Genomic DNA, 72,089 nt, shown 5'->3' on the forward strand with positions numbered 1-72,089 from the left:
GATGGGGATAGGTTCATTGGTGAAAATGCTCTAAATTGCCCGTAGGTGTGAATGTGAGCGTGAATGGTTGTCTGTCTCTACGTGTCAGCCCTGTGATAGACTGGCGTCCTGTCCAGGGTGTACCCTGCCTTCGCCCAATGACAGCTGGGATTGGCTCCAGCCCCCCCGTGACCCTAAATACAGGATAAGCGGTAGAAAATGGATGGATGGAAGTGGTTGAGGAGCTTTTCGGTCATGGACGACCGGAGATATGTTTTTATGCGGCAGAGGCAGGAAAAACTTCTCTCCGCGGTGGCGTTACCGAGGGGTATGGTCAGGTAGATTCAAAGTAGCTGGCGGGCCTCTGACATGGCAGCGTGCTTTGCGGGGTGCTAGCTCAGGAGGTGGACAGCAGTAGATATCTGTGTCACCCACTCGATTTTTATTGCCTCATAGCTGTTGTGCACTGCCAGTGTGACCTTGGTTATATTACTCTGCTGCTATTTGTATAGACTTCAAGGAGACAGGTTGGATGGAGCACTGGACTGGTTTATTTCTGCAAAATGGGACAAATACACAACCAGTGTGTCAATAGATCTGTGGAGTCTGTTCCCGCTCGAACTATAAAAGAGGAATTCTGTATGAGTACACACAGGTCACGTACACCTCGTGGTGTTAGTAGCTAGCTTAAAGCTCTGGTCTACGATTTGAAAGATTTGTCAATTGAGCCAAAATGTATTCAAGATCTGTAGTCCTCCACACACAAGTTTTAAGAACAAACAAATGAAGGTAGTGTAAAGCAGTAATGCACAGCTATGTGTAAGTGTGGTGGTGATGCAGATAACTGAACTGAGCTTCAGTGGCATAGCCATGTTGGTCGTAGGATAACCCTTTTCCTGGACCTGGTTTGCGGGCTAAGTATCCGATTGACTGAGCATGACATCATGACCAAGAGGCCAGACTAGGGCAGACGTAATTAAAGCTACATCGCTGTAAATAGATCTAGTTCGAACCCCAGAAAGCTCGGTTACACTGTAGACGGCATAGAGCGTTTTTAACCTGCATTTTTATTGCAGATTAAGATTGCAGATTTTAGTTACTGTCTATAGGCTATATTATTCACTTTGTTTGTTTAAAATATTATGAGTGTCATAAGTTATTTCCAATTAAACATCTTAAGATATGGGTATGAAATTTTAGTCTGGTAACATTTTACTCACATGTAGCTCAACCATGTCATGTGATCTGCAATTAAGCACATTGCCCACACACGATCCAGCCATATACGAGGTTTCACCTGTTCTTGATTGAAATATAAAGAAAATGAGTGGAGAGTTTAATGGTTATTATTTGGCTACACGTAGAAGCTGACTTCAGTCCATGAAATTATGCAACATATTGTGTGTGAGTAGAAGTGTGAGCCAGCTTTTTACCTTCCACAGGGAACAAAGTAGGTCAATCTCCATGTATTCATTTGTGAGCCACTTGGTGGCAGCAGTGTTTCGAGGTGGGAGAGCTGGTCCCTTCCTAAGTCTTGTCTCCACTGAATCATCTTCAACTTTCACACGATCTCTACACTTTCTTTTTCCACCCATCCAAGTTTCAATGCATACACAATAGGTTTCAATTCCCACAGTGAAACACTATGCAAGGGTCAAAGGTGAGAGCATGACAAGAAAACAGAGGCTGCCGACGAATAGTATTTTTTGTTTAGGAAGGTTCCTAATGGAATAAATGACTCGGAAGTGGCAGCCATGATAAGAGCCGTTTGAATACTCTAAATGTTAAGCAAAGGTGTTTCAATGCTTTCTTTCAGATCTCCTTTAGCAGAGGAAACACTGGAGATTACATCGGCCTTTAACTCCTTGCAAGACATACATTTAAAGTGACGCACTGTTAGACATATATTAATTGGAATTGTGTTAATAAATTTAATTTGTATATTGTTATGGCTGGCTCGTGAACCATAATAAAGGTAGATGCACACACTTAGGTTCAAAAGACGAAAGCATATTATTTACAATAATAAACTGAAATTATAACAAATGTAGGAAAATGTAGATGATATATATAACAATCCATATAAGAAAGAGAGAGTTGGTTCAATAAGCATCAGTTAAATAAACAATATAGGTGAATATAGGTAAACAATTAACAGGTAAACATAGTAAAAAATGTATATGAGTTCACTGAACTCATATAAATCACTGGTTGTGCTCATTAGAACAGTGTGACAGTTAACCTGATGTTTGCTAGAATAGATACACGCCTCTAGGACAACACCCATACATGTTTCATATTACATTTCTATAAGTTCACGTCAGAGATAACTGACCAGTAAGACTTGGTTGGTTGAAAGTCCAACCTCTGTTGGTTCTCCGGCTACCTCCCACAGTCCAAAGACATGCAGGATGGGGATAGGTTAATTGATGACTCTAAATTGCCCGTAGGTGTGAATGTGAGTGTGAATGGTTGTCTGTCTCTATATGTCGGCCCTGTGATAGACTGGCGACCTGTCCAGGGTGTACCCTGCCTTCGCCCAATGATAGCTGGGATCGGCTCCAGCCCCCCCGCAACCCTGAATACAGGATAAGTGGTAGACAATGGATGGATGGATGAGTCATCCCCTGTTGGCCAGCAGAGAGAAAGCAAGTTTGCAGTTGCAGTTGTCTTCACATTTCAGAACCAGAGGTTGACGCCTGGGTCAGACTCAGCATCATGTCACATGTGTTGCTCTGCTTTGTGTCCAGTCTGGTCTCCTAAAAATGAAGTTCATTTTAAATGAGAAACGTATTTTGTCATGGATTAGGTTTGCTCTAGCGTATCACAAATTAGTTTCATATGAGTCAGCTGGAGTGTGTGGAGAGAGGAGGTCTGGGTGGTGGACAGGTCAAAAGAGACAGGATTTTCACCAGGAAACCAATGTTATTGCCTCTTTAGAACCTTTGTATGAAACGTAATTGAGGGTTGTTGTGTGTTAAACAATTTATGTGAAAGAGTAAATTTATCTTGTTCTCTTGTAGATGTTTCAGGATGTGATCCCATCTATTTGCATTAGTACCAATTAAATCAGTGGACATGATGATGATGCAATATTAACAAATTTATAATCTCACTAGTCCTTCCCACAGTGATGAAAATACTGAAATATATTGTTCAAGGACTTTTTTCTGTGGTAAGAGCAACAACTTCCTCATTCTACAACCAGCTGTGCTGCTTAATTTTGGCCACCTCAGCTATAAATCCCATATACTTCCTTCCTCTACTTCAGTCCATGTGAGTTTTTTCTGTTGCAATCTGGGGTGAAGTGGTCTTCACGACATCATGCACTATAATATAAGAGTTCCTGAAGTAGGAAGTGAAGGTTATACTGGATTCTAGACAGCATGGAGACATCAGTGGACCAGACAAGGGATCGAGTCTCATACACCCAGAGCAACCCGCTGTTTGAAATGTCACTCAGCAGAAGTGATCTCTACAGTTTCCAGCCTGAGGGTGAGTGTGACAGTACAACACCTTTAAAACCAAATAGTCTGAGTTTCTATTGGGACTTATGAGAGGAAAGGTAACCAGATTGAGCTATAGCTCCTCAACAGCATTACAATTAATAACAGAATCATGGTGATACAACACTTTGGATTCATTTCTCAACACTTTCTAATGTTAAAATGGGTTTAATCCTAGAAATTAACCTTTTTTTTGTCTCATGCTAGTGAATTGACGGTTTATGCATCTTCACCACTCAGCCACCAGAACACCACAAATTTAGAAACATACAGTCCCGGCAGTAGTTTACTTGTTATATTGAATCTGATGGGATTTTCACGTTTGAAAACGACAGCTTAACAAATAATTTAAAGTACATGAATAGAAAACAAAATTGGGCAGAGGACAGATCCTTGAGTTTTTTTCTGTTAGCATTAATAGTTTTTAATGCTTTTTTTTAGTATTTTAACAATCAATATTGCCTAAAATATAATTAAAACCCAATTTACTGAACAGCAACGGGGGTCTGCTTGGCCAGCTGCTTTATGTTGGCAGGGCAGACATAGGTTAGACATTACGATGACATATCAGCTCACTGGGGCGTTTCCAGGACTTGTGGACCTTCGGGGCTTAAGCCCAGACCACTGTAGGGGGGGTCTGGGTCATTACAGTCTTATCCCCCCGGGAAAAGAATGTAATGAAAAAGCTATTATTTATGCTTTTTCACAGTACATGTGTTAATAATTCAAAAACTGAAGTGTGAACAACAGAAACGGTTGTTTACTTTCCTGATTAATTATTAATTGTGATGTTAAAGGCGCTATATGTAAGAATGTGGCCAAAAACGATACTACACTCAAATTCAAAACACTGCGGCGAGACGTATCCGCCTCCCCCTGCACCCCCTCCCCTCCAGACTCGAGGTTGCCTTCTGTGTTTTTTAAAAGTATGTGGGTACATGTGAATGAAACAAGAACTAGGCAGTTAAGGCAAGGCAAGGCAAGGCAACTTTATTTGTATAGCACATTTCATACACAAGGCAGACTCAAAGTGCTTCACATCATAAAACAAAGTGAGAAGAAAAAAAAATAGAAGAATTAAAAGAAAATAATAAAAAAAAATTTAAAATGCATTACAGAAAGAAAGGAGAATAAAAACATATTTGCAATAATTAAAACACTGCAGACATTAAAAGATTTAGCAGAAAGCTATGGTGAACATAAACGTTTTCAGTCTAGTTTTAAAAGTGGTCAGAGTTGGGGCAAGTCTTACATCTTCAGGAAGTTTATTCCAGCCATTTGTTGCATAGTGACTAAATGATGCTCTCCCGTGATTGTTGTTTACTCTGGGAATCACTAACAGATTGGTCTCAGAAGATCTTAGTGGTCTAGAAGTCTTATGTAGTGGGAGCATATCAGTGATATACTTCGGTCCTAGACCATGTAGTGATTTATATGTGAGCAGGAGGATTTTGAAATCAATCCTCTGACATACAGGGAGCCAATGTAAGGATTTGAGAATTGGTGTAATGTGCTCACATTTTTTGGTCTTTGTAAGAACTCTAGCAGCAGCGTTCTGAACAAGCTGTAGCTGCCTGACAGTTTTTTTCGGAAGACCTGCAAGGAGACCATTACAGTAGTCTAGCCTACTAGTAATAAAGGCATGTACAAGTTTTTCTAAGTCTTGAGCTGACATGAGCCCTCTAAGTCTTGCTACATTTTTAGGTGATAGTAGGCTGATTTTGTTACTGATTTAACGTGACTGTCGAAATGTAAGTCAGAATCCATAATAACCCCAAGATTTCTGGCTTTGTTTGAGGTTTTCAGGAACAGAGAGTGAAGGTGTTGAATTACTTTAAACCTTTCTTTTTTAGCACCAAAAACAATTATCTCAGTTTTATCCTCATTTAGTTGTAGGAAGTTTTGGCACATCCAGTCTTTGACTTGCTCAATGCACTGGCACAGAAGATCTATGGGGCGATAGTCGTTTGGTGATAGTGCTACATAGATTTGGGTGTCATCGGCATAGCAATAGTGGTCGATGTTATTATTTTGCATGATTTGTCCTAGTGGGAGCATGTAGATGTTGAATAAATTTGGCCCCAAGATTGAACCTTGGGGGACTCCACATGTTACATTGGTAGGTTCTGATACAAAGTCGCCAATGGAAACAAAATAGTTCCTATCTTGTAGATATGACTTGAACCAGTTTAAGACTCTGCCTGAGAGCCCCACCCAGTTTATCAACCTGTCCAAGAGTATTGAGTGGTCGACAGTGTCAAATGCAGCACTGAGGTCTAATAGCATTAATATTGAAGTTTTGCCAGAGTCTGTGTTAAGACGGATGTCATTTACAACTTTAATAAGGGCCGTCTCGGTGCTATGAAAAGGTCGAAATCCTGACTGGAAGTTGTTGTGGCAGCCAGTTGAAGCCAGGAAGTGATTTAGTTGTTGGAGGACAACTTTCTCAATTATTTTACTTATGAAGGGTAGATTTGAAATTGGTCTGTAGTTGTTGATAATAGAGGCATCTAGGCTCCGCTTTTTTAGAAGAGGTTTAATGACTGCAGTTTTGAAGGCCTTTGGGAAATTGCCTGATTGAATGGAGTTATTAACTATTTGCAATATGTCTATTTTTTTTTTTTTTAAAGATTATTTTTTATGGCTGGAGTGCCATGCAAGCCTTTTTTATTTTTATGCAATGCAGAGAGAGACAGTGTGGAAAGGGGAGATAGAGGGGGAAGACATGCGCGAAAGAGATGCCGGGCCGGGAGTCGAACCACTGATCTCCACGTCGAGGCTGAGCCTCCTGTACATGGGGCGGCTGCCTTATCCACTGCGCCACCGACCGCCCCGCAGTACATCTATTGATAGGCAGTCAAAAACATTCTTAAAAAAGTTGGTAGGTAAAGCATCAAGGCAGCAGGTGGATGATTTTAGATTTGTCACCGTTTCCACTAGAGTTTTAGAGTCTATGGCATTAAAGCTTGCCATGATTGCTGTGTTACTTTTGCCTGAACAGGGTGGTGATCCAACTTTTTTGTTTGAGATATTGATGGCGCGTCTGATGCCTTCAATTTTATTAGTATAAAAGAATGCAAACTCATTGCATTTCTGCGTGGAGTGGAGTTTAGCTGGTATTTGTGTTGGGGGGTTGGTCAGTCTGTCAACAGTTGCAAATAGGGTTTTCGCCTTATTAGTGTTGTTGTTTATGATATTGGAGAAGTATGTTTCTCTCGCACTTTTTAAGACTAAATTGTAGGCCCGGAGGCTCTCTTTATAGATGTCATGGTGAATATGAAGTTTAGTACTCCGCCAGATTCGTTCAGCCTTCCTGCACTCTCTTCTCTGGGCTGTCACAACAGCAGCTTTTCTCCAGGGTGCCTTTTGCTTACCAGAAATTGTTTTAACCGTAGCAGGTGCAATGACATCTATGACATTCAGAATTTTGGAATTAAAGATGTTTACAAGATCATCAGCATGACATGGGTTTAGAGGTGGTAACGAGGAAATGGCATTTTTAAAGAGTACATTGGCATGTTCATTGATGTTAAGCCTGACCTGGATACATACCAGTGGGGATACATACCAGTGGGGATATGTGCTGATGAATAATGATGAATCTTGTTTGTTTTAGATAAGAATTCATTTTATTTTTTTCAAATCTAAAAAAAAATATGAATCCATAGTGCTCCCCTTTGGAAGTATGATTTGGATCTGATGTAAATCCCCAAACAAATAATAATATAGTAATTATGCTTTTTTCAATTTTTTTGTTGTTTTATCATTTGTCATTTCTAAAGTCAAGTGTGGTATTCCTGCCTTCTGACAAAAAAAAAAAAAGGTTTTCATTGTCATTGATGATCAGCTGATTTTTTTCACTGGTTGTTGCTCAGAAAAATGATAAAATAATTTGTATCCACTGGATGAACCAGGCTACTTTCGGTCTCCTGAATGACTTTGCCATGATTCCATGATGCCATGAAGTTTGCTGCAGGACTTTTATCATGTCGTGGTTTGTGTGAATGCAAAATGTTTCCTGCATGTGTTTCAGGTCTGAAGCCAGCGAAGCCCAGAAGACAGTGGTGTCTTCATGTGATTGTTGTTTACCTCATCTTGCAGACTGCCATTAATGCCTTTCTCGTTTATAAAGGTAAGACTGTATAAAAAGTATTGTTTGTTATCATATATTTATATTAAAAAAAACATTATTCAAATTCTTGTTCTAATATTTCTTCTTCCAACACAGTTTTCACGCTGCAGGCTTTACTGTCTAACCCCAGGTTGGAGAAGCTAACATCCAATCACATCCCTCTGGGCAGTGAACAGGGTGATGACAACATCCAAACTCTCCTCTACAACAACAGTCAAGAAACCAAGACCCTTGAAGGCCACTTGTGGGCCCTGAAGAGCCAGGTCCTTCATATGTTACATTTTTCTAAACAAAGTTTCTATTTTTAGCTTCAGCTCAGGTTTGTTTTCACTCCGTTCAGGTTCAGTTTTTTAGTTTAGTTTAGTTTTTAGATGACTAGATGTTTATCCAGTTGATCAATGACAACAAGTAAGGCCAGGGCTAGAGTTTCACAAAAAGTTCAATGAGTTTATGAGTTTTGGGGATGGAGCGACCCAACATTTTTTAAAAGATCAAATAAATAAATAGGTGAATTTGTATAATTTCAATGAAGACCCTTGGACAGCAACAGCCCAGTCTCACTTTGATGGGCTCTGATAGATAAGTGTGTGATTCTAGAAAACATGTATCATCAACCTCTGACACGGCAATGGAGATCATTACAGAGCCGAGATGAAACGGGTGAGTTGGCCTCTTTGTGAAAGGAGTGAGCCGGCGAGCCGGAACAGAAGGTGACATTTTTAAGTTGTGCTACGTGGACGACCCCTCACCGGAGGATTTAACAAGCTCAGAATGTTGACCTGAAGAAGATAGAAATCCGGTAGTGGCTCACATGAAGCCACCATTGTATCCAGCAACATGTGACCAAAAATTGAGAATGACACAAATATACATTTTCACAAAGTCTGCTGCCTCAGTTTTTATGATGGCAATTTGCATATCCCATACCTCCAGAATGTTATGAAGAGTGATCAGATGAATTGCAAATAATTGCAAAGTCCCTCTTTGCTATAAAAATTTTCTTAATCCCAAAAAACATTTCCACTGCAGCCCTGCCACAAAAGGACCAGCTGACATCATGCCAGTGATTCTCTCATTATCACAGGTGATAGTGTTCATGAGGACAAGGCTGGAGTGCATGATTGAGTTAGAATAACAGACTGGAACCTTTAAAAGGAGGGTCATGCTTGAAATGAATGGAAACATGTGCAGTCATCATTGCTTTGCACAAATATGGCTTCACAGGCAAGGATATTGCTGCTAGTAAGATTGCACCTAAATCAACCATTTATTGGATCATCAAGAACTTCAATGAGAGAGGTTCAATTGTTGTAAGCAAGTGCCAGGACTGTCTCCTAAAGTTGATTCAGCTGCGGGATCGGAGCACCACCAGTGCAGAGCTTGCTCTGGAATGGCAGCAGCAGGTGTGAGTGCATCTGCATGCACAGTGAGGTGAAGACATTTGGAGGATGGCCTAATATTCTGCAAAAGTTACAGGGTTTGGACTGCTGAGGACTGGGGTAAAGTCATTTTCTCAAATGAATCCCTTTTCCAGTCGGCCCGGGGTTCCTTCTGTGTGGAGTTTGCATGTTCTCCCCCTGTAAGTGTGGGTTCTCTCCGGGTTCTCCGGCTTCCTCCCACAGTCCAAAGACATGCAGGATGGGGATAGGTTAATTGATTACTCTAAATTGCCCGTAAGTGTGAATGTGAGCGTGAATGGTTGTTTGTCTCTACATGTTGGCCCTGTAATAGACTGGCGACCTGCCCAGGGTGTACCCTGCCTTCGCCCATTGACAGCTGGGATCGGCTCCAGCCCCCCCGCGACCCTGAATATAGGATAAGCAGTAGACAATGGATGGATGGATGGATGGATGGAATCCCTTTTCCGATTGTTTGGGGCATCTGGAAAAAAGCTTGTCCAGAGAAGAAAAGGTGAGCGCTACCATCAGTCCTGTGTCATGCCAACAGTAAAGCATCCTGAGACCATCCATGTATGGGGTTGCTTCTCAGCCAAGGAAGTGGACTCGCTCACAAGTTTACCTAAGAACACAGCCATGAACAAAGAATGTTACCCAAAACTTCCTCCGAGAGCAACTTTTTCCAACCATCCAAGAACTGTATTGGTAAGCATTGATGCCTTTTCCAGCATGATGGCGCACCTTGCCATAAGGGAAAATGTTTTGGGTCCATGGCCAGGAAACTCCCCAGACCTTAATCCCATTGAGAACTAGTCAATCCCCAAGAGGCGGGTGGACAAACAAAACCCACAAGGTCTAACAAACTCCAAGCATTGATTATGCTAGAATGGGCTGCCATTAGTCAGGATGTGGCCCAGAAGTTGATTGACAGCATGCCAGGGCGAATTGCAGAGGTCTTAAAAAAGAAGGGTCAACACTACAAATATTGACTCTGCATAAAGTTATTGTAATTGTCAATAAAATCCTTTGAAACTTTTATGTGTAATTATACTCCAGTATACCATAGTTTATGCTTGACAAAAATATCTAAAAATATGGAAGCAGCACATTTTGTGAAAACCAATACTTACCAACACCAACACTGTCATTCTCAAAAATGTTGGCCATTGCTGTATATGATGCATAGCAACTTCGTTTGTAGTTGAAGAGTCAAGCAAAAGTTCACCTTCCATTGTTGTTTTGGTGCGCTGCAGCTATTCAATGCTTATTTAATATGTCACACTACCGTCAGCAACATTGTGTTACACGTCGCAGCCTCTCTGGTTCCGCAAAGCCAGGACGCTTTTGTAAAAGGCAACACCGTTGCAGCGTTATGCTGCAAACCAAAGTTCCTTATAAACGGTACATTCGCGGAGTATCGAGGGCTCTCTTTTCCGTGATTACGGAGGAATCTCTATAAAAACTCCAACACTGCAAACCAGCCAATGGCCAAATCCTCACTCAGGCTTTGGGGATACCAGGTGGTGGTGGTGTCTAGGGGCGGGAGGGGTCGGTTCTAACATAAAAATAAATTTTTCAAATTCAACATCCAAATTTCTTTTGAGAATTGATCAAGACTTCATGAATTCAAACGGTTATTTTGAATTCAACACTTCCATATTTAGGGCCCAAGCACTGACAGAGTCGGGCTGCGAAGCCCTATTGTGTTTTTCGATTGTTTTTTGAATGTTTATTATTCTTTTATGAGGTTGACGTGCCTTTTGGGGGCCTCAGCATTAAAAAAAACTAACCAAATTTGGTGTGTCCATGCGGCGTGGTGAAAAATTTAAGAATTTCGCGGTTTCGCATTTGGCCACGAAAAAGTTGCTCGCTAGCGTGTCTATTCGCCAGCCCCGCCACACCGTAACTCTAATTGACATGAAATTTTGCAAACATGTGCAGACAAGAGTCGTCTACAAAAAATCCTCTTGGAGTACCAAAGTCCGCCTTCTGAAATTTTGCGCCATCTTGGATTTTATGAAAAACCAGACGTTGTGCATTTCTCCTACACCGTTCATCAGATTTACACAAATATTGGTGTGCCTACTCATTGGGCTCATGGCCCAAAAAGGTTTTGAAAATATGGTTTTATTTATTCATCGGCCAATGAACATAAGAGGGTTGTGCCACCAAAACGCAATTAGCATAACTCCATAACCTTTGGGCCAATCATCACAAAACTTGAAACCTATGTTGACATAGCATGAAAGAACATACATGTTAATTTTCATCAAAATCAAGTAATGTGGGGCCGTTTTTGGCCATTCACAGGGGTTGTATTAAATCTAACTTGGACTATACCGTTGATTCGATTAATACCAAAATTTGATATATGGTTGGAAAGGCCTGAAGGACAAAAAGTTACCCAAAGATGCTCCAAAAGTGTAGGGGCGTGGCCAGGGCGATGCCATAACTGCTACTACTTTGAACCTTCGCCAAAAGCATCAAAGCTGTTATAACTAGGGATGCTCCGATCGATCGGCCGCCGATCGTTATCGGCCGATATGGACCCTAAACAGGTTGATCGGTGATCGGTCAAAGCTGGTCCGGTGTGCGGACATGTTTGTAGTCAAAACTAGCGTAGCTGAACGAGCAAGTGGCCACGAGCGGGCAGCGGATTTTGCAGAGAGCGGAGCGAAGTACCGGTCCGGTTCCGCTTCGGTCCGCTCACACCGCGAGTCTGACGCCCAAGCCCGACCCAGAATCCTGCTGTGTCCTACACAGTCATCGACAGTATGTTCAGTCATAAAACGGCTCTATTATTATTATTATTATTATTATTCTCCCATCCATTCTGTGATTGGTGATTGGTGATTGGTGATCGGTATCGGCCGATTATGATTTCTGTGATTGGTGATTGGATCGGCCCCCAAAAATGCTGAACGGAGCATCCCTAGTTTTATTCATTTTTTTTTCTTAATGCATTGCCAAAATGTATATGATCGGGAAAAATTATCGGGAATGATCGGAATTGTATCGGGAGAAAAAAAAAGTGATTGGATCGGGAAATATCGGGATCGGCAGATACTCAAACTCAAACGATCGGGATCGGATCGGGAGCAAAAAAACGTGATCGGGACAACCCTAGTTATAACTTAAGCGTTTCTTCTCCGATCTGCTCCAAAAGATTCATACTTGATAAGAGTGCCGTCCTGAACGCACCTGCACTGCAATAATGTCCCACAGTCAGAGCGCCACCTAATGGCATGAAATGTGACTGATTTTATGCCCTTTTTCTGAGTAACAGCCCCCCCTTTAGGTTAGGTGCACACGCACACATTTTTTTTTCCTAGATAGACCATGTGGAGAAAGCCTCTTGGACCCAGCGCCTAAAGTCAACATGAAGTGGGCAAAAAAAAAATGTTTTTAGCCACCTGCGTATCAGCTCTAAGATGGTAAATAGTGTCACTGATTTAAACATCAAAACTATTATAACTCCAGTGTTTCTTCTCTGATCTGCTCCAAAGATTCCATACTTGATTAGAGTCCCACCTTGAACACGTCTGCACTGTAATATTGACTCAGTCAGAGCGCCACCTTCTGGCAACAGGAAATGTCACTGATTTTGTGACTTTTTCCAAGTAACAGCCACACCTGGTTAATTTTTGACTTCTCATTTCAGCCTGCAGATAAGACACAAGGGGAGGAGGAGGGGTCACACTAGGGGGAGGAGGAGAGATGGCAGGAAGGCATTAACATGTGTGTGAGCTCTGTCACTGAAATGTAGTTTCACTTTGGATCACACCAGATCAACAGTCATGAAACTTTCCACACCTGCTAATGATTTTATTCATTGTCTCATCTGCTCCACACTTACCACCAGGGGTCGCGTTAACCGAATATTTTCCGTCATTGACCGTTTTTTGACGGTGACGGAAAAATCCGGTGACGGAAAAATCCGAGGGCCATCCGTCATTTTGACAGATTGCAATTCACACCCCTGACCACTTGGTGGCAAAGAGCATATTACAGTAATTGGCTCTTGTAGAAGAAGAAAAGTAGAAAAGAAGAAAAGAAGAAAAATGTCACAGCAGTTGAGTGTCAAGGGGCATTCACACAGGACGCGATAGACGCGAATTAAGCAGCAACTCTACATTGAAAATCAATGTAAATGTTGCGATGACACACGATTCAGGCGGTGGCGGCGGCGTGAATGGAGCATCTGGCGCGCCTATCGCGTCCGGTGTGAACGCCGCATGAGACTGTGCGTTTAGGCCACAGGTGAACTGTTCATATTTTACTATTCATTGTTCATATGTAGCTACTGGGGCCACACAGTCAGATTTTTTTGTTACTGCGGAGAAAAGTTACATATTCTTCTGCTTGATGTGTGTATCCACGGTGTGGATTATTTGTTCAGCTTGTTTGGACTGAATATTCATTAAAAATGAATTAAAATTAAATGCAATTGAATATGTCATTATTATCATTTAAAAATTTAAAGTGACCGGTAAAAATAGATTATGACAGGATTTTTATGACCCTGTCAGTCAAAATGACAGACAACGAAAAAGTCTAGCGCAACCTCTGCTTACCACGCACCTCAGTCAGCAGTCAGCATTAACACAGATACTACAACATTGAAGAAATATGTTTATTTTTCTGAGAGCCAGCTAAGAGCAATTTCTCAATGTCATGTCTGTGTATTGACTCCAGAGTTGGAGTCAGGATGTAGTAAGCCTAGCTTAGAATAAAAACTGGAGCTCGGGGGAAAAGTAAAGTCTACCTAGACGTCTGAAACTCTCAAATGAACTTGCTTCGCAAACTTCCTTTTATCCGTACAATAGAAGAATGGACAGACAGACGGATAGAATAGACATTCCCATTCAAGTCAACGTAGCAGGATGGTCAAAGCGGCGCCCATTGATATGCGGACCGTTATGGCAGGCCACTTCCGTATAAAGAAAAATAATTTACAACTGGGGTGGACTCACTGAGGTGAGGTCGTACAGTAGGACTATCAGTGGAGTCGTAACTGTATTGTTATTCATTGTTAGCTAGACTTGTCTAACTTGTCCTTCTCCAGAGTGGTGGGGAGTGAGGTGCAGATGCATAGAAGTGGGTAACACATCTGTCGTCTGGCACCTTTAATACTGAATGAGTCAGGGAAGATTGAGATACATCTTGCAGTCAGACATGTATGACGGGGCACAGGATGCCGCTGAACAGATGTCTTCCATGGTCGTCCCTCTGAGGAGGGCCATGGATGAGCATAAAGCTCTGGGAGAATGTGCCCAAACGCCCTGCGGTTGGTTTTAATGACGGAGTCACACAGCCAGTGAGACAAATGCTGTTATGACAGAGCCCTCTGTATTCAACGACCAGCTGCTGCATCATTGTTTAACAGCTGTACAACATAGCCCTACTGAGCAATACAGTCTTCTAGCAGTTTGTGAAACAGTCACAAAATGTTATCTGTTTATCTGTTTCATGCTGAAGGACAAAATTGTTGCTCAGTAAAACTTATTTTGCTGGGATGCTATTACGCTACGAAACAAAATTAGATTTAGGCAGCAACCGCTTATTTGGGGTCGGGTCCCAGGGGCTCCAGTGGGGACCCCAAACATCCCTGTCGCAGAGCCACATCAGCTAACTCTCACTGGGGATCCCGAGGCGTTCCTAGGCCAGTGTGGAGATATAGGGCCCTAGTTTTGTGGCGCAGCGCAGGGCGGCGCAGGGTGGCGGAGCCGGCGCAATGCAAGTTTCGACCCGCGCAGCCTTGCGCACCGTCAGTTTGGCAGTTTGGTGGATCGCCTGCACCAAGATGGGTGTGGCGGCGCAGCAGGGGGAGGCGTCACAGATTCAGCTTGGCGTAGCGGAAGTTTCGTGGCAAAAAGCCTCGCCGAGACTGCGCTGAAAGCCCGCCAGCTCCAACCTGGTCTACTTTCGGCGCAAGGCGCAAGGCGTAAATAAAGTCCATTCATTCAATGCGAATCACAGCTGGCGGAGTGGAAGTTTGGCTGACGGCGCGCAGTGCGCACACGTCACCAAGACCTCACAGGCAGGTTTCCACAGTTCCAGGCACATTTAAATGCAATAAATAATCACAACAAACACTATTTAATGCAACTAATTGAATCAACACGGGAATTTATATCTATATAGATTGTCCCGTCACATCTGACGTCAGATCAAAGGCAGATGGCACGCGTAACGGAAACTCAGCCTCTCGGACCAAAACATCTCCCTCTCTCTCTCCTGTTTTTTATAATATCGGCATTGTTATTATTATGATACACGCGCACACCGCGTGATGAGCGTGGTGGGAGCGGCGGCGCTGCTTCTGTCATCGGGTTGTCAAGTAACGGAACTTGCACTGAACCTCCCCTAACGCATTAAAGGTGAGGAGAGGAGCTCATTTGATTGGTGAAGATCTGAATCGGCTGTATTAATCCCAGTCCATGCCTCGTCTCCTCCTCGTCTCCCACTCACGCCTTCTTCTCCTCCCTCTTTCCCACTTGCGCGGGTGGGAGTGACGGGAGGTGTGCCTGCGCGAGCCTGCGCGGTGCACGAAACTTGCAAAGTCCAGGCGGACACACCCCGTCGGCGTGGCGCAGGTGCACTGAAAGCTGACTGCGCCTGGTCTACGAAACTAGGGCCCATAATCTCTCCGCCTAGTCCTGGGTCTCCCAGCTCCCAGCAGGTCGTGCCTGAAACACCTCCCTAGGGAGGCACCCAGGGGGCATCCTTACCAGATGCCCGAATCACCTCAGCTGTCTTCTTTCGATGCAAAGGAGCAGCGGCTCTACTCCGAGTCCCTCATGGATGACTGGGCTTCTATCTCTATTACCCGATCTCTAAGGGAGACGCCAGCCACCCTCCTAAGAAAGCCCATTTCGGCCGCTTATACCCACGATCCAGTTCTTTCGGCCATGACCCATCCCTCATGAACATAGCTGAGGGTGGGAGCGAAGACCGGTAGATTGTGAGCTTTGCTTCTGGCTCAGCTCTCTTTTTGGTGTGGTAAAGCAAATGCAATACTGCCCCCGCTACTCCGATTCTGTAGCCAACCTCATGTTCCATTGTCCCCTCACTTGTTAACAAACCCAGAGGTACTTGAACTCCTTCACTTGGGGTAAGGACTCATTCCCTACCCGGAGCAGGCAATCCACCAGTTTCCTGCTGAGCACCATGGCCTCAAATTAAGAGGTGCTGATCCTCATTCCGGCCACTTCACATTCGGCTTCGGACTGATCCACCGAGTTCTGGAGGTCACAGACCGATGATGCCAGCAGGACCACATCATCTGCAAAACGCAGCGATACGATCTGCAGCACACCCAACTGCAAACCCTCCTCCCCTCGATTACGCCTCGATATCCTGTCAATGAATATTACGAACAGGATTGGTGACATGGCGGCGTGTAATATAATTAGATGGTATGGTATGGATGTGATTATTGCAGAACTTGGCAAAGGTTGTGTTTATGTGCCAGACTATACATAAATGTTATCATTTGATAGGCTATTGCACTAGTAGCAAAAATATATGTGAAGTGATCTGACTAAGAAGTGTCAGTTACACTGAAATACCTTAGATGAGTTTGTAATCTTTGTTAGCGTTAGTCATAGTCATACATTGTATGGTCATACAAGGCCAAGTAAGGCTGCAGTAGAAAACACCTGAGCATATTGTTTGTCGTGATTGATTGCTTATGAAACATTAATTTTCATTTTTTACATTTTGTGATCATTCACATTTTACAAGGTAGATTATTGTTGCTCTGAAGGTCATTTACAATAATTTGATGTGATCATGATTTACTGTTGTTTCAACATAATGTTGATGGATTTTTTTGTTGGTTGTCATGATAACAGGTCAACAGTCTGTGTCGAGAGGAGGGTCAGGTGGACAGACTGCGGTCTGACCTGAACCTGCTCAATACCAGCACCCACAACCTGGAGGATAAACTGACCACCATCAGCCTCACACCAGGTAGGATACACGTGCATACCATGCACGTTGTAGTGCATCTGTATATAGTGTGTATATAACTCGTATGTGAAAAACATTTTTCAATACATACAGTCTCTGTCAACATGAATCCCACACGCTGTAAATACAAAATTAATCATCTTAACATGTGCAAACTGTAGTCATCCAGTATATGGATATCCATTCAACCTAATATTAAGGGCAGAGTTCATCAATCCAAGTATTTCTCTTGCTTGTGTCCTCAGGACCTCCTGGGTCTCCAGGAACAGATGGGCATGCAGGTGCACCAGGAGAGAGGGGCCTCAAAGGTGGGTCTCATGACTAGACCAAGACCAGAACTCTCACGCAGGAATTTTTTAAGTGCCAGTATGTAGGTAGACTCATTTATTAGACATGAGCAGAACTGATTCGATTTACATTCGACATTCATCAAAACATTTATAGCTCCAAACTTTTCAGAGCTAAATCTGACTGCTCATAGAGCATCTGGTAATAAGGAAGGCAGTTAAATATCATCAGAAATTACAACATTATCAGTCCCTCCAAGAAGTTGCGATGTCACAACTGTTTACACAAATTTAACCAATCTCAATCAATTTTGTTCAATCACCGCAACTTTTCTGCAAATTCTGTCGATAGGACGCACCTCCCCATAGTAATCATCACCTCCTTATATGGTGCATCAAGGGCAGGGTTTATAAATCAGAGGTTTACACGGTGTTCATGAATCTGGAGGTTTATAAGTACGGAGGTGATTTATGTGCAAATCTACTCACAGATTTACAAACATTTCATGAATCAGCCAGTGTTCGAACCAACAGTTTGAGTTTTAATGCGAGCAGAGTATGTGTGTGAATTACAAAATAAAACAGGAAGTGAGAGTTCAGGCCAGACAGTGACTCAACCTTAAGTTGATACAATCAACATACAAAGTGAGATGTATAAATAAAATGTATAATTATTATAATAATTCTATGATCTGCACTGTAAACCCGAACAGTTAAAGCTTGTTAAAGAAAATGGGTTCTGTTAACTCAAACATTTGAAAAAGTTAATTCACCTCTATTTTTCATTAAAACACGTTTGTAATTTTACAGTGCTCAACTACTTTAATTCATTTTGTAATTGTACTCAAATAGTTTTACAGTACTCCCTCTGACGTCACAAATGTGCGTATGTGCTTATTCAGCGAGTCTGTTGAAAAGTCCGCCATTGCTGCTGCTCGCGGTGGAAGAGAAATGCGACAAGATTGTAACTTCACCTGTGAACAACTAAGTATATTTCCACTTTTAATTAGAACGTTGATACGTTGGAACATTTACCGTGGGACTGCCAGTGAAGATATGAGGGAATACGTGCTGTGGCATGAAGCAATTCTCTCAGCCTGACAAGCTTACTCTCGCCACTGTGCTGACCGCACTGACAGCCATTATATCGATTTTCTCTTAAGGCGCACGAATTTGGTGAGTAATGTTTTTTTTTTAATTTAAAACTATATTGTTATGTGTTATTATTTTCTGCATCAAATGCATTTAGTCTGTCAGCAGTTATTTAATGTAAGCTTCGAGGGGTGTTCACACACCGAACGGGACGCATTTGTCACACCGGAGAGGACGGGGGGGCGGACGGGCGGGGAGCTTAAACAGCAATAATGTTTCATCATTTGTGGCCGAAATAAACATATTCCTGGTTTTTACATATTGTGGAAGTCCCAGACACACCGGGAAACTAAACGGCGTTCTGTCTGAGTTTATAACTTTACCCGGAGGGGGATCAGTGAATCTCATCAAACTCTGAATAGCAAGCCAGAGACCAGCTGGATGTTGTGATTTAACTGCAATAAAAGGATAAAGAGTATGCCGAAGTAACAACGATTTGTTAAAAAGTCCAAAGTAATGGTTTGTTAAATTTATCCGTTCAGACGATAGCACATTACTTGTAAAATGCTTGTTTTGGCAATGGCTTTCGGCTCGCTCAGAGCTAAACGAGGCTAACAACGCTGCTCCGTTAACACTGAACATAACATCGTCTCGGCATAATTACGGCAACGACCTTGTTGTTTGTACCATGACAGTTGGCTTGGTCTCTGTATGAAACGTACTATCTCACGGCGCCGGAAGACCACAGACCGCTATGCTGTTTTTGCCGCTGATTGGCTTCGCGTCAGAGCGTCAACGCGAATTTGTAGCTTGAGTTGAAATATTTCAATATTTCATGAAATAATGTTAATGCTGTAACATTACCATTGTGCTCTGTATTTTTGAAGGCAAGTTAACGATATAATGTAGGCTTGTAAAGTGTAGGAAATAACATGAAATAACATGATCACAGTCGGCGAAGTCGAATGTCCCCAGTCTGTACGTTGTAATGCGGCGTTCACACCGAACGCGATAGATGCGAATACAATCGCGTGAGGCTTGATCATTTTGGACTATTCGCGTCATTCGCGTATGACGCTCATTTTTGAACCGGTGCCGCTCTAGCGGGAGAAACGAGGGCAGCGCCAGCGGGGAGCCGGCGGGTCACGTCGGCGGACCCTCCTCCTCCGCCTCGGGGTACCCGATGCCAGAGTCCGTGAGCCTCCTCCGGGAGCCACGTCCCTCGCACCTCTCCCCAGGGAGAGTCGGGGCCACATTCGACTACGACCTCAGATCAGACGAGACAACCCGCTGAATTTAAGCATATTACTAAGCGGAGGAAAATAAACTATCTAGGATTCCCTCAGTAGCGGCGAGGGAAGAGCCCAGCGCCGAATCCCCGTCCGACGGGTGGGCAGACGTGGGAAATGTGGCGTACAGAAGACCGCTTGCCCGGTGTCGCTCAGGGGCCTGAGTCCTTCTGATCGAGGCTCAGCCCATGGACGGTGTGAGGCCGGTAACTTTAATCGCGTCGCGTCTGACACGAATGGCGCGTCTGACGCGATTAAAGTTGAAAATATCGAACTTTTCAGGCGGCATCGCGCCGCGACATCCAATCAGCGACGAGTTCAAGCCGACAGACAGATGAGCTGAGATGGACGGGCTGCATTCCCAAACAACCCGACTCGGGAAGACCGGACCATTCGCGTCAGACGCGCCATTCGCTTCATTCGCGTCTGACGCGCCATTCGCACCGCGTCTCATCAGGCCAGACACTCCATTCGCGCCGCCTCCGTCTGAATCGCGTGTCATCGCGCCATTTACATTGATTTTCAATGTAGAGTCGCCGCTCAATTCGCGTCTATCGTGTCCGGTGTGAACGCCCCTTAAGGATTAAGGATTTAAACATTTGAAAAAAAAAAAAAAAAGTAAGGTCTTTTCTCAATCCGAGAGAGCCTTTTGTTTATAGCTTTCTTTATTGATAAAAGGACATTTGGAAGATTTTTTTGTTTCTATCAATAGCTAAGGATTTTATCTGGTCACAGAGGTTAAAAGCATTCATGTTAATTAGCTTGCTTAACTAGTTTGGAATATAGCAAAGCTTCAGGAAGACATGCATTAGCTGCCTGCTCTCTGTCACATTTCATAATATGCCTGCAATGTTAGCTAAATTTTAAGTGTTATATGCTTACAACTTATTGTACATAGTGCTTTTGTGAATGTGTTGCAACCTAATAAACTTTTCAATGTTCTTTTTATTAAGGCTGAAGCTGAAGCAACTGACTGGTTTACGTCTTCTATCTGGTATGTTGTGCATGGTTACTAAAATGTGAATCACATCACATCACTAAAAATCCTCAAAAACCTGATCATAATTGTTTTTACTATGCATGTTAGTTGTGAATAATGTTATTTTTTCCAATGGCTTGGAAGTGCAAACATTGTGCTGCAGTCTTCAATGAAAGAGCACAGTTGCTTGAACACTATCGTTTACAACATTGCAATGTTTCCTCAGTCAGTCCTCTGCCTCGTCTGTATGACTGTATCTGCACATTTCAGTCAGTAAATGCATTGAAAATCCACCTAACATGATAACATAGACAGTTGAGCATAATGAAAATCAAGAGGGATGTGTTGTCAGGTTTCGGGCAAGGAGGGAGGACTCAGATGCAGAGGCAGAATAAACGTTTTTTTTATTCAAAATCATAAGATGTAAAAAGTACAAAACAAAAGATCAAGGAAAAAACCAGGCTAATGCAAAAACTTAATTTCAAACAAAAGATCAATCCAAAGGAGGAAAAAACAAGACTACAAACATATTTCAAATAGTTTTTTATTGAGTTTTCAAAAAACTGTAGTGAGAAAAAACAAGACAAAACAAAACAGTTTAAACTGACAGAGAGCTATTAGACACAATTGCATGAATACCATACATGGATCCCATCTACAGTGTGCGTCGTTTATAATATACATACGTACTACATAGACAGTTTTTCTTTTGCTTCAATTTGTTACATTTTCAATAGTCAGCCCATGTACAGATGCATGCCAAAAAAAAAAAAAAAAAAAAAAAAATCAACAAGAGAAAAAACAGGAAGAGAAGAGAAGGGGGGGGGGGGGGGGGGGGTAGAGAGCTACTGATCTAAGGTGGTTGTATCAAATTCATTTGTAAAGTATTCTAAAAATATCGCACCAAGTTTTTTTGAACCTTTTTACAGAGCCCTGAATTGTGCATCTGATTTTTTCTAGCTTAAGAAACGCCATCACCTCACGGACCCAACGTGAATGGGATGGAGGTGTGGTTGATTTCTAACCAAAAAGGATAAGTCGGCGGGCTAGTAATGTTGAGAATGCTATAAAGTCTGAATGATGTTTTGCTGGGACACCTGTTGCTCCAGTTCAATAATGGTGTCAGAGTGACTGTTGGCCGCAGTTTCCAAACTAGCGGTGCGCTGCTCCAGAGCGTTAGCCCTAGCGTTAGCACGCTCAATGGCCGTTTTCATTTCGTCTTTAACGATGCTTATCTGCTTGCATATCTCGGCGTTCTGGGTCTCCGCTTTCTCGTCTATTTTTGCCAGCAGTTCGGCCTTCAAAGACGTAATAGCATCGAGTATAGCTGATTGACCCGGCTCCGTGCCCTCTGCATGCTCTGGGGCCTAAGCACCGCTCCTCAGATCCGACATCTTGTTTCGTCGAAAAGTCGTAACAAAATTGAATAAAAACTCACGTTTTCACCGTCTTTCGATCTACACTCTGCTTATACGACACTCAAACTGTCATACATATGTGTGGGTTGGGCTCCTTGACATAAATAAAGGTTAATATGGGGGAGCTCAGAGACGCGCGTCTACATCTCTCCGAGGCTCAACCGGCGTACCGAGACTACAAACATAAACTACAAAAACACCAACTTAACTTAGAATCTTTTGACGGCTGTGACTGAACGAAGGATCTTGACATGACGATAGACGTAAGACGAACTGGCACAAGACAAGGGGAGACGCAGACTTAAATACACAGAGGGATAACGAGTAACAGGTGAAAACCATCAGGGATCGGGGATGACATCAGACCAGGAAACACATGAGGAAGGGCAAGTGACCTGAAACGAGAGGGGAGTTATTTTCAAAATAAAACAGGAAATGACAAGACAAAAACTAAGACGAGACAAACCTCACCGGCGTGACGTGTGTGTCATTCATCTGTCCTGTGTGTAGATTCAAGCAGCCGTTTAATGCTCAAAGTCTTCTAAGTCATTTCAGGACACATTTAAAACAATGGTGAATGATGGTGAATTGCCCATTCAAATATTGTCACTACCGTACTAATGTGTACTCATCATTCAATGCCCACAAAAGTAGGAATCATCCAGACTGTGATGTCTCAGATTTTAGGGATGATATTGTCTTGACAGAGACCAACAGCCAACCAATGCCGAGTCAAGTTGAATGTGATGACGGTGATCTGTCTCAGAATTCCCCTGAGCAGGATGCTTTAGAGTGTTATCCCCCTGAACCTACAGATGACAATGGTGGATTGCAAACTCAATTGAGAATTATCAGAGATGGCTATACAGGACATAGTTGAAAATTTGGTGCAAATATTCTCATTGTCCAAACCTCTCGTCAGAGACTCTGTCATCAAGATTTTTCGAGAGCATAATCTGTCAATCAGTGATGCCGTTCTTCATGAATTAGTTGAAGCTATCATGAAAAGTAATGTTTTTGTCAGTGCTACTGCAGAAGGTGCAGAACTATCCACTGCTAAGTGGAGGAAAACATTTGTAAGGAGTAACTACCCTCTGGTTATGCCAGTGCAATATACTGTTGATTCCAGTGGACACACAGCAGTGTATGTTCCAATCCTACAGATACTGCAAACAATGTTTAAAAATACTGATCTCCTTGACAAGATTCAAGAAACCAAGCCATCACCACCTGGAATGCACATGTCTCATGAAGATGGAACATATTTGAAAGAAAACCAGTTCTTGTCAGAAGCAGGAGAGCTGAAATTGTCACTGATTTTGTATGTGGATGACATTGAACTGGCTAATCCTTTGGGCACATCTAGTAAGATCCACAAGCTTTGTGCAGTATAGTGGTTGCTTGGCAATATACCTAGTCAGTATAGGTCCAACCTGCATGTCATACAGCTAGCTCTGCTGTGCAAAGTACCTGATCTGCAGAAGTGTGGTTATCAAAGTGTTCTTTCACCTTTGTTGAAAGACTTGCACACTCTCGAGGAGGATGGCATTTACATTGAAACAGTTGGTCAGTGTATCAGGGGCACTGTGTTGTGTGTTGCAGCTGATAATTTGGCTGCCCATGGTCTTGCAGGCTTTGTACAGTGTTTCAGAGGACACTATGTCTGCAGATTCTGTTGCAGTACTAGAGACCAGATACAGTCCAGTGAAGTGTCTGAAGGAGATTTTAGCATGAGAACCAGAGCCAGCCACGATCTTCATGTTCAGAATGTTGTGCAAGGAGAAAATGCAACTCACTTTGGTGTTACGGGTAAGTGTGTTCTCAGCAAGGCATTGCTGCATTTTCATCCAATTGCTGGTTTCCCGCCTGATATACTTCATGACCTGCTTGAGGGTATTGTGCCAGTTGAGTTGGCTTTGTGCATTCATCAGATGATTTGTTTGAAGTGTTTCACTCTTGAATATCTAAACACAAAAATTTGCACATTTCCATATCAGCACTCTGATAGGCTTGACAAACACACAAATAATTCCAATAAGAATTTTGCAGCCAAACAAAGCATTGGTGGGAATGGGCATGAAAATTCCTCTTATGGTAGGAAGTCAAGTCCCTGAAGGAGATGAAGCATGGGCTATATTGATGGATCTTAAAGAAACAGTGCAGTAAGTGTTGTCTCCATCTTTCCCGGAAGAATCCATCCACTACATGCAGACTAAAATAAGTGATCACAGACAGGGTCTTCAAGCAGTGTTCCCAGACTTTAAGCTCCGACCCAAGCATCATTACGTTGAGCACTACCCAGAACTAACAAAACATTTTGGGCCTCTTGTTCACCTATGGACCATGAGATTTGACCATGAGATTTGACCCTTTTCAAAAGGGTGATACATGACACACACAGTTTCAAGAATGTCTTGAAAACTCTCGCTACCAGGCATCAGCACATTATGGCGTATCATTTCAGTGTGCTATCATTTTTCAGACCCCATACACAAGCCTCAAGTGTCACCTCTGTCCAAGTCCAAGATGTTTGTTTCTGCAGGCCACACTGGAGGACTTCCAAAATTCAGCAGGATTGAGCACAATACTGCTTGTCAATAATTCTGTTTCCTTTCTTTGCAGGAGCTATGAGTGCTGGTACAGTGAGCATTTAAGGTAATTTGAATTGACATTGTCAGATAACTTCTCTGTGCATCAGCTGTCACAGCTCAAAGGGATAGTTCGGAATTTTGGACATAAAACCTATTTTCCAACTCAGCCGGTGTGTTCGAGACGTCTGGAGACGTTTTCAAGAAATTTCATTCAGTTCTTCTAGTTGCCGAGTTTGGTTGTGCTATGGCTAGCGCAAGTCAATCGTTCTAGTTAGCATGGCATTAAAACACTCATACCGACTCCACAGTGCACCCGAGGCAAATCAATTAAAACACTAGACTGTCGATGTACATATCTGTGTTGATAGAATAATATTTGAAACAAAACTAACCTCGCATCGCATGAATCATCCATTTTACTATTTTCTACTTTCTCAGCAGCAGCGGAATTTTACTTTGCTCCGTCGGACTCAAAACTCTAAGACGCGCTGCTCGGAATCCAGCCGGTAAATACACACCTGAACACCGCCGATTTGTCGGCCCTTAAGCCCCCAAGGCTGTCTGAAAAGCCCTCGGAGCTCACTCAAACACCAGGCAGCACACGGCCCCGCGAACCCACAAATACGCACCGCGAACCCGAACCTCTGCTCCGTCCAGAGAACCGTAAACCCTCGGACGCGTTGCGGGGGATTCCCTCCTGGCACCACCAGTCTCCGTTTGTTCGGTCCCAGTTCTCAGCTCCAGCGGGGGCTATCTCGGTCTCCACAGACGCTTGTTCACGTTCTGCCCTTTGAGCATCCCTCTTGCGCAATTCTTCCTCTGTATATTCAGGCTCGTACAGGTACGGTTGGGTTTGGGTGGAAAAAATTCCTCATCAGAGTCTTCAAAAGTTTCAGGATATTCTCCAAAAGTGGCCATTTCTGTGAGATTGAAGAAACTAGCACTGCAGGCTACTCTGCGTCTGTAGCAATGACAGCAGGTAAACAAACTATTATAGAACCGGTAACTTATAAGTGCTAGGTGATATCAGTCCGCCGCTGCCATAGCCTACTAGGAAGTATGACACGCTGCTGCTGCTGCTGAGACGTAAATCCTTAAAAATGCAAGGTTGGTTTTATTTCTATCAACACAGATATGGACATCGATAGTCTGCCGTTACAATTGATTTGCCTCGGGTGCACTGTGGAGTCGGTATTAGAGTTTGTAATGCCATGCTAACTAGAACGATTGACTTGCGCTAGCCATAGCACAAGCGAACTCGGCAACTAGAAGAACTGAATGAAATTTCTTGTAAACGTCTCCAGAAGTCTCGAACACACCGGCTGAGTTGGAAAATAGGTCTTATGTCCAAAATTCCAAACTATCCCTTTAATGACACATTAAGTCTCCCAGCATACCATATTGATGGGCATTTGATATTGACACCAAAAAATGTATTTCTATCAGAGATGTACAGGATTGACATGTTTTTGTGGGGACCTGTAGTCACATTGACCATCGTGAAGAAAGTTAACACTGATGTAATATCACAATCAATGTGCCATTAGTGACTCTGCCCAACGTGACAAGCTAGAAAGACTGATTAACAGTTTGCATTTGAGGTTAATGATACTTCATTCGAAGCAATACTATTTTTCATCTACAATTTACTGGAAAATTACTGAATTTGTTTTGAACAAATCCCAATGATTGTTCTTCATTTATTCATTCTCTTGCATAGGACATGGCAGCTCAAAATTTCCTACTTCATGTCCATACCTCCATGGATGTTGTCAGGAAGATGACTTTATCTTCACGCCCAGAATCTGTGGATGAGCTAAAAACAACGATCAAAGAAAAGTTGAAGCTAGACTTTGACTTTAGCCTATCATACCAAGATCCAGACTTTGACGGTCAGTTATGTTCCCTTGTAGACATTGACGAGCTTCCACAGAAGAATGTACCAAAAGTTATTAGGTCTGAGAGTGATGCCAGTTCAGTAGCATCAGATGACACAATAATATTGCCCCATGCCATGACTCCAGACAGGAGTGAGAGATGGCCTGATGTTTTTCCAGTGCCCGTTTTTTCCTATGAGGTAGAACTCATACTTGGTGATGGAAATGTTACATATGAGAGGACAGGGAAAACTCTAAAGTTATCTAGGGGACAAATGCATGACATACTTGAGACGATAGCAGTCAAAATGCATAGCTTCAAAGCATACCCCAATGATAATGACTTTTCACTGGTAGCCGAAGCCCTTGTTTGAAGCATCCATGTCTAAAAAAGCCAGGATCTCGTATGGTTGGAAAAATAGTCTGAAGTTTAAGATGGGGAACTACTGCTCTAAGTTGAGTCGGGCAGGATTTCATGAGGTAGCTGTGAATTCTGGTAAGAAGGGAAAAAGTTTTCCCCTAAATCTGACACATTACAAGGTCAATGATTTGACATTACTGCACAATAGTGTAGCATGTTTGGTTGCTGTCTATATCTAATTTTCACTTTCTTCAGGGCCACATATACACTACACTCTTCTTACTGACTTAAACAGTAATTTAATATTTTTGTTTCACAGAATTGCAAACATCAACCTGAAGAATCACTTCTATGCAGAGTTGGACCAACACGCTCCCCGTCTTCACAGCTTGTTCAGGAAGAAAGCTGCACGCACAGGGAAAGTAGCTGATGTTCTGGGTCACCTTATTCGCACTTATGACCTCCAGGTTAGTTGATTATGCTTCTTAGTGATTGATAGGGATATTAAAGTTTATTTTTGGTTTAGAAACCCTCATCTCTTCAGACATGAGAGAGCTATTTATTGTGATAGTATTGTGTGGATATTATCTTAAGAATCCTAAGTGAAGTAAGAATATGTTCTCATGCTCAAGGAACAAGTTGACGGCCATGTCAGACATGCTGCTGTCCTCCGTGCACTTCCTGCATATCTACATGAGGATGACTCCGGATTTCTGAAGCAGTGGGTGAGTCATTAATAGTTAAGAATTTTAATTTTGGGTCAGTTGATCTTGGAAAAGGAATATTTATTTTTGTCAAATAGTTACATTGTTTCAGTTACTTGGAAGAAAATGTTTTCTCTTTTTTTTATAGAGTTAAATTTAGAATAAAAAAACTGTTTGCAAAATTATGAGCTGTCCTATTGTCATCAAGAGCATTTTTTTTGTCATTGAGGAAGAAGTCATCAAGTGTTTCTTTATCACTCGGATTTTATTCAGGGTTTTGAGTATTACCATAAGATTTGTAGTTATTGTTGAGTATAGAATGGATGCAAATCAGTAAACAAACGCATCCTCATATTCAACGGGTATTGAATATCATTCCACCTTACTTCAACAGTGTTGAATATGATGCACCCTTATGGATGTCTTTGAAATTAAGCTCTTTAGGTTTTAAAATAAAACGTATAACTACATTCAGAAAATAGTATTTTGTTGTTGCTGTGATGGGGAAAATTGATTTGAAAGCACCATTTTTTGGCATTATGCTAAATGCTGAACTTGAATCAACATTGAAGATAAACATGAGTATTCGATTATATTTTTTATGGACATACACATTTGACTTCCAGAACCAATTACATTCATCAAAAGTGATTGCTTTTTTTTAGGCTTCTCTTTAAATGTCTTCTGATATATTACTGATGCATTTTTCAGCAAACAGATTCTTGAGAAAGCTTTGCCAATCTGGGATAACAGTTCTCTTCTTGTCTTCAGGTGTCACAGTCTGATGAACCAAACATTGACAACCTACCGGTCGGGCTCCTGTTGGTCAGTGCCAATTCAACAGATGCCTTCTGCCCAGAGAGGACTGCGGTTGTGCTTGAGGGTACCATAGTTATGGATTTCCCCACATTTGTTGATGCATTTGTCATGCTTTTTGCACTGATTTACCCAAAGGACTTGGCCAATACATTTGACTTTACCCAGAAAGTCTTGATGGGCCTGGATGATGGGAAGTTGAAACCCAGGGTGTTGAGCCTTAAAAATGACCTGATGGAAGTGGAGTAATCTTAACATGTGAACAAAGCTAACAACTTTGGTCCTTTTTTTTTTTACTTGACTTTTCATATTCACATGTGCTACTGTCATTTTGGCATTACTATATATGGCAGTAGTCGGTTGTTTTTTTTTGACATCTTATAGATGTTTTGAGAAGTATTACTGTTCAACTTTAAATGTTTTATGCAGGGTTTTTACGGTATGGATGTGTATGAAAAACATTTTGCCACTGTGTATACTACAATACCCATATCTTTGTTCATAGGCCATGTTGAGAGTTTAGCATGCAATGAGGATTTTGTCTGAATTATCCACTTCTCAGGAGGCCATTTCTTTGGGCTTTGCTCTGTTTTTTAAATAAATAGTGGCATGTATTTTAATTGTATGTGTTAACATATTTTTTTTATTTTTTTTTTCCCTCAAAATATGTGTATTTCTGGATTTTGAGTGAAAGGAACTTAAAAAAATTAAGTACCCTAATACAATATTTAAGTTCACTATACTTGACTTAATTTGTAGTGTTAAAACTAAATACCAAGTGAAAAGTACTTGATCAGGAATGTTTGTTTAACTTACACATTTAAGTTTGGATCGCTTAAAATAACCTAGTTAGGACTACTTAATTTATAAGGTTGGTTTGACTTACAAAATCAAGTTTATGTCACTTAAATAACCTAGTTAGGACTACTTAATTTACAAGGTTCGTATAACTTTAACTTTAACAAAATTAAGTTTGTGCAACTTAAAATAACCGAGTTAGAACTACATAATTTAGAGTGTTTTGTGTAACTTATAAAATTGAGTAAGTGAACTTAAAATGTTCGATGTAATCTTTTTCACCAAAGTTATATTAACTTATCAGGTTTTACAGTGTGACATTAGAGTTGTTCAGAAAGAGAATAAAATCTGTAACCCTGTTAGAACCTTATTCTGAGCTGTGAGCTAATAACATCACACATTCACTCAGTGTAAAAAGTTAATTTGGTTCCTTCCAATTTAGTAATGGTGCATATGTGTTACCAGGAAGTACAAGCTTTCAGCTGCAGCTGATGATCCCAGCGTTGCTAAACTGTCTTTTCTTGTCAGACCCTGATGAAAACTAGCTGGATATGATAGGATGGATAGGCTGCAGTCATTATTTCACATACCGTTGCAACTTTGTCAGTGCCCTGACATTTCCTGTATGAAATCATTATTAGGGCTGGACTTTTACTCAAGCCAACAAATTTCCTGAGGGCAGAATATTTCCTATAGGTCAACCTGACCCCCACAGCCCTGCAAAACACCAAATTTATAATGACTTTTAGCAACCCCTGCTTGTGTTAGTGTGTGTTGCCCTACCCATAATGCAGCAGGTGGGTGTGTCACTTAAACACTCTAAATGAGCGTCGGTGTCAGACACCAAGGAGCACCGACGAGGCTAATTATTTGTCACCCTGGCAGTGACAACAGCTTGATTATTCAGCATGCTTCAGTGGTGCTGAGCAGCAGAAGGTACAGTCCATCAGCAGATCACATACGTGTGTTTGTTTCCAGGTGACAGTGGTGTTGCTGGTCCTGCAGGACCGAAGGGTGAAATGGGACTCAAAGGACAACCTGGAGGGCCAGGAGGTGCTGGTGAAGTTGGTGGGTTTCATTTTGACTATTTGTGGAATCCTGTGTTTGTTGTTATGAAGCTGAACTAGACATGCTTCTTTGAAAAGCTCCCATCCACACTAACTGAGCTGCTGTGGGGCATGTCAGTGCACACCGGAGCTGACAAGTAAAACACAAGCTGTAACCTCCAGACAAATCTGGACTCACTGATGTCTGCTGAAGTCAAAACATGACAACTTGATTATTTTATTATGAGACATCATAGACCTGCCAGATTTGCAAACAGGACTAAAAATGTAAAAGTTAAGTCACCTGGACCTTTGTGGGAACTTTGGTTTATCACCAATAACCTTTCCTTCACTTCAGCTCCACTTTGTGTTTTCTGCTAATTAGCAAATGCTAACATATTGAATTAAGATGAACTCTATACTTGCTAAACATCTACATGTTAATGTGCTATTGTGAGTATTTCCAGTCTTTAGTGTGGCTGCAGACTCTGAAGCACCCTGCACACTCAAACACTCAAACAGCCACAATTATTTCCTAGATTAGAATTGTTTTGCATTTTTCATCATCATCAGACTCCGGAGTTGCTGATAAAAGTCAACACTGTTGTGAAACACAAAATTTAATCCATTGGTATCGTGCTGAGTGAAACGAATTGTCCATTTTGTTCATGTCATCGGAACAACTTCTTTTCTGTCAGTTGGGACGACTTAACACAAGAATTGAAAGATTTAAGTAACAAAACTTCTCAGTTGGGTTCATGAAAACTGCTGTACAGGCATTACTTCTTTAGGGCACACAGTGTCCGACACCGGTCTCCAGCCTGAAATTCATGTATTCATGTGTCCACCAAGAAAATGGAAAATTAACTTTCTATTGACATAGTTTTGGTGCTGAGAGACAAGAAAAAAATTGACAATGCTTGTCCCTGAACATGAAACCCACAGATAGCATTTTGTTCATTTTTCACGACCTGGACTGTAAAAGCAGACCCAGTGTGTAATGATTGCATCGCAAGGAAAAGATGGGATGCTGCATGGCAGCTGATCGTCTCCAACAGCTTCTACAAGCAGAGACCTGATCCAGCCAAATGCTGTGTAAGCTGCCTTCTCGTCTTGTTTTAAATAATATAATATGAAGTTGAGAATTGTTTGGAAGGAAGACAATGGTGGCCGAAGCAGCACAGCGTGCTGCTCCGGCGTTTAGTCCGGCGTTTAGTGCTTTTTCCCGCACCTCACCCGAAATATAGACTCAAGATGGCAAGGTGATCGTGGAAGATGAACTACTTAACTTTATTGTAGTGAAAATGAGGACTTTGAGTCAAGACGAAATTGTCACACTACTGACAAACCATTTCACCTCTGAGCGAATTGAATCCTCCAAGAAAGTTTTGTTCGAGGTCTGTACCAAGACGTCACAGCGGCTGGTCTCGCATAAAGGAGCACAAAAGCATATTAACAACGTGAAGCTGTGCTTGAAAGTACTCAATGAATGTGGAGGTGATATTCCTAAATTCGTCTCACACTTCATGGATGAACTGCCTCCTGTCTCGTTTAATAGCATTGATGTGTCAGTGTTGATGGGGAAAATGCTGCAAATCAACAACGACATTGCTGGCATGAAGAAAGTTATGGAAGCGCAAGTAGTTGCCTGCGAGAGTCTACGCTCGGTGACCGAAGCCCTGGATAATAGGCTGGTCGCGGTGGAGAGGCCCAGCGGCCTCCCTGGGCAGGCAACTACCGGGGAGACTTGTGCTCCTGATTGCAATACGGAGAACCTACGCTGGATGCCTACCAGGAGTGACAGAGCTGCTGCTAGCGTGAAAGTGGATCACCCTGAAGGGTGGATAGCTACCGAGGTGGCCGGCGCTAACGCGTCAAGGGAGAACCCCACTGTCACTGCTATTGTGGTGCCTGAAGATCAAGCACAGTCTCCCTCGTGGAACCGTGTCATGAGTGAGGGGAGGCGACGGAATAACCCGGCTTCGGACAGCAATTACCGAAAACCCCCTACTGAGTTCACACACCAGAAACCTCAACGCAAGAGAACTGGCATTATCGGTACTGGCACTGCCAGTATACAGGCAGTCCAAATGAAGATGGTGAGTGTTTTTGCAACGAGGTTTGATCCGAGCCTTGAAGCAGGTACACTCAGTAACTATCTCAAAGGCAAACTTGGGCGTGAAGTTGAGTGTCGGAAGATAGAGACCGCACAAGGAAGATTCCAGGTCACCGCGGAATGTAAGGAGGTGGCAGAGATGTATGACCCCCAACTCTGCCCCACGGGCTCGTTTGTCCGGCGCTATTACGAGGCACGTCAATCAAGAGGGCTTGGTTCGTCGGTGCCAAAAACGGTATCCACTGTGACAAACTGCTCTGTGATCAGTGAGTCGGTGGTGAAGGAGCAGGCCATAACGGAATTAACGCCAAAACATTCATGAGGATCGCTTCTTATAATTCGCGAGGCCTGCGGATTGGACATAGGAATACCAATGTTAACTCGCTATTAGAAGAATGTGACATTCTCTGTCTTCAAGAGACTTGGCTTCCCAAACAAGATCTGGATAAGCTAAACGTTCTGAATAAAGACTTTCACGGTGCCGGTGAGTCCACCACAGACCTTAGCACAAAGATTGTGCGAGGAAGAATACCATGGGGTGTTGCAATATTATGGAATAAGAAATATGACCCTATAGTGTCTGTGATGAGAATGAATGTGGACTGAGCTATTGGCCTTGAGATTAACTTTGATGATAAGAGGATGGTTATTATAAACATTTATATGCCCTAAGAATCCAACCAGTCAGAGGATGAAGTTTTAAGCAGATTAGCTTTTTTGCGTTCATTTATTGAGGACTAAAATTCTACATGTGTGTATATTATTGGGGATTTTAATGCTGATCTATCAGACAATAATTGACTATTTGCTAGAGATCTGATAGAGTTCTGTAATGAAAATAAATTGTTTTTAACTAGTCAGCTGTTGTTGCCTAATAGTAGTTTTACATATGTCAGTGATGCCTGGCATACTACTTCCTGGCTTGACCATTTCATGTGTACAGCAGATGCTCATTCCTCTATTGTAGATATGGTGATAAAGTATGACATGGCTATTTCTGACCATATACCCATATCTATGTTACTGAATGTTGATAATATCCCTGCGTTGGCTCCAAATGATGATGCAAACAATGTTAGTAAGCTAGATTGGGTAAAACTCTCTGAGGAGGAAAAGCGCAAATACTTTTCATCAACTGACAAGCTGCTGGGTTTGATTGAATTACCTAAAAATGCATTACTGTGCCAGGACATGAATTGTGAGGACTATAACCATGGTCTCGAATTATGTTCCTTGTATGACAGCATTGTCAACAGCCTCACTACATCAAGTTCTTATCTCACTACACAGAGAATCAAAACACACTGTAATGCTAAACCTGGCTGGAATGACCATGTGGGTGTGTTGCATACTGCAGCCAGAGAAGCTTTTAAACTTTGGTCTGAATCAGGTAGGCCTAGACAAGGCCCACTGTTTGTGAATAAAAAGTCCACAAATGCAAAATTTAAATATGCTATTCCCTTTATTAAAAGGAAGGAAAACACTATGAGAGCTGATGCACTTGCTAAAAAGCTGCAGAGTAATAATTACTATGACTTCTGGAAGGAGGTCAAAGTGTTAAACAACTGTAAAACCTCCCTCCCGTCTGATATAGAGGGAGTGTCTGGTACTGAGAAAATAGCTGAGAAATGGCGTGAACATTATCAAGAACTGTTTAACTGTATTAAAAGTGAACCCTTTGTGTTAAATAACATTGATTCAAATGAGAATCTTGTAATTAGACCGGATGAAATTTTAGATGGAATCTCAATGTTAGATGATAACAAGGCATGCGGCATGGACCATATTTATGCAGAACACTTGAAGTATGGTAGTCAGAAACTCTGTCCTTTATCAATGTGCTTTACTGGGCTCCTTATCCATGGGGTGCTATCTGTCTGATTCACTTCTCTCCATATTGCTCGTTCCAGTCCTAAAAGATAAAGCCGGGAAACTGAATAGCATTGACAACTACAGACCAATAGCGCTTTCTAGTATTCCATCCAAAGTTTTGGAACGCGTCCTCATTACAAGGCTTGATACCTTTCTACTAATATCAGATAATCAGTTTGGCTTTAAAAGGAAACATGGCACGGATATGTGTATATTTGCTTTAAAGGAATTGGTTGCAAAATATGTGGATCAGAACTCAACCGTATTTATGTGTTTTTTAGATGCCTCTAAGGCTTTTGATAGGGTCAACCATGGAAAATTATTTTTAAAATTACTGCAGAGAGGGGTACCAAAGGTCATTATCAGGATTCTAGTATACTGGTACAGTCACCAGACAATGAGGGTCAAATGGGGCTGTGGAATATCCTCCCCATTCTATGTATCCAATGGTGTCCGTCAAGGTGGATTATTATCCCCTGCCTTATTTAATGTATACATGAATGATTTGTCAATTCAACTGAGTTTGTGTACTACTGGCTGCCTGGTTGGTAGCTCTCTCATTAACCATCTCGTGTATGCAGACGATTTGGCTATTGTTAGTCCATGCAGTGCTGGCTTACAGCAACTACTTAAGGTATGCACACAATATGGTCTTGAGTATGACATTAAATTTAACAGAGGATAAAAATATGACTTTCCCTGTTTTCTATCTGTGTAACAGCCCACTTGTGGTGTGTAAAGAAGTAAAGTATCTTGGTCATATAATCTCAGATGATCTTAGTGATGATAAAGATATATATCGTCAACGCCGTAAATTATATGCCCAGGCTAACATGTTACTTAGCAAGTTCAGTATGTGCTCTTTTAATGTGAAATGCTCCTTGTTTAAAGCCTTTTGTACACCTATGTATACTGCTTATTTATGGTGTAGACATAAGAAAAGCAGCTTACAGAAGCTTACAGTTGCCTATAATGACACTATGAGACTGCTGATGCAGCTACCTAGATGGTTTAGTGCCAGTTACTTGTTTGTCTTCTCCAGTGTGCCAACTTGTGAGGCAATCCTAAGAAATTTAATGTACAAATTTACGTGCCGCCTGGATCTCTCACAAAATAGCATTATTGAAGCTCTAGTGAACCCAGCTAAGAGGTCCTTGAGGTACTCCTCTAAGCTTAGGAGGCATTGGAGACAATTCTTATATGTTTGATGGTTTGTTTTGTCTTGTTGTCTTGATGGTCTGTTTTGTCTTGTTTTCTTGTCTCTTCTTTTTTTTTTTTTTTTTTTAATCTATTTATTCTGTCTTACTTTTATACTCTGCTGTGGACCTTGTACTAGTGTCTGTGATAAATAAAGAATTGGAAGTTGTATTCTTAGCAGGGTATTGCCAAAGGGAAATAATAAATAAAATACTGTGTTAATACTGGACAGCCTATGAAAAGACTTGACTTGACTCATTTCCTGGATGGAAAAATGTATCAGCTGATTAACAAACATGAAACATTCAGTTCCTCTTCCTCATTTGACTTCTGGTCATCATCTGCAATATTGCTGGTGCAGCGCTGATTCACGTGATGAATGATACAGTTTGCATAGCTTGCATTTATGAAATGTATATTTGCACCAAAAACATTCATAATCATTACTCTGATGTCTCTCTCGCTCTCTCTCTCACTCTCTGTGTGTGTGGTTGTAAATGTAGGTCCCAGGGGTCCACCTGGACTCCAAGGAGAACCAGGGAATCAAGGAACAGGTGCCAAGGGAGAGAAAGGAGAAACCGGTTCCCAAGGTAAGGGTTTGGATATAGAGCATTTTAGTAGACGTTATGTTTACGTCACTAACAGTTCAGTGCATTTTGGGTGCAGAAAAACAGCGGAAACCAGTTGAAGTGGAAGATAGATTGTTGTAGCATTGTTATATCAGAAATACCAACAAAGATCATCTATCATCATTCTATAGAATTCCATCGTTGAGGACGCCATTTGAAGCAAAACACTGATGTTTATGGTTACATTACATTAAACGGACTGACTGGACCGATGAAGTCACCCTCAATTCTGGTCTCTGCAGCTCATTTCATATACGTTGTCATCTGTTTATTATGCACAATCTTTAATCAATGATGTAGTTAATAACTATAAATTAGTTAACATTTTCAGTAGGATATTTTATAATGGTTAACACTACTGATCAGCCTTAGCAATAGTAGTGTGTTAACCGAAAAAGCATGTAAATAGTTTAGCTAGCTAAGATTTGCATTACATTACTGCACTGTTCAGCATTAGCATGTTAGCAGAAGTATCATGTAAATAGTTTGGCTAGCTAACGTTATAACACCACTGATCAACCTTAACAACATTAACATCTGAACAGAAATAGCATGAATACAGTTTAGCTCTAATGTTTAAACACCACAGATCAATCTTAGCAACATTAGCATGTTAGCAGAAGAAGCATGTAAACAGTTGTTGATGTAATGCCATGGAAAAGGTACAGTGGGTCTCCCTCTATGAAGAACTGCTAACAAAGAAATAAAACAACATGTACCCTGACATAACCGGACAATATTTCCTCTCAATTCAATATCATCAGTATATCAACTGGTCAATCGGTCCTGCTTGGTGTGGTAGACCCCAGCCTCTAGTGATCAAGTGCTCAGCAACCTTTCATGTGCTACCATGATTCGTGTCTCTGTGCTGTCCTTCAGACTAGCCTTCTCTAGCCACTGGTATGATATCACCATATCAGCCACTTCTTCTGTCTGTAGGTGGTCCTTCCATGATGATTCCCCCCATCTTCATCAGGTTTCTGAGATATTCACTAACGTACTTGGGGCCATCTTCCTGATGTTCTCCTGGATCTTGTTTTTTTTATCCTAGAAAGGTGCTCTAACACTCACTAGTGTCACTATGAATTTACTACTACGAATGTATGAGACCCTTTATGACTAAGAGTGTTTGTCAGAGCAGGTGAATGCAAGGCAATGTTCAGTGTGAATGGACAATAAAGATTTCTGTCTGTCTGCCCATTCGTCCGTTCATCCATCCATCAATCCATCCTACAAAACCAGTCCTCGGCCTCCCTCCTTCCGGTTAGTGTTCAATCTCACAGTGCTGGATTTGGGGTGAAACCATCCAAGCATGGTGAGGAGCCTTCATGTCTTGATATCAGTGGCCTCTATGTCTTACTTTGGCCAGGTTATTATACCAGCCAGGTATCTGAAACCTGTGTGTACGTGTTGATGGCTCTGATCTGTTTTTTTCATTCAGCTGACTTTTCAGGACTTGCCTCACTCTGTGTAGGTATTTGGCTGTGGCTGACTTCCTTGTGGCCTCTTCATGATTTGCATTTGCTTGCGGGACTCCAAGGTATTGATAGCTATACTGACAGCTACTATGTTGCCTTTGAACCAGAAAGCAATATTGCATCATAGGTCAGCTTGCCTCTCTTGGACACCATCTGACTGTAGATCCTGCTATTGTGGATCAGTGAGAAGATGTCACGCTCATTCTGAGCATACAGCTTGATGTCATCCATGTAGAGGAGGTAGCTGATGGTTACTCCACTTCGGAACCGGTATCCAGATCCACTTTGAGTGATGATCTCCTCGAGGGGGCTCAGGCCTTTTAAGGACAGCAGCAGGGACAGAGCATCCCTTTGGTATATGGCACGCTTGATGGTACCTTGTGCAACAGGGTTTGAGTTGGCCTCTAGACTCATCTTCCACAGCCACATTGAGTCCTTGATGAAGGCTCTTAGTGGCCGGTTGATGTTGTGCAGTTCTATGCATTCCAAGATGCATCTCTGTGGCATCAAGTCAATGGCTTTCTTGTAAAAGAGCAGCAGTGATCCTACATCATATTCACTGCTCAAAAAAATAAGGGAACTCTTTGCGATACTCCATGCAGTACAAAGGTTATGATCCAGTGATTCAAAATAATCTTTGGTTGATCATCTGGGCTTCTTAAACCGTATATATAATCTATTCATGTTTATTTTTTGGGTATATATTAGCCCTGTCGACCAAATGTCTTTCAAATAATTTTGTTGTCTTGTCTACAGGTGTTATTGGACCTCCTGGTTTCAATGGAACTGAAGGTGTGTGTTAAAGTCAAAGTTATATAATTATAATATTAATCCACAGCTACCCTGTGATTAATCAGATTAAAAAATGTAATTGTTTGACAGCCCTCAACAAATAGGGATGCACTGATACCACTTTTTTCAGACTGAGTATAAGTACTTAAATTTCAGTACTTGCTGATGCCGAGTACTGAAATGAGTACTTAATAATAGCAGTACAGTTATAACAATCACTTTGGAAACATTCAACTGTGTGTTTGAAATAGAGCAGAGTTTGCAGTAGGGATATTAATAATTAATGTTTAACCTGCTGTCAGTTAGAGTTAAAATAAATATTAAAGATTAAAAAAAATCTAAGAGACTCAGAGGAGCATCTTGTCACTTCAAGGAGAATAGTGCTGGCCCACCTTAAAGGTCAGCCCACCTTGTTGTGTTCCTGAGTTGTTGCTAACTTCAGGGCTAACTCCTTTTACTTTCACTTTCCCTGCACACACTACACTGCTACATTCACAGCTGTAATACAGCTTCATACTGCAGCTGCTGATAAATGATGATTTAACATGTTTGTTCATCAGGTTATTGTTGCAGCTGGGAGACTTATTAGGCTCAATGGTGAGAGGTTAACGTCAAGCTGCTGCAGTGGTGTTGAGTAGTTTTACGAGGCTGTGTGTTTATTGATTGTTCCATCTTTGTTTTTTATACTCAAACATCCCGTCCAGAGAGCCAACAGCTTCAATGCAAAATGACTAGCTAAGCAAAAATGAATCGCCCTGCGTTAACTTGTTAATTCTGACAGCCCTAATATATACACACACACACACATTATCCACTGTATGACGCTGGAAATAATGTTTTGCAAATGTTGTACCATTTCCTGTGTCCACTATGTGGCACAAGAGAATGCACACTAAGTATATGTCATTACATCATGTTGCCACTGCTCATTTTCTAAACAATGAATCAACCCCTTGTACAACCAAGGAAAGCAAACAGCCAGTAGTCATTAACATGTGTAAATTCTAGAATGAAGATATCTCAAAATATCAAATAATAATTACATTATATTGTTCTTATTAAGGTAAATTAGCTAGCTTGTTAATTCCACTGCTTTAATCTTGCACTTGTAACAAAGTTATACGAACAAAGTTGTCACTCATCCCACAATATCAATGCTGTTTCCTACTGTATGATTTTGTGGTTGAAGCATTAACTATTAATATTACTCATTAATCTGCCTCTCTCTCTGCGTCGTAACGTTGCTACTCCACTAATAGTCGTAAATGGAAAACCTCTCCTCATTGAGTCCAAGACTTGACACAAATCGGTTTACTTTACATAGAAGTGACTATGGCAATAGTCCATATAAAAGTGGTCGCCACTCTCCATCCTGGAATGTTGATTTCAATAGCAATGTCTGTTCTGTCTTTATTTTATTTCTATGAAATAAACTTTGTCTGTAACAGTGTCCAGCTCTGTCACCTGTTGCTGAACTACACAAAACAAAGACAATGAGCCGCCTCACACCCTCCTGCATTGACTGGTTTACTAGTCCAGTTTGTTTTGGAGGCAGTTCTGGTTAAAATTACCTTTGATAGTGATACAACATTCCATATTGTATAATACATGACATACGTATGACATACTCGGCTGATGGATTAGGTTCATATCAGTTCATGTAAACTGTTAGTGTTGTTGATATTTGACCATTTATCCTCCACAGGTCGTCCCGGACCACCAGGTCCCAAAGGAGACAAGGGAGACCAGGGAACATCAGAGTGTAAGTTTGCACACCGTTGACTTGAGAGCAGTGTTGACAACAATATAGATTAACTAGTTCCAACTACTATGATGTCAGTTTCAAACACATATGTTCTGCTGTTATGTATTCACCTAATATTTAGTGAACATCATCTAAATGATTCTGAGCTCCCAGCTGTAACTCTGTGTTACCACAGTGATGGTGCGTCTGGTGCCGGGGAGAGCCAAAGGGCGGGTGGAGGTGAAGCACAACGGGATCTGGGGCACCGTGTGTGACGACAGCTTTGACGCTTTGGACGGCAAGGTCATCTGTAAGATGCTGGGCTTCCAACGGGTCGTCACCACCTTCACTGCTGCTGCAGGTAAGAAGTCCACTGCCACCATAACATCATGTTCAATGCACAGTATACTATCCACTAATGTGGAACAAAACCCTTCACCCTAAATTGTGAACCCTGTCTTTACCCAATGTCAGTTGGGATTGTCGCTACAAGCAACCAACACACATTCAGCTGAGAGACACCAGTTAACATGGTCACTGGTTATACCCAAACACCGGAGGAGGTGTCTACACACACATAATAATAATAATAATTATATATATGCTCATTACTCTATACACTCATTACTATACATGTGCAGTGCAATATACACTTATTACTATATAAACTCATTATTATATATGCTCATTGCTATATTCACCCATTATTGTATACGCTCACATATTAGCTCATTGCAATATACGCTCATTACATACAGTATATGCTCATAATTATATAAGCTCATTACTATACGCTCAATGATACACGCTCATGACTATATACGCTCATTATTATATAAGCTCATTATTATATACGCTAATCACATTTTATATACTGTATACGGTCATTACTTCTTTAGGAACGACAGATCCTTTGATTTCTCAACTATCAGACAAATGTCATTAAACGATCGAAAGTGAAAATATTCAACTAATGGACAGAGTTGTGTTGAGAAGGGGGCCTTTTCCCCCACTTCTCTGGGAAAGACTTTGCAAAACAGAGTTGTTAAGCTGTCCAAAAGGGAATCTCTACAAATCTTTCGACCATTCCCTTTGCTGAACCTGTTTATGACACCTGAACTTAAAAACCTTTTGCAACTTAAACATTGCTTTGAATAATTCAGAATTGTAACTTATGGAAATCACCTGATGAATGCATGGCTTTCTGTCACACTGTTGTCTTTCTGCAGGGACTGGTAGCATCTGGCTGGATGAACTGAAATGTTTAGGAACAGAGTCTGACATCTTTAGCTGCCGACATGCAGGAATTGGTGTTAACAACTGTGGTCATAATGAGGATGCTGGAGTGCAGTGTGTCTAGACTGACACCAAACTGAAGGCCAGACAGAAAATGTGTTTCAGCTGTTGTACATTGTTTGATTTATGGTGTTGATTCACACACACACACTGGGCATATACTGGCTGGATCTCATTTCATAAAACAATGCGCAGAATTGCATTCAGTCTCACTTTATTATTCAACACATTAGTTTATATGATACTGTAAACACAAGATCATCCTAATAAAACTGTCTTGGAATCAACTTCACAGGTGTCATTTCTCCACTTTGTACTCAGTTGATTAATAATATTTCCCAGAGGAGGCGGAGCTGTGGCCTTTTTAGACCAAATCATTGCTGGCTTGTCCTGATCGATCCCCGTCCTCCTCCACTCGGCCTCTCTTGCTTTCAGTGACATGCCATCATCATCATCATCATCATCAGATGACCTTCCATCCGTCTGACATCATCACACACGACTTTGCAGAGGTCAGGAGAGATGAAGAGCATTCAAGAACAGGAGACGTGCTAAGGAACGGATTCTGACACAGCTGCCTTGGTCACATTTTCCCAGAAGCCTCAGAGAACGTGCTGTGGATAAACATCTTGAGTTCACATAGAGTGGCATCGCAGTTGATACACTTAAAGTTGAGCTGAAACATCATTTCAAATCTGTAAGGTGACGTATTTCTGAGTGAAACAGGCCAGACATAATGTTGGGAGGAATTTGATTTGATGGTTGTAAAAATACATGTGTATTTATATTTATACCAATTTATATATTTATTACAACATTTATTTCAAGATGTATTTGATAAGCTTATTTATTTATATAATATTAGTTTAAATGGCATTCCATATGTCAAGATATCATTGGTTGAAATTGGTCGGTACTAGCTGATGTAAGCACATGTCATATTTATTTTGATGAAATACTACATTTTAAGCTTCAAATTGGCAGAAGCATTCATCACACATGATGTGTTCAAGGACTGTCTGAAGTGTTTTTACAGCTTTTGGATATGATAAATGGTGTAACCTTGGTGATTATTTTTAGGGGAGATATCTTTCTGAATCTGAACAGCGTTATAGATGGTAACAATTGCTTGTTGCTATCTAACTTTAATCTGACCCAAGACCTGTTTCCTAAATATATCCTATTTTGAGATTGCAAAAGTCTGATGCAAAGGCACTCTCACATTAATCTGGCCCTGGAACTTTAATCTGTTTGAGAATAGCAATAATCAACAGCTATTGATTGATGTAGTTGCAGTTATGTTTTGACCTTGAATTGTTGAGGTTAGGTTTTGACCTTGAATGGTTAACATTAGGCCTTGACCTTGAATGGCTAAACCATTTAGGTAAATGCATAACCATCAACATCCAAGGTCATGTTAGTCACTGACTTGGAATGGTTAAGGTAAGTCATTTACCTCACGTTATTTTAACTGTGTTGATCTCTAAATAATCGTTTGGTGTGTTCACTTTATAATTGTAGATTATAAAAGATTTCATTGGCTCATAAAAAGTTTTTTCATTTAACCACAATCTTTCTTGTGGCTCGTGTAAATCCATTCTGTGCTCTTTTGTTTGACATACTGGATTTCATGGATTGGTCTATGTGGAATATTTTTTTAATCAGAGCACCTGGTCTGGTTCATGTCTAATTCATGCAAGTGGCAAAAATGTCTTGTTATTTGAGGAGCACAGCAGTTGAATCGATTTCCAAAGCCTTGTAATCTTTGTATTGCTTAAGCTTCAATTACATTAACTCAATTTCTTGTTATTAAATTTTAATTAAACTGTAAATTGTCATTGAGCATATCTGCTGATTTTAAAAGGGGGACACAAAAAACTGATGGTGAAAGTAGGTTGAATGAAAGCAATTGCTGGCAGCCAGTTATGAAGAGAGAATGTCATTAAATTACAGAGGCGTAATCTCTGGATTACTATGGCATGCCATCTTCAACCGCTTATCAGGCGTCGGGCTGCAGGGGCAGCAGCTTTAGCAGGGGACCCAAACTTCCCTTTAGATTACAAGTAATTAGTTATCGATTGTTCCATGAAACTTCACCACGAACAGCAATGGTAGTTTCTCCTGGATCTGTTCTGGTTCGGGGCTCTTGGACCATAAACTGGAGTAGGTTAAATCTGGTAGTATCAGCAAGTGCTCTGTAGATAAACAAGTAGCACTGGTTGTATATCTGCCAGAGAGAGAAGGCCAACATGATGTTTATCCATACAGTTTCACTACATTGCCATCTGGGAAGTTCTGTTTTTTTGTATGCAGATATATATCCTTGTTACACATTTAGTGAACATTTAACTTTTGTTGAAGGTGCTTATCTTGCATCTGATTACCGAATGAGGCAGATGAGATCAAAGATTAATAAGAAATCCTTAAATAGAAAATGAAATCTGGTTTTAATCAACAGCAGTTGAGCTGACTGATGAGCAAGTACAAATTGAAATGCAGAGTGAGAGACATTTAATTTCAGAACAGGGCTGCTGTAAATGGATCGGCCACCATGAGAAAGCGATGCAACCGGAATGCTCCCTTAAAAACTGTGTGGGGAAGGATGTGATTCATAGCCTGAATCCCTCTCTTTCTGTGAGGACACGCCTCCCTTTCTTCCCTTCTGTGCTGGAGCAGAGAGACAGACAGGAAATGGGAGCAGGTGAGGCATTTTAAAATTACAAAGTGGTGATTATAATTCAGCAGCCCTGTCCCGCCGCTCTTCCCCACTCTGCTTGAAAGGTGAAAATAAAAATGAGGGGTGTGTCACTCTGTTGTTCATTAGCCAGACCAACCCCAGGTCCCCCAGGCCAGCTCCAGGTCCCCAGACCACTGCATGTTATTGAGGGCTGATGTGACAGGAGTGAGGGAGGGGGTCGGAGGGAGAAGGAGTGACAGAATGGATAATGAAGGTGCCCTTGTCCTCCTCACCTGTGTGAATCCCCTCAGTACTGCTGTAGACTCTCTGAGGAGCTGAGATGTTTAAGAAGATATGCATGAGCCGTACGGCACATTACTGTATCCTCTGACTCATCTAAGAGACTATGAGGCACTCTCTATGTCAATGGCTCAGTCTTGACTCAGCAATAAGTTGAATGCATGAACAGGACACATCTTGATTGACTATGACAGTCAGCATATATATTTCTAGCGGGTAACAGCGAATCTAAAACATATGAAGTGAAACCAAAACCCCGAACTGCACAATGTATCAAAGCAGCTGCCAAGCACCATACTGACTATGGAAAATTAACTGTATATAAGAAGTGGACGTGGTCATTGTGATGTAAACTATTGGTCTATGGACTCTGATTTTAAAGCCTCAAGTTCAGCATTTTGGGCATTGCCAAGTTTGATTTTGGTCAATCATCAGCCAAAAAATCAATACTGAGATAATAGTCGATACTAAAAATTATTATCGGATGAGATACTAATTTGCAAACGTATCAATACCAGCAGTGCCCTCATCAACTCCTCCACTGGACATGCAACTTCACACAGTAGCTACACAACTGCTTGCCTCACTAGCAGCTGAACACATGAACGCTAGTTAACGTTCACAACACTGAGCTGGCCGAACAGGTTGAGGAACTGGACTCCTTATTACACCCAGGTGGTCCTACCAGGTCCTTCCCCTGGACCACCTACCCCGATCTGCAGGTGAATTCCACGCCGTCTCTGTCACCCTTCCTTTCAAGCTCAACATCATAGTGATCAATCGTCCACCCGGTCCTCTCCGTGACTTTTTAGATGAGATGGATGCCCTCCTAAGCTGCTCCTCTGATGATGGCACACCACTTGTTGTCCTCGGTGACTTCAACATCCACCCAGGAAAGCTGCGCTCATCTGAATTCATTGACTTCTTCTCCACATTTGACCTCACACTCTCCCCCTCTCCACCCACGGACTGGGCTGGGAACCAACTTGACCTTGTCTTCACAAGGTCCTGTAGCACCTCGGCACTCTCTGTTACCCCGCTCACTGTGTCCGATCACCACTTTGTGACTTTCTCTCTCCCCATGAAGTCCACCACATCCCTCCCCTCTACGCCTCGAACGGTCACCAGCCACCGCAACCTGAAATCCCTATCTCCCTCTGCTCTCTCCTCAACTGTTCTTTCCTCACTCCCATCCACAGAACAATTCTCCCTAATACCTACTGAGGAAGCCTCCTCCATCCTGATGTCCTCACTCTCCTCTTCTTTGGATGCTCTCTGTCCCCCTATCTCACGACCAGCGTGATCATCTCCCTCCCCTCCCAGGCTGTCCGAATCTCTGCAAACCAACGGATCATTGTTGCGAGTGGCAGAGAGAAAATGGAAGAAATCAGGCCAGGATGATGACCTTGCCCACTACCAACACCTCCTCTCTGACTTCACCTCGACTGTTTCAGCAGCTAAATCTGCCTTCTACAAGGATCAACTCTTCCGCCTCCAACCCCAGGAAACTCTTCTCCCTACTCACCCCTCTTACCCCTCCCCCGCCTTCCTCCCTCACTGCTGATGACTTTGCAACTTACTTTACCAAGAAAGTAAAAGACATCAGCTCCTCATTCACTCCCATACCCCTTCTAGATAACATCTACCCCAACTCTCAACCAGAGGTGTATAAAGTACTTGAAAAAAAGTAACTAAGTAAAAGTATAAGTACCATAACTGAAAATGACTTTGGTAAAAGTTAAAGTCACCTAAAGGAAAATTACTTGAGTAAAAGTATCAAAAGTATCTTGTGAAAAAATATACTCAAGTATCAAAAGTAAAAGTACAAGTACAAGTATTTTATAGTACGCACGAAAAGAAGCAAAACAACCCAAAATTATTCTCCCCTGGTTGTTATTTCACTTTTTCAGGTGAATGTAATGTGGTATAGAATACGACTCAAAAAATAAACAATGTCTTTAACATTTAACATAAGAACCACTTTTTCACTTTTTAACTATGTAGGGGGAGTCCTCATGAGCTGAGGCACAGTAACACCACACAAACAAACTTTCTGGTTCAAGTGGAGAAGTTGAACTTGCGGTTCATCCTCAGCAGAAGCTGATTTTCAAAAGTCTCCACAGCTAGCTGTGCTCTTTTTGGGCTGAAATGAGACCTGCTATGCTGAACAGCCTTTCGCAAGCTGCAGAAGCAGGCCGAGGTGTGTTGAGTTTGACAGACAACTTGAGAACCACAGGAAACGTCTTGAGAATCTTGATGTCGTCTGTTGAGTAGGCCAGGTACAAATCAAGCTGCTTGGTGATGCTTGGTGTTTTGTGGGAACTTTTCAGGATGTGGAAGAAGTCTCCCTCATCAGATGAGCCAGATCCAGCATCTGCTGAAATGGAAGGATCCTCCAACTGCTCCCTGATGTAGTCCAAACCTGAAACACAGGGAGGGTGACACTAGCATTAGTACAGTCACATCTTTATTGGACAAATTTAATTACATTTATGACATTTTCCATAATGGATGGACATTTTCCATAATTCTAAAGGAATAAATAATATTACATTGACAAACAACACTCGTTACCTATACTGTATAATCGCAAAGGCAAGGCTGCAGCATGCGCAGCAATGAACTTTTCCATACATTAATATCATACCTGTTTTTAAGATCAAAATAATAAGCCCTCACGCGAGAATCACGCGTGAAGCCGTTCAATTCGAAGTGGCACCCACTGTTTGCATGTGGGCCTGTGTAAGTGTGCAGCATTCCACTAGGTTATCCTTTGTTCTACGGCTCCGGTGGTAAATTGTAGAGAGGAAATCTTAATGAAATGACATTGCTTACTTAATTCACTTACTTCGATGTGTTTTTTGAGGTTGGACGGCGAGTTCCTGAACGCCTTTATCTCGTGGCACTTCGGAAGGCATAACATGCACTTCATTCGGTAGGTTTTGGAATTTGCCCCCATCCCGGGGTAGCTGAACATAGTTCCCAGGCATGACCACGGGTGACCGTCGTCTTCTGCCGAAGCTGTACGCTGTGCGTCTTCCGTGTCTCCCTCGTCGTCGAAATGCTCTGCGGCTGCCATGTTTGTAGTGTGACAGCCCTCTGGCACCTCCTGATTGCCAGGCTTCCAGGAGGTGATCAGTGTAATGGGTAACACCCATGCGGGCTGAGCTCCTATACTATATAAGCTGTAGGAATCAGCCCTTTTGTCGCTCTCTGCCTGGAAGTATGGTTTATTCAGGGTTTTGGTTCAGCTTTGCTTTTGGCATACGCCACATGCTCCACTCATCCACACACAGCACTCTTTACTGATTACTGACTTACATGCACCACATTACCTTGCTTTATTTAATTTGGGTTAAATAAACTATTCTGATAAGCTTAAAGCCATGTGTGGTCTCCTCTTTGTCATTTCCTTGAGCCGGGCTGTGACAAATGGGGGCTTGTCCAGGATTGTTTGGATTGATTGATTGATTGGAAATTTTGGAGGAGTATCGCACATGACAGTTTGGTAGTTCTTTCGGGAGAGCATTTGTTTCGTTTATTGTTTGGATTGTTAAGATTATTTTGGGTACGTCTACAGGTGCTGGCATTTTGGTATGTTCTTCGCTTTGGTAATATCTGGAGTTTTCCCTGGCAGGCTTAGCAACCTGAGGGGTATTCCATCAAACTCACTAAGCTCAAAGCCGGGCTAATTTCGATAAGCCTCGCTACCTTTAGCGAGAGTTGCGTTCCATCAACGTGACTTGAGGCACTCTCCGCTAAGTAACCATGGGAATTTATCCGACCAAACTAGCCTGCTCCGGGGCAGGCTAACCATCAGGCTTACTTTAGCGTGGGTTTCAGAGAAGTCTGTCTGTCAGAAACAACTGTACCAGCAGAAGGTTCCACCAAGCCTAGTCCTCGTGATTTCGTCACGTGAAAGACCAAAAATTACCCAAATTACATATATGAAGTACAAACAAACTATATTTTCATCAAGCGTCTAAGAATACATGCTTGCAATTAAAAAAAATATGAATAAATCGTTTATTTTGCCATATCATTATCTAAAGCCCCCATCTCGTGTGTTTTTTTGTTTTTGTTTTTTGCCTGTATAATTGTTTTTGGATCAGAGAATTAGACCAACATTTTACCTTAACTATGATAAATATGTCATACAATTTCCCCAGAACCCAAATATAACTTGCAAAAACATGATAGGCATAAAGATGTTATTATTAATAGCATGATATAGATCCCAATGACAAAGGCGTTGCTGCATGCAATTTTCAGCCACATAAATTCTTTTCAGGTGAGTTCATTAATAGGTTCATTGAATGTGTTCATTGAATTGTTGAGATAAATGAGTTGGTCAATGTGGATGCATTTACTAGGCCTATCTTAAGAGAGAGAGAGAGAGTTCCGGCCAAAGTTTCACAAAGTTCCATAGCCGGCGCGTTACCTCTACACTATCGTCACGTTCGAGAAATCGTTTTCAGTGTTATATTAGAACATGTTACTCTTAACGGTACTTCCGTATTTAATCGCTCGGCAATTCTTGCCCAAGCAGCCTCGCGATTTTTATTTATCACTACAGTATTCCCTTTTTTGGTTATGATGGGTTTGTACTCCTCGTACAGTTCCATCAATAATTTTTGCTCTGGTCTTTTCTGCCATTTTCTCGATGATTCAACATTCACGGTTCTGGGCTGGCTTCATATTCCGTGGATGTGCGTAACACACGACAACGTTAACCTGGCTTGAATTAGCCTCAACAAGGCGCGGCTGAAATGCGTTAATGGAATGGGTTTAGCCGCAAGTGTAAGTTGGCGTTAGTTCTAACCAGGCTTAACTAGGTAAGTGCCGCCTTAATTAGCGAGTTTGGTGGAATACCCCTCTGCTCTAATAGTTTGTTTGCTTTTTTAAATTTTTTTTATTTTTTTTGTATGTGGTGGTGAAAGCAGCTGGCGCTATATGCTCGGGATCACGTCTAGGGTGTTCTGAGGGCAACTGCATAGCAGGGGCTTATTAGACCCACTAGTTTACAGTGAATAAATACCCACTGCAAGTACCACCTGAAGACTAGGGATGAGGTATATAGCTAGGTTTTGGGGATTATCTAGTCTAGGGTAGGGGAAGCTCCAGTGTTCCTTTTAGTAAGTACCTCTGTTGCTAAGCACCTTTTTGGTTGGTTAAGGTTGCGATTGTTGGAGCAGTATGGCTTCTGTAGTATATATTTTGTTCGGTCTCCTTCGGAGGCGTTGCTTGATAGCTGCACTAAGGATCAGCTTTTGAGAATTGCTGATTTTTTCAAAATTGAGATTGCAGCCACTCGTCTGAAGGACACCATAAAACGCATCCTTAAGGCAACTTTGATGGAAGAAGGGGTTCTGGCTTCTGATGAAGGCAAGGATTTACCGAGTACAATTGTTTCAGCAGGGGGTAGTTTCACAGAAAAAGCTGCTTATGTTACAGATGGAACATAAGAAATTCAAGCAACAAAAGGAGTTGGAGTTTGAAGTAATGAAACAAAGAACGGAACAGGCAAAACTTGAATTAGAACAATGTAAACTGAATCTAGTTAAAGAAGGTAAAATGTCAATAACTGATATAACTAGTTCTGCTGGTTCGTCTAGGGTGGATTGTACTAAGAATTTGAAATTGCTGCCTAAATTTGATGAGAAAGACCCAGACACTTTTTTTCCCTATGTTTGAGCATCTTGCTGATGCACAGAATTGGCCTGATAGTGAACGTACATTGTTGCTCCAATGCATTCTTACAGGTAAAGCCCAAAAGGCATATGCAGCATTGACAGCAGAACAATGCAAAGAGTATAAAATGGTAAAGGAAGCCGTTTTAAAGGCTTATGAATTAGTTCCTGAAGCTTACAGGCAGCGCTTCAGAAATTGGAAAAAAGGGGACAAACAAACTCATGTGGAGTTTACAAGGGAGTTAGTGACACAATTTGGTCGTTGGTGTTCTTCATCCAGTGTCATTTCCTTTGAAGAACTGTGTAACCTTGTTGTGATTGAACAATTTAAGCAGTCGGTGCCTAGCTTCATATCTACTTATATCAATGAGCGAAAAGTTAAAACTCCTGAGTAAGCGGCTGTACTTGCGGACGAATATGTTTTGACACACAAACATATCTTTGGGGAGCAGAGTCAACAACGGTTTAGACTCAAAGATAGTGGGGAGAAAGATTAATCAGATTCCAGTCGGGGTTCTGCAAAGGGAGAGCAACGCACATTTTGGAGCAACGACTCTATTACAGCTTGTAATTTTTGTCAGCGACAGGGTAATTGGAAGAATAAGTGCCCCTTCCTAAAATCCAAAAAGGGTTCTAGTACATGGCCTGCTAAATCTGCTGGGTTAGCTGTTCCGCTTAGTAACTCAAGGTCAAGTACTGACAAAATTGTCTCTCCGTATCAGATGCAAACTAAAATGTTGTGTGCAGCTGAAATTGATTCAGGGTATGCCCCATTTATATCGGATGGTTTTTTGTCCCTAGTTAACAGCAGTGAGAAGGTTCCTGTCAAAATTTTGAGAGATTCTGGGGCATTAAATACCTTTATCAGGGAGTCGATCTTACATTTCTCTCCAATCTCGGACACAGGGAGTTGTGTTCCAATCAGAGGAATGAGATTGAACACCATTTTTGTGCCTGTTCATACAGTGCATTTGTCTTGTAGTTTGGGACAGGGGGACGTGGAGGTTGGTGTGCGTCCAGAATTACCAGTAGATGGAGTTGACGTCATTGTAGGCAATGATTTTGCAGGAGCATGTATGTGGCCTGATGTATCAGCTTCTGATATGACCTCACAGGGGTTTTGTGTTTCATCACCTATAAGAGCACAGGGTTCTGAGGCCCCGGAGCAGTCAATGTCTCCAGTGTTTGCAGTAACTTGTTCTATGGGTGTGCTGCCCAGGGTTGACGTGTCAGACGCTGATTCAGGTAAGGGTAATGATGCCGAATTTGCATTCATGTGGCCAACTGATCTTGTGTCTGTTTCTCATTCAGAATTTGTGAAGGACCAGAAAGTTGATCTCTCGTGAAAAGAACTGTTTGATCAGGCCACGCCTTCTCGTAAGGTGGGAAACTACTCTGGAGCTTATTTTTTCCATCATGATCTGCTGATGAGGCGGTGGGTCCCTCATGGTGAGAACTTGGCTGGGGGGGGGGGTAGTGGAGCAGATTGTGCTTCCAGAGAAGTATAGACAATCTGTGATCTAGATGGCTCATGATAATGTAGCTGGACATATGGGAGTGAGGAAGACTTAAGATTGTGTATTGCGACATTTTGTTTGGCCTTATCTGAAACGGGAGATAGCAGCTTACATTAGGACCTGTCATACTTGCCAGTTGACAGGCAAACCAAATCAGTGCATTATAACTGCTCCCTTACACCCTATACCTGTGATAAGTCAGCCATTTGAACATTTGATCATCGATTGTGTTGACTGTAATGTGTCAGGCAACCAGATATCCGGCTTGTTATCCACTGCATACTATTTCTGCCAAGTCAGTGATTAGAGCCCTTAGTAAGTTCATTTTTCGCTGTTGGAATCCCCAAAGTAATCCAGAGCGATCAAGGCTCAAATTTTATATCTTGGTTATTTGCCCAGGTCCTCCAGCAACTTCATATTAAACATAATAAATCGTCACTATATCATCCTCAAAGTCAGGGTGCACTGGAGAGGTTCCATCAACATTTAAAATCATTACTCCATGCTTACTGTACCGAGTTAAAGGTAGACTGGGAAGAGGGGTTGCCTTGGCTCCTGTTGGCGGCCAGAGAAGTTGTGCAGGAAAGTACAGGGTTCAGTCCGAATGAGCTTGTGTTTGCACACACTGTGCGGGGTCCTTTAACTATAGTGTCAGAGCAGTGGAAGTCTGAAGGGCCCCGCAAAACTTGATCACCTTTGTCAATGGCTTTAGGCAGAGACTGTATGAGGCAGGTGTGCTGGCCAAGAAAAAATTGGAACTTGTTCAGAAAAAAATGAAAAGGCTGTATGACCGTAAAGTTGAACAACACCAGTACTGTCCTGGCGATCAAGTTTTAGTATTGCTGCCAATGGTTGAATCAACATTTCATTTCATCACACCAAGTTTTTTGGTCCTTGTTCAGTTTTGAAACAGGTTTCAGAGCAGAACTATCTCATTGACATGCCCAACAAAAGAAAATCATCAAAAATCTGCCATGTCAATTTGTTGAAGCCCTATCATGCTCGTTTGTCGTCTTAGTCATCTTTGACTGTGGGTGAGTCCGAGGCGTGCGGCAACCCCACTCTTTTGGTAAGCACGGTTAACCCCTGTACATCACAGGTAATGGCAGAGCTTGAGGGGGGAGGAGATGTGTCAGGAGATGGGGTTTTACAACCTCGTCTAACGAATTCAGAGACACTGTGTAACTTGTCTGAGTCATTGGGACATTTGGATGACAGTAAATGTGATCAGTTGGTTGGCATCCTTCAGTCCTATCCATCTCTGTTTTCAGACACACCTTCTCGCACTCACTTGATTGAGCATGATGTTGACGTTGGGGATGCTCAGCCCATTTAACAGCGCTTTTATAGGCTTTCTGCTGACAAAAGAGAGGTACTAGATTCTGAGGTACACTATATGCTGGAAAATGGTATTGCAGAGCCATCTTTTTCTGCCTGGTCTTCACCGTGTCTACTGGTTGAAAAAACGGATTCCACTTTTAGGCCGTGCACTGACTTTCGTAAAGTTAATGCTGTTACAAAGCCCGATGTATATCCCCTTCCAAGGATGGAGGATTGTGTCGATCAAGTCGGGGCAGCAACATATGTCAGCAAGTTTGACCTTCTGAAAGGTTATTGGCAGGTCCCCCTTTCAAAAAGAGCTCAAGAGGTTTGCTCCTTTATTACCCCCTCTGGTTTATATGCTTACACTGTTATGCCATTTGGATTGCGAAACACGCCAGCCACCTTCCAAAGATTGATGAATAGAGTTGTGTCTGGATTGTGTGGCTGTGCGGTGTACTTGGACGATGTGGTAATATACAGCGACACCTGGGAGGAACACTTAACCCGAATGACAGCATTGTTAGAACGACTGGTTTGGGCAAGGTTAACTATCAACCTCGCCAAATGTGAGTTCGCTCGAGCCACTATTACATATCTGGGAAAGGTAGTGGGAAACCATTCCTGTTGCAGACGGATGCCAGCAATGTTGGGGCTGGTGCAGTTCTATTGCAGTTAGATGGTTACGGTTTAGCAAGACCTGTATGCTACTTTTCTAAAAAGTTCAAGCAGTATCAGCTGCATTATTTGGTGATAGAAAAGGAAGCTCTTGCATTGATCTGGGCTCTCCAGCATTTTGATGTTTACATTGGAGCAGGTGCCCCGCTGGTGGTGTACACGGACCACAATCCATTGACATTCTTGAGTTCTCTCCAAAATCCTAATCAGCGGTTGATGCGATGGACTTTGTTTCTGCAGCCTTATCACCTGGATATTCGACATATCAAAGGCCAGAATAACGTAGCCGCTGACGCTCTTTCCCATGCACCATTGACTAAGCTACTTGGTTATTGTTTAGTTAACAACAATAACCAAGTAGCTTATGCATTACCATATTAATGAGCCGGCATGCAATCGTTTCCGTGTGGTGAATCACGGCGACAGGCCAGGAAAAAAAGCGAAGAAACGTAACTTTTCAGAAACGGAGAAGAGACACTTGTTGGGGAGGTGGAGGCCCGGAAAATAATTGTATTTAGTGGCGACAGCAGCGGGATCACGAATAAAAAGAAGCAGTGCGAGTGGCAACACATTGCTGCTGCTGTCCACGGCGTCAGTAGGACGGAGCGGACGGTGGCAGAACTTACGAAAAAGTGGTCTGATCTGAAGGTAAATTACATCTTTCTGCTCCTTTACCAACATGTATTCAATGTATCGCTTGAGTATTTGAGGAAGTTTGATTTTGATGTGACTTTGACGGGGATCGTGTCCGAAAAGGAGGGAGACACAGACGCGACTGAGACCAGAGGGATAAGGGTAAACAGATTTTAAACTTTTATTATATATAAAACAAAACGTTAAATCGTTTCTGTCCTTCCAGAGTCTGCAGCGTTGGGCTCAGAGGAGGGTGACGTGAGGAAGGTGACGGTGACGGGCCCTCAGCACAGCGTCCGGGTCTGGCGCAATGCAGCAGTGCACCCCGGGCGCATGGCAAGCGGTCGGGTGCTCACTGATGCCGTCCTGCAACTTCAGCAAGACACAATCACCGCCATCAACAACGTTGCAGATGAGCTACAGCAAACGCGCACTGTGTTGCAAGAAATTGCCATTTTAATAAAACAATACGTTAAAAATGAACATTGTTGTCTTCCTTATCTTAGAAACGCAGCATGACATCCTCACGGATTCTTGCGCCCTGTTGATACCCCTCCAGTCGGGCAGGGGGCCAAGGCTCATCATGCTGGGGACTATACCACCTTTACCGGGCGGTAGAGTCTGCCTCCTGAAGTTCGGTAAAGTTGCGCTCTCCACGCTCCGCGACTGAGCGCGCACGAGCGTGGCACTCATTATAGCGCATTTCCTCTGCGCTCTGGTGGTTTAAAAACGAGGATAAAGTGTAACAAGTATACGATGGCTTAATGGCTGTATGTATGTGTGTTGATGACATATGCACAGTAAATAAGGAGAATATTTAGTTATTCCCGCTGTGTTCTGCAGTGATCTAATGGAGGGTATTTGTTGTATCCTGTATTACATGCAGACGTGTCTGTTTAGCTCTGTCTGTACAAACTGTGACTTCTGCTTTTAGGTCACAGGTTCAATTCCCATGTTGAGAGATATCATACCTTGCTGATTGCACTTCCAGACAATTAGCTCAGTTGGCTAGGAGCTGGTTCTTGGTGCCAGACGATGTGGGTTCAAGCCCCAGCAAGGGTGATAATGGTAATACATCAAAATACCTCGTAGTCTTTGTGTAACAAATGTCCAAAATTTTAGAGTCATGGTAGATGATGTTCGACAAAAACATATATCAGAATTTTTGTCCCAAAAACTGATTTTTTTTTTTTTTTTTACAATGTTTTCAAATCTGCCTGCGCGACAGTGAATGGCTTACTCAATTTGTGAAACCACAGTTGAGTTGCCATTTGCCAATTAGCTCAGTGCGATAGACAATGGTCTTTGGTTCCAGAAATTGTGGATTTCAGCCTCAACTGGTGCAAAATGTGCAACATTACAATGTCAACTGTCTTGCCTTCCTATTCTCCTGTTTGTTGCTCAGAATTGCCTAAAATTGCCAAAAATAGTCTGGACCCGACCCATTGCTGCGCAGCATCTATAATTGTGTTTATTTTTTAAAGTTTAGTTACACTACTCCCTTCTTCAGGAGGAAATTGACACACAGCAAAGAAACAGCCAGGGGAATTGAACCCTGGGTCCCTACAGCAAGGATATAACCCTCTTTCTGGGGCATCTAAGTGAGCTATACTACTCACTGGACAAAGGCTTTTGAAAGTTTGTTACAAGTCACGTGATCTAGAGATACAGTTTGAAGTTGTGAGTTCAAAGCCTGGTTGATGAAGAGTGACCATGTTAATGCCTACTGAGATGATGTGTGGATTAGTGACAGATAATTAAACACTTATTTTACAGACAATTTTACTCATGTATTTGTCTCCTCCTCATACTCTTCCATGATCGGCCTCATCCCACGGCTGCTGTACCCTGCTTACTGGCTTAGTCAAGTTGTGAAGCTGCACAAAAGTTCAGTGATAAAGAAAGGTCTTTGATGTCAGAGGCCAAGCCTTAACTGATGAAAAAATCATATTGTAACACTGACTTTGGTGCTACTACATAAGGGTTTGTTGATGCCGGGAATTGAACCTTGATCTCCCAGGGGAAAGGGAGAGGTTTGGTGTGTTGGGCCTTTGAGCTGGCACAATGACTGCTGTCATGTGTGAGTTAAGAGCTGGTTGCCCCATGGATTGCACCATATAGTCTGGTCTTCCCTCTCTACAAACCAGGCGTGACATACCAATAGTGATTACTGCGAACAGAACAAAACAAAGAAGAACAGAAGAGAGAGAGAACAGAAGAAACTTCAGAGAATCAAGGTGAGCTAAATATAATATCTTATTTCAGCATGCTTGACCCTAGCTGAGGACTTTTTATGGTGAAAGGTGGACTAAGCATTTGTTTCTTGTTATGTTTTGTTCGTTTGCTTGTTTGTTTGTTTTCTTGTAGAAATGACTTACACAGCTTGGACGAAAGCCGAAGTGTGCCATTGGCTTGAAAAAGAGGGTTTTGCTGAGATTTCCATTATTGTTACAATATGTAACATTTTGAGTACTTGTAACATAACACTGAAAAGTATTTTAACATTATTTAAATCAATGTGAAAACGTTGTTGGGTTCCCTCACTTTCTCATGATTCTGTTCCACTGTCACGATAACTACATACAGTATGTACTCTGATTCCTTTCATTGGACCATGCATTATTTTATTGTTTGTAGATAGCTTACAATAAGGCACAGTAAATGCACCTTGGATTGATGGAACTAAAACTCTTTTTTGTCTCCCCTTTCTGCCATGTCACCGTTGCTGGAGATTACACAAATCCACGACTGAGGACAGCATGATGTGTCTGGCCTGTCATGTTGCTGATTCCACTGGACCTCTGCTGACTTTTGACCTGTTCTCCCCTGGGACCTACACAGCCTGTTCTGTTGGACTATCTTTAAATAAATGTTTTTCTCATTAAAATGTTTTGAATGTTTGTTCAATGTCAACATGATAAATGACCACAATATAATATGAACGTATCTGATCTGTAGAATACAATATGGTTCTTTATAGAACCCTCAGAGGACAAGACAGTTATTTGTGAAAACCTTTGAAAAGGGATGTTTTTAGATCCCCCTGTGTGAGGGGGGATCTAAAAACCCTTGAAACACAAAAGGGTTCTTGGTGGAACTCGTTTTATAGGTTCTAGATGAAACCCTTGAAAAACAAAAGGGTTCTTAGTGGAATTCCCTGTGTGGGTTCTAGATGAAACCCTTGAAATATGAAAGGGTTCTTAGTGGAACTCCTTGTGTGGGTTCTAGATAAAACCCTTGAAAAACAAAAGGGTTCTTAGTGGAATTCCCTGTGTAGGTTCTAGACATAACCCTTGAAAAACTAAAGGGTTCTTAGTGGAACTCCCTGTGCAGGTTCTAGATGAAACCCTTGAAATATGAAAGGGTTCTTAGTGGAACTCCCTGTTTGGGTTCTAGATGAAACCCTTGGAAAATGAAAGGGTTCTTGGTGGAACCCCCAGTATGGGTTCTTTGTAGAACCTCTCATGGGGGGTACTGGGTGGAACTTCACACACACAGTTCTAGGTATAACCCTTTTTGTGGGGTTCTCGGTAGAACCTTCCAAAAGGGTTCCAGGTGAAACCTTTATAAAAGAGGTTCTACCTGGAGCCAAAAAGGGTTCTCCTATGAGGACAAGCCGAAGAACCTTATATGGTTCTACTTAGCACTTTTATTTCTAAGAGTGTACCAGATGGAATCCCTAGCACTGTAGACAAACTTTTGGCAGCTGCGCAGAAACATTTTCAACTTATAAGGGAGTTATACTGTAATGCACATGGACAAAGATTTTGATAATCAATTCTTCACACTAACATCAACCGATGTGGTTAATGACAAGGACATGATCAAACTAGTTCAAACAGAACCTTCAGCTTCCTCCACTCCAGTGCCGCTGGATCAGTCTCCTCAAGATGAGAGTTCCTCAGCTAGCTCATCTGACACCATTATTTTACAACCTTTAGCGGAGTATCGATCAGAGCCTTGGCCAACCAATTTTGTGATACCCATCTTTTCATATGGTGTCCAAATGATTCTTGAAGCTGGAAATCAAGCTTATGAACGTGATGGCTCACTCCTTCAGAATCCAAGTATCTACTCTGACATACTAAAAAAACTTGCAGAATCAATCTACTACTACCAGGCCTATCCCAGTGCTCTTCAACAACTGGACATTGTAGAAGCTCTACTAAACAAGCACCCATGCTCGAGGGAGCCTGGAACCTCATATTCAGGCACATACGGGTGGCAGAATCGTCTCAAAATGAAGATGGCCAATTACCGAAGTAAACTGAAAAGGCGCAATGTCCGTTGTCCTGAGCTTCACATCAACTCCTTGAAAAGGAAGGCCCCTGGCGAGAGACATCCTGCAAAAAAATGCAAGAAACCGAAGAGAGCCGAGGTGAACTTCCTTCCTCCACATCCAAGTGGAGAAACCAATGACAGTTTGGAGAGGGACAGACAGGAGCTCCTTAACGAGGTTAAGAAGAACAACGCTAAAAAATTAATTAAAGAAAAAATGGCCAACACATTTTCCTATCGAAGACTCGAGGTTGTGAGTGATAGTCCTGCTGCTGCTGACTTCAAAGAGAGATGGCCTGCTTTGTTTTGTGAAGCTGAGGTAGGTGAGTCTATAAAGCCTTAAACATTTCACTTGCTTTATTGAGCTGTAACAATAATTAATGAATATTTTTTTAATGAACTAATTAATTTTCTTTTCAAACATGTAAATTTATATAAAAATATTGATGTACTTGTGAATATTTGTCCATTCAGATCAAGGAGGAATTCAGGAGAATAACTCCATTCCCCTGGAGTGAACCTTCATGCACAAACTTGACGAATACACACCAAAACTTATTATGCTGATGAAAGCCAAGGAAAGTTCCATGGGGATCAAGATGAGGCCGCTCCTGGACAGACCGTGTCAGGTGAGCTTGTTTCGCTTATTCATGTTTTACAGGGAGATGGGCCTACTTTTTTTCTCACTCACACACACATACATGTATACAGCACAAGCCTCATGTTCTTAATCTGTTCACAGAAACAGAGCATTGGGATGAGGCGTGAAACCGTTATCGGCAGCCCTATACTGTACCTTGGCGAGAAGGAAGAGGAACTTTTTGAGGACTGCTTGGTATAGCATGATTTTAATCATTAAAAGAAATGTTTGACACGGGGGTCATTTAATGTTAGATTTAAGAGGAAAGCAGACAAAGGAAGAGAGATATTCTTGCGTTCATTATTCCCTGATAATGAAGTCACTTTGAATGATTCATGCAGTTCTATTATTTGTTTCTCAATAACATTCTTCTTTTTTTTTGTCCATTGTATGCAGGAGGACAGCCGGAGTGATGTCGGTAACCACATCCTCAAAATACTCGTCATCCATGGTGCTGTTGAGGATCCAGTCGATGTCTCCATCCTTGTCGAAGGCCATGAGATTTTGCCAGGGTGCAACAGTACTGTGAAAGCTTGCTCACTGCTCATGGGACTGATTTATGCCCTTAACTTGGCATACCCTCCCACTTTGCGCTACACTTTTGAACTTTTCCAAAAAACTCTTGCTGGAGCTGGATGGCTTTAAACTGTCCCCAAAAGTAAACACCTTGGAGTTGAAGTTGCTTTCCTAAATGCATGTCATGACTTTGTCATCCTAGAGGAGAAAAATGTGGCATCATGAATGGACCCTTGTTGAGGACGTAGCATTATGCATGGACCCTTGTGAAGAAATGCCAATAATTAGCACTGAGTTCCAGTTCATCTTGGTTTACTAGTGGGAAGTTGCCTGTCATAAATGTTTTTCATTTTTTGTCCAATAAGGTATCTGTTAATTACAGTAAAGATTTTATTCTTCATCTAGAATGGTTAGACACCTTAAGCTGTTATTTTTTAATTGATTCTTTTGATTTTATTTCATTAATGTTTTAATTGCATTCTTAAAAGTGCACTAGTCTAGAGGACTGGTTTAAATGTTGAAATTGCACTTTTTCAGAGTGTAGGTTTGTAAGATTTTAATTGCATATTTGAGAAGTGACGATGTTACCAGATCTTTGTTGGATGTGGTGTATAATGTGTTATACTGTCTGTTATTTGGGTTTTCATGGTGGAAATGACCTCGGGTGCATTTTACTCCGAACCATCACTTTAATATCTTCACAACTGTTATGTTTTATGGTAAGTAAATTGTACTTGATACTGGAAAGTGAGTGTTACTTGATATTGCAGCATTAAATTTTACTTAAATCATTTGCGTGCAAATACTTACAATATATTTTTTAAGTAAATCTTATGAGTTTTCTTTTTTCAGTGTGGTAGAGGTTTATGTAAGCTAACGGGCCGATGTTGTCGATGGACAATGACGTCTAGTCACACTCGTATTGTCCTTTCAGCAGTAAATTCGTAATGCTTCTGTACTCTTCTGTCCAAGACTCAAAATGAACAAAGCTTTGAACCAGCAGCTTGTAGAACAAGCACATCAGTCCTTTTACTTGCTCAAATCCCATTGCAGTGGGGAAACCTAAAAAGTATATATAACCAGGGAGAATCTCTTTTCATCCGGGTGAGTCAAGTTTTGTATTGCCTTTCCTGACCTTGTGAAGTAACTGTCTCTTTCTATTTGTGTGTTATCTTTAAACAGAACAGAAATCAGCTCCAGCACCCCGTCAAAGAGCTGATAAATAATGGAAAGAGTAAGAATGGGGTTTGGGGAATTTAGGTGGATGTTAGCTTCAACGGACCCAGTTTAAATGTAAAATGTCTGAGTGATTGAAAGTGCAGGTGTGTGTGTATGTACACATTTGTGTGTGTGTGTGTGACACAGAGAAGGAGAAAGGATTTATTGGAGGATTTGTGGATTTCTGTCTGTTCGATATGTATCACCACAGGACACTCATCTTTTTGGACTTCTAACAGCTTAAGTACATGTGTCACATTTGGTAATTAGTAAAATACACTTGTTTCCCTCTTTTCATAGTTTTGAATGTGATTGGTGCATCTATGGCCCATCATGACAGCCCTGTCATGGAGTCAGTGGGTCACACGCTCTCTGACTGTATCAGGAGTCTGCATTGACAGGTCAGTGAAGCTGTGTCATGTCTGAATTTCCCATCTCTGGGAACGTTTAAAATGATGAGCAATGATAACCAAATTGAACTGATCTCCAGTAAATGCCATTGCTTTATACCTCAGGTTACGATGCCACGTTTCACCTACCTGCTGCAAATGAAAAGTGAAAACCAATGCTTTCGACTTTTGTTGTGTCTGGATGTCTTGCCAATTTAGCAGAAAAGGCAGATGTTTTGTGCAATAGATGATGAACTGCTGTTGTTAGAGTGTCCTGTTGCAGATAAAGGCATGTTGTCCCCAAAACGCTGCAGCTGAGCCCACAACAGCCATCTGTAGGCCTCAGGTCAAGTTTATATTTAAACCCCTTTTAAATAACACACTGTCACTCTCACCATCACTTACCCCATCTCATTTTTACAGAAAATATGAATTAATCTCAATCATATTGTCATTGCTAGTTTTCTGTCTTTTATGTCATATTTGCTGTATCTTATGTTAACCGAATATTTAAAAATTAAGCAATCAAGAGTCATTCATCTTCTTTTATTGGTCTTAAAAGCAGCTAAAGCACAAGCTCACAGTGATCAACCCACAGATAATTATTTACTGAATCTGCAGCTCCCCTTGTCAACTTTATGTTGAGTTTCAGCTCATTGTTTATCCTTCCAGTCACAACTTTACAGTTTTGGTTCACACTCACAGGTCTGATAGCATCATATTTGACAAAAGTTGTGGGGAAAAACAACTCTAAACAGGGGTGGTGTAATGGGCACTGTCGCCTCTTTGTTTTATCGACATATAAAGACTCAGCATGTGCAAATGACACACATCACGCATGACAATAACAAAGTTTCACTATAATGCAACAAAGTTACGCACAAGCTTCCACTTTTAAGAGGATGAGTCGAGTGACAAACACAGGCTCAGTAAGAGAATATGTTAGAATACAATATTAAATGACCCTGGAGCTAACATCAACATCATCATAACACAACGGTTATGGAAATGGAAATTAGACAGTACATTGAATTAAATTGCAATGAAGTTACAAACGATCCACAACATTAAAGAGCATAGGCTCAGAAACAGATCAAATAAATAAAAACGAGGATCAATCTGAAACTTTTCAAGTGCAACAATAAAATGACACACGATCCACAACATATGTAACAAAGAGCATAGGCTCAGAAAAATAAAATAAAAGAAGATCTATCTGGAACAAAAGTTGCTCAGCCTGCAGCGAGGGGGGGGTGGGAGACGGAAGGAGGATGTGTGAGTATTCCCAGTAGGCCTATTTGTAGCAACAATATCAATACCGACAAATACTTACCCATATTAATGCGACGGGTGGGCTTGCATCTTGGCACAAAGCTCCATTGGTCAGTTTGGCAGTTTGGTGGATCGCCTGCGCCAAGATGGGTGTGGCGGCGCAGCAGGGGGAGGCGTCACAGATTCAGCTTGGCGTAGCGGAAGTTTCGTGGCAAAAAGCCTCGCCGAGACTGCGCTGAAAGCTCGCCAGCTCCAACCTGGTCTACTTTCGGCGCAAGGCGTAAATGAAGTCCATTCATTCAATGCGAATCACAGCTGGCGGATCGGAAGTTTGGCTGACGGCGCGCAGTGCGTACACGTCACCAAGACCTCACAGGCAGGTTTCCACAGTTCCAGGCACATTTAAATGCAATAAACAATCACAACAAACACTATTTAATGCAACTAATTGAATCAACACGTGAATTTATATCTATATAGATTGTCCCGTCACATCTGACGTCAGATCAAAGGCGGAAGGCACCTTCAAGGTGAGGAGAGGAGCTCATTTGATTGGTGAAGATCTGAATCGGCTGTATTAATCCCAGTCCACGCCTCGTCTCCTCCTCGTCTCCCACTCACGCCTTCTTCTCCTCCCTCTTTCCCACTTGCGCCGGTGGGCGAGACGGGAGGTGTGCCTGTGCGAGCCTGCGCGGTGCACGAAACTTGCAAAATCCAGGCGGACACACCCCGTCGGCGCGGCGCAGGTGCGCTGAAGGCTGACTGCGCCTGGTCTACGAAACTAGGGCCCTTGATCTGAAAACTGGGCATTTCAACACAGATCCAGAGAATCCTGATCCTGAAGATCAGGATTCAGCTTTGGTAATCCAATCCTCCCTTGAATCCAGATAAAAGGCTGGATTTGGGTATTTCAAAACGTAAGGCAGAGATCTGGATCAGCTTGATACCAAAATTTCAGGATCATTTGGATCCCACCTCAGAGGTGGATTTGACTTGGATTGACAATATCTCAGCTACGCTTCTCCTAGATATCGTTACTCAAGATGTTCATTACACTTAATCTAATTTGTCAGTGCATTACTTGAAACACATTGGAGTAATTTAAGAACATTTAAGGTGATGCAAAATTGTTTGGCTATATTTCCTGAAACTGCTAAAAATAAGAGTGACAAATACAGACCTATTTCTCACAGTCTAGTGAGAAACATTTTAACATATGTACCAAAACACACAACATACATTTAGTCAGACAAAGACGGGAATGCAGGGTCCAAACAAACTTTAATCAATTATAACAAAACAAAGACATCTCAAATAATGTGCCCACTAACTAAAACTGGACCTAAATAAGCTCAGAGGTGAGACGTTTTTCCAGCAGCTTTATCTTCAGCTCGGCTTGTCTTTGCTGAAGCAGCGTTAGTTTGATTTGTTCATTGGCAAGTTCAATTTGTTTGACCGCCCTCTCGGTGTCCATTTTGAGGAGCTTCTCATAAGCGTCCTCACTACTGGCATGCCTCTTCCGTCTCCGTCTTTCTGGCTCTGGAATGCGGACCTCTTGACGAGGATCAGGTGGCGTAATGCTGGTGCTCGTTGATGGTTCACCCTCTGGAGCCTCCACAGGTGTGAGGAACACAGACTCACTTGACAGGTTGAGTGGCTCGTCAGCTGGCTCCCCAACACTGGCTGGCAAAATCCCATGGAGGGCCTGGGAACTCTCCCCTCCAAGGATGTCGAGGACAGCCTCTGAGAATTCACCACCTAAGACATTTAGAATTAGACTTTTATTGTCATTGTACAAAAAAACAGCAGTGAGTTTTGACAACGAAATGTCGTTTCTTGGCTTCCAGAATACCACAGAATTGGAAATTGTGAGGTGGCTTTAAATAAATCTGTAAGATTTACTGTATGAATATAAATATAATCTGTATAACTAGTGCACATTTCATATAAGACATGTAGTTCCGACATAAAATGAGTACATTTAATACATGGGACATAAAAAAGTGCACTATAAAAAAAATTGTACTAAATTCACTCATTTCACTGTGTGCACATAAATCTAGAAAACAGGTCTCACCTTTGAAGGGCTTGTTCCCAGTTTGGGGGTTCTTTGCTTCTGCCTGGTACTTGGTGGCTTTTTGTTTTAAAGTTCTTCCACCGAAGTTTTACTTGGTCCACCGTCCTTAGTTGGCCACTGCCAGTGGCATTTACTTCTTCTGTTATGGCAGCCCAAACTTCCGCTTGGAAAAACTTGTCCATGCATTTATCTTCAGCAGGCTTGACTACTGTAACAGTGTCTTCACAGGTCTCCCTAAAAAGTCCATCAGACAGCTGCAGTTAATTCAGAATGCTGCTGCTCGAGTCCTCACTAAGACCAAAAAAGTGGATCACATTACTCCGGTTCTCAGGTCTTTACACTGGCTTCCTGTCTGTCAAAGAATTGACTTTAAAATACTACTGCTGGTTTACAAAGCACTGAATGGTTTAGGACCAAAATACATTTCTGATCTTCTGCTTAGCTACGAACCATCCAGACCTCTCAGATCATCTGGGACATGTCTGCTCTGTGTCCCCAGAGTTAGAACCAAACATGGAGAGGCAGCTTTCCGTTTTTATACATTTTTATAATGTGAAGCACTTTGAGACTGCCTTGTGTATGAAATGTGCTATACAAATAAAGTTGCCTTGCCTTGCCTTGCCTATATCGATCATTATTTTCATCCGCCATCTTGCTAGTGACGTATAGAGTTACGTTTATGCATCAGACACTCCTATTGGCTCCCGTAGCAGCTTTTACAGCCAATCGGAAAGCCTGATTTACGCTTGGCCGTGAGTTGTTGTGTTTGCCCAAACGGGAGACACGGAGGAGTTCACAGCAGAGCAAATGACGGTCAAAGAGTTATTGTAGTGATAGAGAAAGTTAAATACATAAATGGCACAGAAGAAGTACACTATATACACACATATTTAGGGCAGGGAGTGGAAAGGACCATTCCTGGCAACAAAACCGCCCATGGACACTACCCAAAATAATATCCATATTTCATAGACAGAAGCAGCTAGAAGCTTGATGAATGGAATTGTCCTGTTGTAATAGCTCGCCACATGCAGCCCATAGGAAAAGAATAAGACAACAGATTCAACATAGGCCAAGTTATGGAACGGCAGCTTAAAGCAGACACATGGGGGCGGCAGTGCTAAAATGTGACTAAAAGTAATGACTAAAACTTGACTAAAATGTTTTTACTTTTCGTCGACTAAAACTATGAAGGTAAACAATGACTAAAATGTGACTGAAACTAATAAGCATTTTCGTCTAAAGACTAAGACTAAATCTAAAATAGCCGCCAAAATTAACACTGCTGGATGATGAAAAGCTGACACTGGGTTGCTAATTTTAAGTGATGCTCTGAGTTGGGTGTGAAGTCCTGTGCGTGTGTGAGTGTGTGTGTGTGTGTGTGTGTGTGTGTGTGTGTGTGTGTGCGTCACGTGTGTGTGTGCGTGTGTGGGTAGTAGTAAGCAGGTTGTGAACTGGTTCAGTTTGCTGTTTATTCGTTTCAGTTAACGCCAGTCTATGAAGCAGTTCTTTGGTCTCACTTTCAGGCTCCTGTGATCAAATGTGTTGGTCTGTTTGTTTCACAGTTATGCTGAAAGAGTACAAATTTAAAAAGTATTTTTTTTAAAGTATTTTTCAAAAGATCTCCACTCTGAAAATGTTCACCAATACATATCAATGTAAAAATATAAGAAAGGCATTTTTTACTAAGCTACAAGTTTAATATCTTAAAATGTTTGAATTGGATTTACATGTTGATTAACAGCCTGAATGTATGAAAGATGTGGAACATTTAAAGTTTACACATTCTACAAGAATGTATGCATGAGTAAATAGCAGTTAAAATTGTGTTCCAGAATCAGAATCAGGTTTATTGCCAAAGTAAGTTTTCACTTGCAAGGAATTTATCTTGGTTGTGTATGGTGCATACAATAAACATGTAATAAAAAAGAGAAAAAGTACTGGAATAGAAATTTACACTAAAAAATATATAAGAGACACTATAACATATAACATAAACAAGTATGTACTAAAAAATATATAAGAGACACTATAACATATAACATAATAACATATAACATAAACAATATATGTACAATATAACTGTTTTGAGGCAGTGCAGTTTGTGCAGGGAGTGCAAAAAATAACAACACTGGATGTGCAAGTTCACAGTATATATACAATATATAAAGAGATGTTGATATGTGCAATGATCAGGGATAATAGTCCAGGAAACCTCGTCACGCGAATATGTGGCATGTCACATCTGTGTATTGACCAGTGTTTGGAATAACGCCGTTTAAAATAACAGCGTTAGGTAACGCCGTTATTTTTTCAGTAACGGGGTAATCTAACTCATTACTGTTTCCGTCGTTACAACGCCGTTATCGTTACTGAACGTTAAATGCGGTGCGTTACTATGAATTGAATTTGACGGTTGTCGGTTAAAAAAAAAAGTCAGGATCGTGTTCTGCTTGCGCGCCGCTCGTGCCTGGTCTCGGCAGCCTGTTGTCCGTGGAGAAACGTGCAAACTTGCCGCGAGCTGGAGCCGGAGTTGGGGCTGCTGCTGGTCTGAGCGGCGCGCGAGGGCCACGCGGACCCCGGTGTCCCGCCGTTCTGGTGTTGGACGGGAATCCGGTGCAGCTGTGGAGCGCGGATGGTGAAGACGGTGGTGATGATGATGATGATGAACGGCGCGGCGGCTCGTGGAGGCACCGGGGTCTCGCCGTCATTATGTCTACTGCTGTGCGCTCTGACCCTGTTTTGTGATATATGACAGATACAGCGTCTCCCACTGTATAATTTCTCCTCAAGTTTTAATTATTCCCGCATGCGAGGTGCGGAGAATGTGATCTCAATTATTATACACAAGACTACACGCTACGCGACTAGGAGTAGACTACAAGACTACAGTTTGCCATCTCATTACAAGAAAAATCCAAATTCTTTGACATAAAGCAACTTTTTTTTTTTACAGTAACGCAAATAGTTACTTTCCCTGGTAACTAGTTACTTTTATTATAAAGTAATTCAGTTACTAACTCAGTTACTTTTTGGAACAAGTAGTGAGTAACTATAACTAATTACTTTTTTAAAGTAACGTTCCCAACACTGGTATTGACTAGAGGTATAACGATTAATTTGATGCATCGATGAATCGATGAAGAATCCTGATTCTTAATTATCATTAATGTTTTAATACGTTTAAGACACTCTCTCCCCTGCCAGCATGTAGTCTATTGAAAAATGTTAAAAATAACTGAGCATTACATTTTTGTATTCAGCATAAAATATTATGCAGGACTACTTTTTTATAGAATAAATATGTTAAGTAAGAGTAATTCCGTGGTCTGTTTATTTTTTCACCTTTCAGAAGAATACAGATAGTCTCACTCGCATTATTGCATGTTTATTTCATGGATATAGAATTTTGGTTACAAGTTACTGAATTGAATCGTGGTTTATGGAATAGAATAAAAAAAAATTGTCCTTGAATCGGATTGCCAACTACTGTATCGTTAATCGTATCAAATCGCTGTGAAGCCAAAGATTCACACCCCTAGTATTGACTTTACATGTAATTCAGTGTTACGGCCCCCAGCCGATAGTTTTTGCATTTAGGCCCGAGTGAGCGCTCCTGTTTTCTTGTTGTCCATCTCTGCTTGATTTACAGGTCCCACCTCCTGCCGACAGCCATTGGTTCTCCGCAGCTGCAGCCGATGAGTCTGACGAGCGGCCCAGTGTGAAATGGCAGTGCTCTTCGGACAGCATAGGAGGGCTTTCACTGTGCAGTGTGTCTTTCCTCCTCATTTGTGTGAGCTGTTGATCTGAGCATGCATTTGAATGGTGTCTAGTTCACCTTCTAGTTGTGTTTTGTTATCGTGTGTGTTAGTTAACTGACCCTTTTTGCTGTGCTTGTTCTTATTTATTCACATTTTTGCCTTTAATATTTCTTTTGGTAGGAAGCAGTAAGGGTGTAACTGCCATTTATTTTGATCCCCCTTTTTCTCCTGTTTTTGTTATCAATCAATCAATCAATTTATTATTTAAAGTCCAAAATCACCATGGTACATGAGGGGTATTCCACCAAACTCGCTAATTAAGGCGGCGCTTACCTGGTTAAGCCTGGTTAGAACTAATGCCAACTTCCACTTGCGGCGAAACCCATTCCATTAACGCATTTCAGCCGCGCCTTGTTGAGGCTAATTCAAGCCAGGTTAACGTTGTCGTGTGTTACGCCGTTCATGGGATATGAAGCCAGCCCAGAATCGTGAATGTCGAATCATCGAGAAAATGGCAGAAAAGACCAGAGCAAAAATTATTGATGGAACTGTACGAGGAGTTCAAACCCATCATAACCAAAAAAGGGAATACTGTAGTGATAAATAAAAATTGCGAGTCTGCTTGGGCAAGAATTGCCGAGCGATTAAATATGGAAGTACCGTTAAGAGTAACATGTTCTAATATAATACTGACAGCAACTTCTCGAACGTGAGGATAGTATAGAGGTAACGTGCCGGCTTTGAACGCGGCCGGCAAGGGTTCAATTCCCGACTATGGAACTTTGTGAAACTTCTTTCTTTGGCCGGATCTCTCTCTCTCTCTCTCTCTCTCTCTCTCTCTCTCTCTCTCTCTCTCTCTCTCTCTCTCTCTCTTTTTAGATAGGCCTAGTAAATGCATCTACATTGACCAACTCATTTTTCTCAACAATTCAATGAACCTATTAATGAACTCACCTGAAAGGAATTTATGTGGCTGTAAATTGCATGCAGCAATGCTTTTGTCATTGGGATCTATAACATGCTATTAATAATAACATCTTTATGCCTATCATGTTTTTGCAAGTTATATTTGAGTTCTGGGGAAATTTTATGACATATTAAGGTAAAATGTTGGTCTAATTCTCTGATCTAAAGACAATTGTACAAGCAAAAAAAACTAGGGCTGTCAGGCGATTAAAAAAATTAATCTAATTAATTACAGGATTTGTAATTAATTAATCTAATTAATCGCATTTTAATCTCATATCTGCTAAAGGTACCCAAATAAAGAATTCGAAGACATTACAAAATTGTATTGCATGACTAATCAATTGAATACACTAAGAAGAGAAGATTTGAAATCCACATTTTTATTATTAAAGTGTGTTTCATAAAGAAAATTTAAAAGAAAATGGCCAAGCACATCCCAGCAAATCAATTAGGCCAGGTGCATTATTCACAAATGCAATACAAATACACTAAAATAAAATTCAGAAATAAAATAAGGCTGAGTCTTATAGGCACTTAAGGAGACTCTGAATTCAAAATGAGTACTAAAGCTGACTCAATGCAGCAATTCAAAATGAAAAGTACAAGTATAACAAAATCAAGAAGAAGCCAACAGGCATTTCTTTTAGGCCTATCACTTAGGCCACATTTACTGCTGATACAGCAGGCAAGTCAGGAGAACATGACATTGTTTACCAAAAATCTAAAAAAAGCTACAGTATCTGGGGCATAACAACTCAAACCCAAAAGAGGATCTGGGGTTACCAACTCCTCAAATCAAAAAACTCACCCCAAACTAACGTTAGAGGATCTGACAACAGACAACTTTAACTAACTAACCGTGGAACTTGTCCCGACGTGTTTAGCGTTTAAATGATAAGTCAAGCTGGAGCAGCTTCGGTGATAGAATTCTTTTTTACAAAAGCTACAAATCACCGCATTCTTGTTGATAGTCCCGTCTTCGTTCTTTTTATAAATAAACTTGTCATTCAAAGGCCCTCGCAACGATGTGCTCGCCTCACTCCTGACGCAGGTGGGAAGTGACGAACACGTCCGGACAAGTTCCTCGGTGCTAGTGCTACCTTGACGTGCCACTGCCAAGTAGCCTAGGGGTCATTCAATGGGCCAAATTTAAAATGCTCGCGCATTGAATTGCCACTCAGAACCTCAGAATTAATTGCGTTAATTTTTATAACACGTTAATTTGCAGTGTAATTAATTAATCTAATTAACGCGTTAAACTGACAGCCCTTAAAAAAACAAAACAAAAAGCCATCACCACTCACCCAACTGGTGGCTTTCGATAATGATATGGCCAGTCGGTGTTAAACAAAATAAATGATCTATTCATATTTTTTTAATTGCAAGCATGTATTCTTAGACGCTTGATGAAAATATAGTCTGTTTGTACTTCATATATGTAATTTTGGTAATTTTTGGTCTTTCACGTGACGAAATCACGAGGACTAGGCTTGGCGGAACCTTCTGCTGGTACAGTTGTTTCCGACAGACGGACTTCTCTGAAACCCCCGCTAAAGTAAGCCTGATGGTTAGCCTGCCCCGGGGCAGGCTAGTTTGGTCGGAGAAATTCCCATGGTTACTTAGCGGAGAGTGCCTCAAGTCACGTTGATGGAATAGCGACTCTCGCTAAAGGTAGCGAGGCTTATCGAAATTAGCCCGGCTTTGCGCTTAGCTAGTTTGATGGAATACCGCTGTGGTCTCAATACACTTTACAACAAATCAAATACAATAATAACAGACTATAAAACAATAATAAAAACATAAAAACAAGAATAGACTATAAAACAATAATAAAAACATCAGAGGGAAATGATAAAACAATGAAGAATTAGTTACAACCAAAATATAGGGTAAAAAAGTGAGTTTTAAGACGGGACTTAAAATTTGTAACGGATGTAACTTCTTTGATGTCAAGTGGGAGGCCGTTCCATAAAAAAGGAGCACGGTAGGAGAAGGCTCTTCCACCAGCTGATTTTTTATTGGTTGAGGGGATGACAAGGAGGTTTGAGCTAAGGGAACGAAGAGGATGTGGCGGAATGTAGGGAGAGAGTAGTTCAGTTAAATACGATGAAGCAAGTCCATTTAAGGCCTTAAAAGTTAAAAGAAGAACTTTAAAAAATCAGCTCTAGCTTGAATGGGCAGCCAATGTAATGATGCCAGAGCAGGAGTTATGTGGCAGAATCGACTTGTTTTTGTTAAAAGTCTGGCTGCTGAATTTTGCACAAGCTGAAGACTCCTGGTAGAACAAATGGGAAGGCCCGAAAAAAGGACATTACAGTAATCGAGGCGGGAGTTCACAAGGGCATGGAGAACCACCTCAGCGCTGTGCCGGGATAGAGCAGGACGGATTTTGGCAACATTACGCTGTACGCAATGTTCTGATGTCCTTGATGTGAGTCTGGAAAGTCAGGGTTGGATCAAAAGTAACACCAAGGTTTCTAATGTGCGTGCTTTCAGGGATTGAGCAACCATTAATGTTAAGACAGAAACTCTCAGAAACGTGCTTATAGTTATTAGGCTTAATCAGCAGCAAATCAGTCTTAGCAGTGTTAAGTAAGAGAAAGTTATGAGTAATCCAGCTCTTGATTCGGCTTACACATGTTTCCAGATTTTGAGCGGACCGGCTCAGGAACAAACAGGCGGTTTGGGGGGCCGCCTCCTGGGTCAGGTTGCTGCTCCTGCGCCTGGAGTACCTGGGCCTCAACCTCCCAAGTGAGGGCGGCGACAATGCGGGTTTGGGGTAAA

General features: G+C 41.7%; 1 protein-coding gene and 1 long non-coding RNA gene across 3 annotated transcripts; both read left to right on the top strand.

The window, feature by feature from the left end:
- Positions 1-3,271: 3,271 nt before the first annotated feature.
- Positions 3,272-41,653, top strand: LOC311021610 (uncharacterized protein). Of its 2 annotated transcripts, XM_084022273.1 has the most exons (11): positions 3,274-3,474; positions 7,519-7,617; positions 7,714-7,880; positions 16,871-16,988; positions 17,234-17,296; positions 30,179-30,268; positions 35,935-36,021; positions 38,295-38,330; positions 40,036-40,092; positions 40,271-40,435; positions 41,304-41,653. In XM_084022273.1, exons 1-11 carry the CDS (start codon positions 3,366-3,368, stop codon positions 41,432-41,434), a joined length of 1,122 nt encoding a protein of 373 aa, XP_083878399.1. In that variant the 5' UTR covers positions 3,274-3,365; the 3' UTR covers positions 41,435-41,653. The 2 variants fall into 2 exon arrangements, with proteins under 2 accessions (XP_083878400.1, XP_083878399.1); XM_084022274.1 differs by lacking the exon at positions 38,295-38,330 and having other exon boundaries at positions 3,272-3,474.
- On the top strand, positions 20,092-28,396 carry LOC311021622. Its single transcript, XR_014598024.1, has 5 exons — positions 20,092-20,650; positions 24,676-24,708; positions 26,365-27,370; positions 27,538-27,607; positions 28,358-28,396. It is a non-coding gene; the product is annotated as an uncharacterized lncRNA (long non-coding RNA).
- Positions 41,654-72,089: the final 30,436 nt, after the last annotated feature.

This window comes from Eutrigla gurnardus (genome assembly GCF_963514095.1).
Source record: "Eutrigla gurnardus genome assembly, chromosome: 12".
In the NCBI taxonomy this organism is placed as follows: Eukaryota; Metazoa; Chordata; class Actinopteri; order Perciformes; family Triglidae; genus Eutrigla; species Eutrigla gurnardus.

Excerpts from the sequence above, each read along its gene's own strand:
- LOC311021610 (XM_084022273.1), top strand. The coding sequence starts at position 3,366 with ATGGAGACATCAGTGGACCAGACAAGGGATCGAGTCTCATACACCCAG. Across the intron at positions 3,475-7,518 it reads CTACAGTTTCCAGCCTGAGG|GTCTGAAGCCAGCGAAGCCC; the intron begins GTGAGTGTGACA and ends CATGTGTTTCAG. Across the intron at positions 36,022-38,294 it reads AGGAGAAACCGGTTCCCAAG|GTGTTATTGGACCTCCTGGT; the intron begins GTAAGGGTTTGG and ends TCTTGTCTACAG.